This window comes from Psittacula echo, assembly GCF_963264785.1.
Source record: "Psittacula echo genome assembly, chromosome: 17".
In the NCBI taxonomy this organism is placed as follows: domain Eukaryota; kingdom Metazoa; phylum Chordata; class Aves; order Psittaciformes; family Psittacidae; genus Psittacula; species Psittacula echo.
Genome location: NC_137753.1, coordinates 8,757,405 through 8,809,687, shown reverse-complemented (window position 1 = coordinate 8,809,687; position 52,283 = coordinate 8,757,405). Strand labels below are relative to the sequence as shown.

General features: G+C 51.3%; 7 protein-coding genes across 10 annotated transcripts; 5 read left to right on the top strand and 2 right to left on the bottom strand.

Annotated features, from left to right (window-relative positions):
• The first annotated feature begins 1,065 nt into the window (after window positions 1-1,065).
• LOC308228094 (ATP-dependent RNA helicase DDX19B) lies at window positions 1,066-13,446 on the top strand. The gene is made up of 12 exons (XM_080631202.1): window positions 1,066-1,193; window positions 2,041-2,089; window positions 2,457-2,510; window positions 3,392-3,527; window positions 6,640-6,732; window positions 7,331-7,433; window positions 8,330-8,444; window positions 8,608-8,785; window positions 9,220-9,457; window positions 9,545-9,707; window positions 10,817-11,008; window positions 11,605-13,446. The coding sequence occupies exons 1-12, from the start codon at window positions 1,137-1,139 to the stop codon at window positions 11,664-11,666; spliced, it is 1,440 nt and encodes a 479-aa protein (XP_080487328.1). The 5' UTR covers window positions 1,066-1,136; the 3' UTR covers window positions 11,667-13,446.
• A 2,184-nt stretch (window positions 13,447-15,630) lies between these two features.
• Window positions 15,631-16,482, bottom strand: UBXN10 (UBX domain protein 10; the record flags this gene model as incomplete). Its single annotated transcript, XM_080631082.1, has 1 exon — window positions 15,631-16,482. The coding sequence occupies one exon, from the start codon at window positions 16,480-16,482 to the stop codon at window positions 15,631-15,633; it is 852 nt and encodes a 283-aa protein (XP_080487208.1).
• Window positions 16,483-22,212: 5,730 nt separating this feature from the next.
• On the top strand, window positions 22,213-23,871 carry LOC308228173 (phospholipase A2, membrane associated-like; the record flags this gene model as incomplete). The annotated part of the gene is made up of 4 exons (XM_080631341.1): window positions 22,213-22,249; window positions 22,978-23,122; window positions 23,306-23,412; window positions 23,726-23,871. 4 exons carry the CDS (start codon window positions 22,213-22,215, stop codon window positions 23,869-23,871), a joined length of 435 nt encoding a protein of 144 aa, XP_080487467.1.
• Window positions 23,872-27,296: 3,425 nt separating this feature from the next.
• Window positions 27,297-28,426, top strand: LOC308227997 (basic phospholipase A2 A-like; the record flags this gene model as incomplete). Its single annotated transcript, XM_080631018.1, has 4 exons — window positions 27,297-27,336; window positions 27,506-27,629; window positions 28,064-28,170; window positions 28,302-28,426. 4 exons carry the CDS (start codon window positions 27,297-27,299, stop codon window positions 28,424-28,426), a joined length of 396 nt encoding a protein of 131 aa, XP_080487144.1.
• A 2,701-nt stretch (window positions 28,427-31,127) lies between these two features.
• Window positions 31,128-32,659, top strand: LOC308228181 (group IIE secretory phospholipase A2-like; the record flags this gene model as incomplete). The annotated part of the gene is made up of 4 exons (XM_080631351.1): window positions 31,128-31,155; window positions 31,275-31,422; window positions 31,858-31,964; window positions 32,517-32,659. 4 exons carry the CDS (start codon window positions 31,128-31,130, stop codon window positions 32,657-32,659), a joined length of 426 nt encoding a protein of 141 aa, XP_080487477.1.
• A 2,045-nt stretch (window positions 32,660-34,704) lies between these two features.
• Window positions 34,705-45,669, bottom strand: OTUD3 (OTU deubiquitinase 3; the record flags this gene model as incomplete). 4 transcript variants are annotated; one of them, XM_080631339.1, is made up of 10 exons in its annotated part: window positions 34,705-34,907; window positions 35,050-35,126; window positions 36,615-37,032; window positions 37,375-37,556; window positions 37,806-37,902; window positions 38,660-38,785; window positions 39,784-39,906; window positions 42,702-42,814; window positions 44,261-44,409; window positions 45,494-45,669. In XM_080631339.1, 8 exons carry the CDS (start codon window positions 45,667-45,669, stop codon window positions 36,856-36,858), a joined length of 1,143 nt encoding a protein of 380 aa, XP_080487465.1. In that variant the 3' UTR covers window positions 34,705-34,907; window positions 35,050-35,126; window positions 36,615-36,855. The 4 variants fall into 4 exon arrangements, with proteins under 4 accessions (XP_080487465.1, XP_080487464.1, XP_080487466.1 ...); XM_080631338.1 differs by having other exon boundaries at window positions 34,705-35,126; XM_080631340.1 differs by lacking the exon at window positions 35,050-35,126 and having other exon boundaries at window positions 34,705-34,911.
• A 3,466-nt stretch (window positions 45,670-49,135) lies between these two features.
• On the top strand, window positions 49,136-50,035 carry RNF186 (ring finger protein 186; the record flags this gene model as incomplete). Its single annotated transcript, XM_080631192.1, has 1 exon — window positions 49,136-50,035. One exon carries the CDS (start codon window positions 49,136-49,138, stop codon window positions 50,033-50,035), a length of 900 nt encoding a protein of 299 aa, XP_080487318.1.
• Window positions 50,036-52,283: the final 2,248 nt, after the last annotated feature.

Sequence of the window (52,283 nt, the reverse complement as noted above, 5' to 3'; positions counted from 1 at the left end):
ACTGAGAGCAGGGCCTGGGCTCATGTGCTGACACCGGCAACGCTCCACGAGGTGTGGGCAGGATCCTGGGGCACAGAAGCAGGTAACAGCTCACCTGGGCAGTTCTGGGATGTGGGAACATAAAGTGGCTCCGTGCCTTTGTTAACAGGACAGGGAAGCAACCATCGTCTTGGGACCTTCTGGCTGATGCTCCGGGCTTGGCCTCTTACCGTGTAATAAAACCCAGATCCAGCCCCTCCTCGAGGGCTGCTCCTTCCCCACAGGGTTCAAGGAAGTACAAACGCTGCCCAGGACGAGGAACTCCCGCGGACTCTTCCCAGGCTTCGTTCCTTCCCACTTTCCCTTCTGCTCACCTTCATCCGGGAGCTCTAAGGAACAGGTCTGAGGTCAGCGCTGAGCCAGCTCCTGCCCCGCAGCAAGAGGCAGCGCACAAAGCGCTGTGCCGTGTTCCTGCCCCTGCTACACGTCCATGGCTCATCCCGCAGCTCCTTTTCACCTCCGGCTGTTTCAGAGGCCGGGGAAGCCGCGGCTCCTTCACACATATCCCAGCCCCGGCTCCCAACGGGATTCCATTACATGGGAACCCCAAGTCCTGATCCCAAACACTGCAGGGGCCAGCCCCACATCACACAGCACAGCCTGAGCCCAGCCCCACACCACTGGGGCCAGGCTGGACCACAGCACAGCCCAGAATGGAACAGTGACACCATCACCCCCCATCCATCCATTCATGCCGTCTCCATCCATTCCCGACCCTTCCCCTCCCCTTCTATCCCCTAATCCATTCCTGCCTTTCCCATCCCTTCCTGCCCCCCGGCTACTTCTACCCCCAATCTTTTTCTCCCCCTTTCATCCATTCCTGCCCCCCTCATCCATTCCTGCCCCCCAACCCATTCCTGCCCCTTCCATCCACTCCTAACCCCCATCCATCCGCACACCACACACCCCACACCCCCATCGCTGTTCCCGCCCCCGGAACGCGGCGCTCCCGGAACGCGGGCCTCACAGCGCGGTTGCGGCCGGGGCCGGGGCTGTGAGGGGCGGTGCTGGCGGGGCCAGGACGGCGCAGGCGCTCTCCCCTTCCCGGCGCCATTGCGGCTGCTCAGGGCGAGCCCGGTGCCAGCCGCGGCCCGGACATGGCCACCGACTCCTGGGCCCTGGCTGTGGACGAGCAGGAGGCGGCGGCCGAGTCGGTGAGTGGGGCCGGGGCTGCGGGGCCCGGCGCTGGAGCAGCGAGCGCTGCGCCGGAGGAGCCCCCGTTCCTCCCCGGTTTGTTCGTGCCGCAGCCGCGGGGCCCTGCGGCAGCACCGCCCCGGGCCCGGGCTCTGCTTCGGGAGCAGTAAAACCCCTTTTATTCGCCTTCCTTTCTCCTTTCAAATCCCGTTCCTTTCTCGAGGCCCCGCACCCCCATGCACACGCAGCCCCATTGCTGCTCGTTCTCCCTGCGGGCTGCGTTCCAGGAGCCCCAAAATCCCCTTTTTCTTCTCATTTCTTCTGATAAGAGCGATATTTTTGTGGGGTTTGGGGTTTTCTCTTCCCCCGCGCTGCAGTTTAGGGTTGGAGAGCGTTGGTTCGTGCCCTGGGTCGTGGTTGGGCCCGCGGGCTGCTCTCCCCAGCACGTTTTGGGCGGTGGGACCAGCCCTGGGTGAGCGGGACCGTGTCCGACTGCTGGGGCCGTGCTTGGCTCCGGTTCCAGCCACGCGCAGAGCTGTGGGAGTGTGGAGATGCAGGGTCAGGAAACAGCCCCCTTCTCCGTGTTACAGCTTGGAGAAAGCTGTATATTGCTGTTCAAGCTCATGGAGTGAAGCTCACCTCCTGGACCTCATCCCATTTCCCTGCAAGCACAGGGGTTTGGTGGGCTCTGTGCAGTGGTTTTAGCTGGTGGTGGGTCCTGGATGAGAGCTCACAGGGAAGAGCTTCTGCCCAAGAGCTCATCTCAGTCTCCCCTCTGGCAGGTTAAAACCGTTCCCCTTGTCTTGTCCCTACATCCCTTGTCCAAAGCCAGAACAGCTCTGATGTTGTGTTCTTCCTTGTCTGTAGTTGAGCAGTTTACACCTGAAGGAGGAAAAATCCAAACCAGATGCCAATGGTGAGTGACAGCCACTGGAATGGTGCTAGAAAGGGGACAGTGTTCTTCCATTGCCAAATTCCTAAAGGGGAAATATAAAGCTAAGATTAAAAGCCTCACATGAAGGTTCTGCTGGGCTAACCTGTTAAGTGCTGGTTTGCTGTATTCAAAGAGCAGAATCTGTTGTGTGGTTGATAAAGAGCAGTTTGGCCGCACAGAGCAAGTGATACCTTGGGTTTCTTCCACAGCCGAACAGAGCAGAGCTGTTCCCATCAGGGAAATGAGCCCTTCTGTAGCTTGTCCCACAGTCTTGGAACCTTAAAACTCTTTGGGGTGGGCAGTTGCTGAGGCCTGAGCTCACATCTACCCCAAACGTGTTTGGCTTTAGGTGCTGTTGTCAAGGCAGATGACAACATTGAGAAGACAGAGGATGAGGAGAAGGGTAAGTGCTGCCTTGGAAAATCCTTTGGCAAGGAATGTTGGAAGGAAATGGATTTTGTGTGTACTTAAAGTAAGCCTGCCTTATGTCTCGGGATGGCTGAGCTTTTATCCTGCCTCAGGGACTTAATTGTAAGACATGTTCTTCCTCCATAATGCTTTTAAGGCCATTGGGTCCTGTAATAACTTGGGAGCATCCTGGATTAGAGTGGAGAGGAATAAGGGGATAGCAGTATTCTCAGAGGCAGGTCTGGCTGCAGGAGCAGTTGGATAACCGGGAGCTGGAATTGCTGTAGCAACCAACACATTGTGCTTATGAGGTGGCTCTGAAGAGGTGGGTAATGGCTTTAAATCCTTCAGAAGCTGGTGTAGGAAGACAGCTTTATTAGCAGAACCCTTCAGTGCAGCAGTTTAACCTCCTGCTTTGTGCTCATTTTTCCTCAGCCCTTGCTGCATTTCAGCCTGGGCATCTTTCAAAGTCCAGTTTGTCCTCAAACTTCCTTTAAAAAGGAAAAAAAAGAGCCCTAAAAGGTGTCTGTCTGCCCACATGTTGGATGATAGTGAGGCTTCAGACCCTGTCCTGCCTTCCAGTCACATCCTGAGCTTATCATATCTTAAGTTCGGTATTCAAGGAGCTTGTGTTCCATATCTGTTAAGCCCCGGCTTAAACCAGTGCTCACTTTGGTTTGTCTTCCCAGCTATTAAGTGGGAATCTGGGATATTGCGATAGATTTCTCACTCAGGTTTGCTTATGCCATTGCTCTGTAATGGAGAACATCAGTGTTTGGATCCACCTTGTCCTTTTTAGCTGGCTCAGTAAAGCCAGTTAGAGCCCAGTGGAGCAGGCTGGGACTGAGTGTTTTCTTCTCCCTTCTGTCTCCCCAGAGGACAGAGCTGCCCAGTCCTTGCTGAACAAGCTGATCCGCAGCAACCTGGTTGACACCACAAACCAGGTGGAGGTGCTGCAGAGGGACCCCACATCCCCTCTCTACTCCGTGAAGTCTTTTGAGGAGCTGCGACTGTAAGTGCTGGCTGCTGCAGAGCTGCTGGAGGGGTCGTGCTGGGCTGAGCCAGAGGCTTCTCTGCATTGAGCTGTTAAACTTTGGAGCAGAAACATGAAGCAGGCTCCCTCGTGACTGGGGTTTGCAGTGTATTGTTTGGCCCACTCAGTCGTGGGAAGCCTTGCTCTTGAGCTCAGGGAGAGCTGCACTGACTCACTCGTGGTGAGGTTGCAAGAGCAGATGGGAATTTGGAGCTGGAGTCTCTCCTTGTGTCCTGAGATGTTCCCTGGCTGGGTAGGAGATAGGCTGTCTGCTTCAAGTTACTGCACATTTATCATTCATAAATTAGCATTTCATTTGTTGGTATGGAATCACAGAATCATGGAATGGTTTGGGTTGAAAGGGAGCTTTAAAGCTGATCCAGTCCCAGCCCCCTGCCACAGGCAGGGACACCTTCCACTAGAGCAGCTTGCTCCAAGCCCCTGTGTCCAACCTGGACTTGAACCACAGCTTCTCTGGGCACCCTGTGCCAGCACCTCAGCACCCTCACAGGGAAGAACTTGTGCCTAAGAGCTCATCTCAGTCTCCCCTCTGGCAGGTTAAAGCCATTCCCTTTGTCCTGACCCTACTAAATTGATGATTTAAAAAACAAGGAGAATGATTTTATCCTTGTGCCTTGTAAAGGCTTCCATCCAAAACAAGCTCATTTTAATTCCTGCCAGCACTGCTTTCTATCATCAGCTCTAGCAACACTATTCTGAGTTTTAACATGTGAGTTTTGGTCTTCAAATCCACTACAGAGCTCAGGTGAAGAGAGGAGGGAATGCTGTCCCACCAAGGTGTGTGAATTGCGGAGAGACATTTTATGTGCTGGAGGCACCATCATTTTGCTCCTGCAAATATGGGAGCACTGGAGGGAGGTGTTCCAGCACTCCAGCAGTGTTTTGGGATACATGATCTTTGTTTTATTTATGGAAGGAATGAACACAACCATCTTCTGTTCCTGTTCTCTGTTGGTTGTTTGCGAAGGTCCCACAGCAGCAGTGAATAGCACAAAGGGAAAAGCTTATCTCTTCTCTGCCAGCAATATCGGATTTATCTACTGGAAAGACTACTCCCTATTGAATACCTTTTCCAGTGGAGATTCCAGAGCAGTGGGAGCTGTATTTAAGACATAACATGCTACAGAGGCTGTCCTGTTGCTTTTATTGATGATCTTAGGTTTGTTGCTCTTCTGTAAGCTCCACAGGGAAAAGGGAGCCCATGGGGCTTCACTGGGAAATGTCAGGATGTCACTTTGCTTTTTTAATGCGAGTGGTTGAACGTCTACGCAAAGAAAACCTGAGCTCCTGAGCAGCCTGTTAGCCTAATTCCCATCTTCCAGAAGCCAAACAATCCAAGGGAGTTAATGATGGGCCCAGCCAGACTAATTGAGGCTTCATTTTGTTGGGGCTTGGTGTATCCTTGGCAACTGTTGCAGAGCTGGGCTTTGTGTGTCTTTGCTTTTGAGCAGCATAGGGTTACATTTTCAAAGAGCTTTTGTTCAGCCATCATCTGAAAGGAATATGGGAGGTTTTAAAAGCATGTTGGGCTGAATGGGAAGTTCTTAATAACAGGCAGTGCTGGGCAGGAAACCTGTAACCTGCTTTGAAAGGAAAGCCCTTGCTTCTGAGCACCACCACAGCGCTCCAGTGAGCCCTCGGAGGTCATCAGCTAAGAGTTCACTGGCACCTGAATTTTAGGCTATTCTTGGATCTCCTGTCTATACAAGTGCCTGCTGAGGCCAGAAAGCAATTGATGAGCATCTGATGACGAGCAGTGTCACCACAGCCTTAGGTTTGAGTGCTGGGGTAAGCTATGGATCACTGGGTCACAGTGAGCTAAGCTAATTATCAGTTGCCAGTTTTGTGCACTAAGCCAGTGTCACCCTGCTGTTAGGTGACAGTTTGTATTGCAGAATCCATCACAGCTTCCTGAAGTCCTCCCAATGGTTTCATGATGTTACACTTCATTCTGTTCCTTGTGTGCTGAGGTTGCTTTGCCCCATATTTCAGTCTTCAAGGAGTGGGAATTTTGGTGTTAAAATGAGGTGTAGCTGAGAAAAAGGGATTCACCTAAAGGAGAGGATTAATGCTTTCTGCTCTGGGATTCCTGGGTTGTTGGGAAAGCTGCTTTAGAACAAGGAGGCCAGTGGCAGCCTTAGAGCTCTGACACAAGGTTATCCAAGTGGCTGCGGAAGGTAGGTGTGCAGCATCACTGAGTAAAGAGAGGGGGTTTGCAAACCTCTCCAGACCTCCTGCTGTCACTTCTTGTGTCTGGGCAGAGACTTCACTGCTGCGATTGTAGTGGGTGCAAAGAAAGGGTAGTTGCAAGGGGTTTTTTCCTTACCTTTTTGTACACAGTTGAAACTCAAGTGTACTTTAGTACATCACAGAATCCCAGACTGGTTTGTGTTGGAAGGGACCTTAAAGCTCACCCAATTCCAACCCCTGCCACGGGCAGGGACACCTTCCACTAGAGCAGCTTGCTCCAAGCCCCTGTGTCCAACCTGGCCTTGAACACTGCCAGGGATGGGGCAGCCACAGCTTCTCTGGGCACCCTGTGCCAGCGCCTCAGCACCCTCACAGGGAAGAGCTTCTGCCTAAGAGCTCATCTCAGTCTCCCCTCTGGCAGGTTAAAGCCATTCCCCTTAGCCTGTCCCTACAGGCCCTTGTCTAAAGCCCCTCTCCAGGTTTCCTGCAGCCCCTTTAGGCACTGGAGCTGCTCTGAGGTCTCCCCTTCAGGAGCTTTCTCTTCTCCAGGCTGACCCAGCCCAGCTCTCTCAGCCTGGCTCCAGAGCAGAGCTGCTCCAGCCCTCGCAGCATCTCCATGGCCTCCTCTGGCCTCACTCCAGCAGCTCCACGTCCCTCTTGTGCTGCTGCCCCAGAGCTGGATCAGGGCTGCAGGGGGGTTCTCCTCAGAGCACAGCAGAGGGGCAGGATCCCCTCCCTGAACTGCCGCTCATGCTCTGGAGGTGCAGCCCAGCACACGGGGGGGGGTTCTCGCCTGGAGTACACACTGATGTGTGCCACTTGTCACAGTTGCTTCTCAGTTCTGCTCTCAGTGACAGTCTAAAATCTTCTGTGTTTTCAGGAAACCACAGCTCCTGCAAGGAGTCTATGCCATGGGCTTCAACAGACCATCTAAGATACAGGAGAATGCGCTGCCCATGATGCTTGCTGAGCCGTATGTACACATCCTGTACTCCCTTCCAGTGCAGGAAGGATTTGAAAGATACTTTGTGCTGTTACTGAGCTCTGGATGGGAGGGTGGGGATGGGGTAGCTGTCTGGGCTGTGATGAAAGGGTTCCAGTGCCGTGGTGTTTCTGTGGCACCCTGGATTTGCCCCTTTCCTGGGGCTGGTACTGAACATGCAATGCCATAGTGCTTGGCTGACGTCAGTCCAGTTTTCCTACTTGGTGTAGAGTAGAAACTCATGGAGATGCACAAATCCTGGGTGGGTGGGTGCAGTTGAGGTGCTTTGTGGATTTCCTCTCTGTGCCCTGAGCTGAAATGCATTCAGTGGAAAGACACTAGGGGGAGATGTGTGAAATGGAAAAGTACTGACAGGTTTTCCTTCTGAAGCTCCATGAGAGTTGGTAAAGGTCAGAAACCACCTGTGCCCTGTGGAGTGTAGCTGGCAAGGGTAGCACCATTGCCCAGCAGTGGTAGCTCTTAAAAGGCATTACAGTGCCACTCGCTGGGGTTTTGGTGTCCTTCAACCCTGCGAGTACGTGTCTGGGTGGTTCCTCTGGTTGAGCTCCTGTTGCTGTGTGTTCTGCAGCCCACAGAACCTGATTGCACAGTCTCAGTCCGGCACTGGCAAGACGGCTGCCTTTGTCCTGGCCATGCTCAGTCGTGTGGAGCCTGGGAACAAGTATCCACAGGTAAATCTGGGATGTGAGTGTTTCAGGGGCATGTGGTGGTGAAATGCCACCTAGTGAAGAAGCTGGGCTTCTCTTGAGACCTTTGATAGTGAATTCACAGTTTGATGAACCCATCTCTGTGATATGTTGCTTAGCAGGTAATGGAGATTTGGGGATCTTAGCAAAGCATCTTTAATGCAAACGATGTGGATTTTGCTCACAACTTGTTCCTGTTAGTCCCTGCCTTGCATCACTCAGGGTGATCTGTGAGGAGATAAATAGGGGTGTCCTGGGTTCAGCAGTAGCAGTCATTTTTCTCCTCTTTAGTAGCTGGTGCAGTGCTGTGTTTCTGACTTTCAGCCTGAGAACAGCACTGATAACACCGATGTTTTTAGTTACTGCTCCAATGTTTAGTCTGACCAAGGACTTTGTGAGTCTCATGCTCTGCCAGGGAGGAGGGGAAGCTGGGAGGAAGCAGAGACAGGACACCTGACCCAAACTAGCCAAAGAGGTATTCCATACCACAGCACGTCATGCCCGGGATGTAAACTGAGAGTTACCCGGAAGGGCTAGTTCACTGCTGCGTCGGGCTAGGTATCGTTCGGTGGGTGATGAGCGGTTGTATTCCCTTCCCTTGTTAATTCCCTTATCATTATTATTATTGGTGGTAGCAGCAGTGGTTTGTGTTATACCTTAGTTACTGGACTGCTCTTATCTCAACCCACGGGAGTTACATTCTTTCGATTCTCCTTCCCATCCCTCTGGGAGCAGGGAGAGGAAAGGGGGGGAGTGATCGAGGACTGCATGGCTGATTTACAACTGTGGTTAAGCCACGACAAGGGGGTATCATAAGCAAGTGTGATAGCATTGCCTGTGGTGTTGATCATCTCAAACATGTTATCCCTCTGTCCCACCAGTGTTTGTGCCTTTCCCCAACGTACGAGCTGGCACTGCAGACAGGAAAAGTGATTGAGCAGATGGGGAAGTTTTATCCAGAGCTGAAACTTGCCCATGCTGTCCGAGGCAATAAGTGTGAGTACAGTGATGCTGCTGTAAGAGTTGAAAATGAGACTACAATGTTCCTTGGGTGCAATACATTAAACCAACAGTGGAGCAGTTGAGGCTGGTTGAGGGAGGGGCAGAGCATTCCACTGTGCAGCTTGTCTTACAAAAGTCTTCCTTTCTATCCCAACAGTGGAGAGAGGTCAGAAGATCTCAGAGCAGATTGTGATCGGCACTCCCGGCACCGTGCTGGACTGGTGTTCCAAGCTCAAATTCATAGATCCCAAGAAAATCAAAGTGTTTGTGTTGGATGAGGCTGATGTGATGATAGCAACCCAGGGCCATCAGGACCAGAGCATCCGCATTCAGAGGTAAGGACTGGCTGTACCTTGCCGAAGGTGATTTTGGTTCCTTTAATTACAGCTCTTCTGTAACACAAGGGACAGCAGGGTTAGATTCTTGAGTGGTGTCTTCACTGATGAAGCAACAAGATTAAACTGATACATTTAGCTCTAATCCAGCTGGTTAATAGAGGCGGTGTCAGGGGGTGACAAGCAGTTTCATTTTCTTACAGAATAAAAAGCCTGTCCCTGGAGCAGGGTTTATTCATTGGTAAGAAGGCAAGTCTGGATGGTCCATGAGGGAGCAATGAGGTGTTGGTAAGATTAGCGTTAGCCCTTCTAGCCACTGGAATAACTGTGCTGAGGTTATTGTTCTGCTTTGCCCATGGCTTTAATCCCATCAGGAGATCAAGGGGGGTGACAGTGTTGCATGGGAACCCTGCCCATTTTGCTCTCTCTTGCAGAATGCTCCCCAGGGACTGCCAGATGCTGCTGTTCTCAGCCACCTTTGAGGATTCTGTATGGAAATTTGCTCAGAAAGTTGTTCCTGACCCAAACATCATCAAACTGAAGCGAGAGGAGGAGACTCTGGACACTATTAAGCAGTACTATGTTCTGTGCAGTAACAGAGATGAGAAGTTCCAGGCTCTCTGTAACATCTATGGCGCTATCACCATTGCCCAGGCCATGATCTTCTGCCATGTGAGTCCTTTCCGGGAATGTCAGTCCCAATGATCCCAGTAGTGTCTGCTGGTGCTCGGTGCTCACAAACCTCACTTTGTGTTTCAGACTCGGAAGACAGCTGGGTGGCTGGCGGCAGAGCTTTCCAAGGAAGGCCATCAGGTGGCACTGCTCAGTGGGGAGATGATGGTGGAGCAGAGAGCCGCGGTCATAGAGCGCTTCCGAGAGGGCAAAGAGAAGGTGCTGGTGACCACGAACGTCTGTGCCAGAGGTAGGGCATGGCAGAGCTGGGCTGGGCTGAAGCAGCAGTTCCTGACGTAACAGATAAGCTTCTGGAAAGAACTTGCATCCTTGAGTGTCCCAGTCTGGATAAATTGGGGTGCTTAAAGTCATTCCTGCTGGCCAGGGCTGTGCATATAATGATGATATGGGCAAACACAGGATTCCTTATAGGATTCCTGCAGCTTGAGATGAGAAATTCCATCCTGTGAGGAGCCTGCTTGGAACTGCTGAGCCTCGATCTTCAAAATAAACATGTGCCAAAATATGGAGACCTGGCCTTGAACACTGCCACAATAGGGCAGCCACAGCTTCTCTGGGCACCCTGTGCCAGCGCCTCAGGACCCTCACAGGGAACAACTTCTGCCTTATCTCCAACATGGACTTCCCCTGTTTCAGTTTGAGCCCATCACCCCTTGTCCTGTTCAGTTGTGCTGTTGGGTAACTTGGTGTCCTGGGTTCAGCAGTAGCAGTCATTTTTCTCCTCCTTAGTAGCTGGTGCAGTGCTGTGTTTCTGACTTTCAGCCTGGGAACAGCACTGATAACACCGATGTTTTTAGTTACTGCTCCAATGTTTAGTCTGACCAAGGACTTTGTGAGTCTCATGCTCTGCCAGGGAGGAGGGGAAGCTGGGAGGAAGCAGAGACAGGACACCTGACCCAAACTAGCCAAAGAGGTATTCCATACCACAGCACGTCATGCCCGGGATGTAAACTGAGAGTTACCCGGAAGGGCTAGTTCACTGCTGCGTCGGGCTAGGTATCGTTCGGTGGGTGGTGAGCGGTTGTATTCCCTTCCCTTGTTATTTCCCTTATCATTATTATTATTGGTGGTAGCAGCAGTGGTTTGTGTTATACCTTAGTTACTGGACTGCTCTTATCTCAACCCACGGGAGTTACATTCTTTCGATTTTCCTCCCTGTCCCTCTGGGAGCAGGGAGAGGAAGGGGGGGAGTGAGCGAGCGAGACTGCGCAGCTGACTGAGTTTAAATCACGACACTTGGGTATGGTGAGCAAACTGCCCATGGGTCAGGCCAGAGGCAGCTGCTCGTGCTCTGAGGTGGTTTAATAGTTGTGTCATTGGATGCTTTCTGTTTCTCAGGGATCGATGTGGAGCAGGTCTCTGTTGTTATCAATTTTGACCTTCCTGTGGATAAAGATGGAAATCCAGACAATGAGACATATCTGCACCGGATCGGACGTACGGGTCGCTTTGGGAAGCGAGGACTGGCTATTAACATGGTAGACAGCAAGCACAGCATGAACATTCTCAACAGAATCCAGGAGCATTTTAGTACGTACCCTCAGACTTTCTTCTTTCTCTAAACTTAATGTTATTTCTGTAGGGTTTTGACTAGCTATGTTCTGAGCAGATATACTGGATGTTTGTTGAGCCTTAAACTGACCACACATCAGCTGTGTTTTGTGCAGTCATAGAATCCCAGAGTGGTTTGTGTTGGAAGGGACCTTAAAGCTCATCCAGCTCCAACCCCTGCCACGGGCAGGGACACCTTCCACTAGAGCAGCTTGCTCCAAGCCCCTGTGTCCAGCCTGGCCTTGAACACTGCCAGGGATGGGGCAGCCACAGCTTCTCTGGGCACCCTGTGCCAGCGCCTCAGCACCCTCACAGGGAAGAGCTTCTGCCTTATCTCCAACCTGAACTTCCCCTGTTTCACTTTGAACCCATCACCCCTTGTCCTATCGCTACAGTCCCTGATGAAGAGTCCCTCCCCAGCATCCTTGTAGCCCCCTTCAGACACTGGGAGCTGCTCTGAGGTCTCCACACAGCTTCTCCAAAGACAAACCTCATCTCCATGATCCCAGCTGAAGGAAGCAGCTTTCCCTTCTCTGTGTTCCAAACCCTGATAAGATTCTTTCTCATTTTTCCAGACAAAAAGATTAGCAAATTGGATACTGACGACTTGGATGAGATTGAGAAGATCACTAACTGAAGCACAGCTGCTGGAGCCGGTGTGTTCCCTGCTGTGGAAGCTCTCCCACTCCAATTGGATCAGCATTTGGATTGGCACGCCTCAGCTAGTCCCAAAAAGGACTCTCTAAGATCTGAGTATACAAAAATTACCTCATTTTAAATTGCAGTTGGACTTCAAATTGTGCAACTTGTAGGGAGGAAGAGGAAATGTTTACAGAAGCTTTTAACATTTCTTAGTTTAGCCTTAAAAACGGAAAGATCTTTAGAATTCTAAGAAATATACTTGCCAAAACCTGGGCAATAGCAAATTACCTAAAGCAAATTGAAGATGAATAGAAAAACTTTATTGCCTTGAATTGGAATTCATGTTCAGCATTAACCTGATCAGTTAAAATCCAACAGCTGAATAGATAATGGACAGAAGGAAAGAAATGAGAACCCACAAATATACACAAATAACCCCAAACAAGGCAGCTGGCTTTGGGTGAAATACTCAACTTGTACAAAATAGGATGTCATTCTCTTTGGCGCTCCCCTGAGCTCTTTACGCCTCATTTCTGGCTTCCTGATGGATTTGCCCTGCTTTTCCTTACGTAAATTGTCCTAAGGATGTCTCCAGTAGCTCATTCTTGCAAACACAGGTGCCGTCTTGTTTCTGCTGGGCAGCATTTTCATTGAGTTTGTCCTTGAGTTGTTCGAATGGCCACTGTCCGGTGGGGATGGAGCTCAAGTATCTCCTTGAGAGGTTTACGTGAAGCCTTTGACCTCACCCAGGAGTAGGTGGATGGGGAGGGATAGTGTGAAAGGAACTGTACTAATGAATGTGATCACTAGATTCACCTCCATGCAATGCTAATAATAGTTGGACTGGGGGTCAGTCACCTTCAGGCAGGTTCTGAGATGCTGCTGTGGAGCCCAGCATGAATAATGGACAGAACTGCTGGGCTGCACCCATAGGGGTAGGTATCAATCAGTCAATCAATCATGCTAGCTTGGATTGACCAAACCCAACCCCTTTAGACCGCCACATTTCCCCTGTTCCAGTCTGTTCCAGTCCCAGAGTTTGGAGTTCAGTGGCTCAGCCAAATCCCAGCTGGGAAGCACTCTGCTTCCGCTGTGCTCATAGTGCAGTCCCTCATTCCAGGGGATCCCTGCTGGAGAAGGAATGACATACAACTTCCATGCTTGGGCTCTTGCCTCGGTTGGGACCATTCTTGTGTGGGTTGTTCCCAGCCTGGTTTCCAGGGAGAAGGAGGCTCCTGAACTAGAACTTAGGGTGCACAGCTCTTCTTCTGGGGGGAAAATGGGATGTGCTCGGTGCAGGAATCACTTCCAGAACCAATGTATAAATTGTAAATTTACCTAGGACTTTTGTTTCTTTGCAATTTTGGCCATCTTATTCTGTTCAAAGACAGGAACATGGATCCTTTTACCAAGTAAAAAAAAAGGCTCATTTAAAAATGTACCTAAAATTTTAGGAACTCGTGCACCCTTTTATCAATTTGTATAAAGGCTTTAGTGAAAAAAAAAAAGAAAAAAAAAAAAAACAACTTAAAGTTAAACTTTTTGTATTCTGGGGTGTATCTATTTTTATTCTGTTGGAAACCTATTTAACGTGGCCGGTGAGTGAGTGCGTGGCGAGTGGAAGACTTGTTGCAATCACCTACTTTAATAGTACAGCTGAATGACCTGGTGACAGCAGAGGATGGGGTTGAGTTGGCAGGAAAGCTGCTGCTGGTCCTGTGTGCTGTTTCTAATGTACTTTGAATTGGAATAAAGAACATTAACTGAGCAGTGGCTCTTCTTGTTTCAATGCTTTGTTGGTTTAAAGCCTTAACTAAGGCCATTCACAACCATGAATCCAGAGTTTTCTATTTATGACCTTTTCAAAGCAGCCTGTGATGCGGTGAACTTCACCTGATTGAATCTGAGATTCCTAAAAGCTTACTATGATTCCACACCATAAATGGGGTCAGATAACTGCTGTTCTTCCCTCCCGGGTGCTTCTTGGGCCAGACTTGCTGCTGAGAACTCCCCTGCAACCATCCCTGGAAGGGAAGGGGAACTAGGGCAGACAAGGTGTTTTCCCTTGCACTAGCTAAGATCAAGACTTAATGTGATTTAAGAAAAGGAAATAACTAATATGCCCATCTTTGGAGATGCTGGAGCTGGGGTGAGTTTGAGGACCAAATTCATTCAGTTTTATCTTACATGGAGATACTCAGGAGGAGTAAATATCCTCCAGCTTGAGAAGTGCTGTCCCCTGTGATCCAAGTTGCTCTTTCCTCTTCTATCCTTGGTTAAAGCATCAGCCCCTGTTCCCTCTCAAACCCATGTGGTGATCACTGTATCCCTGGCTCTTAGCACTTCTCCTGCCATCCTGTACTTCATATAGGATGGAGAGAGGAGCTCCAAGAAGGCATATGCAAGGTGCTGAGAGCAAAGTCCTAGTTGGATATTCCCTGAGGTATCTGCCATCAAATTAAGTTTCTTGTGTCCCATGAGATGCAATGGCTCCCCCTCCAGTTCACATAAATCATTTAACATCCAAGCTTCAGCCTAAAAGGTTTTATTGATTGCACTATCACACAGCATGAAAACACTCTGAAATGCTGCAGTAACACACACAAGACCAGAAGAGGGGAGTTAGTCACCTAGCACAGAATGAGACACAAAACAGTTCCTGTACCACACTGAAATCCTTTGCTCCCCACTGAGGTTTGACTAAAAGGACCTGGATGTTTCAGTGTCCTGGTCTCCCCCTGAAGACACCAGGATTGCTGCTGCACAGTCACCTGCAGCAGTAGGTAACACTATTTCACAAGGTACCACTTGCAGAGAGCTGCTCGACACTTGCTTTAGAACAAGATGCTCTTGGTCAATGCCAGCATGAGCATTCTGCCGCTGCTCTGGTTCTACTGCTCTGAATTGGTTTGGCACTGAGGCTAAAAACCAGTTGGGTTTACCTCAAAACATTAAAATCAGCTCATTTGTGTGGCTAATGAGCCTTTTTTCTAGTAGATGGAATTATCTGAACCATAAGAAGTCCCATTAGAAACCTAAAAGATCTGGTTTACTTAGCACAAGCATGTTATAGTGATCTAAAACCTGCCAAAATCACCTTATGAGCCTTTATTTGATGATGGTTTGGTAAAACCTGCTCTGCTGCATGAGCCAAGTCCTCAGGCAAATGCCAAAGCAGCACTTGCTTTCTTGGACTAACTCATTTCAGTGTAAAGGGGTTAAATTGAAGTATTTTGTAACATCCCACCATAACTATGCATCTATTCTTACCTATGGATCACATGAGCTGGAGGAGAGAAGGAAAACTTAAGTGGAAAATCCAGGTGCCCACCAACACAGCCAAAATAACAACAGTTTGTTCCGAAAAGGATGATGCAGTCACACTCCTAAAAGCTGCACTGAGGTTACTCAGAAGAGGTGGAGCCCTCCCAAGTGTATCACCATCAGTCATGTCATTAAATACTTCACTATCATCTATTAACAGGCTGTTAGTGTTATTTCTGGATGGTTTGAGGGTTTGAGCTCCATCTCAGTCACTCTCGAGATGTTCAGGATGATGATAACCTACTGAAAATGGTCCTCCAGAGTAAACCAGCTCCTTTTCTACCGTCCCAGATAGGTGCTTTGCATTCGGATCCACTGTGGGAAGTGGTACCTCCCTGAAATACAGGAAAGAACAAATGGGAAACTCTTGGAAACATCAGTCTTCAAAGGAGAACATCAGCAACTTCAAATGAACAAAGGTGGTGACGCTCAGAAAGCAATTTGTGATGGCACATGTGAAGAAAAGTGCTGTTGATGTAGCAGGTACATACACCTCAAACACTATCTCGAGACATATACACAAGTCTGCTTCACAGGGAGCGTTTGGAAGGTGACAAGATGAAGAAGTAGGCCCAGGAAACATCAAACTCTTTATTTTTCAGATAAAGTGATGCATCCCCCTCAGCAGAAGGACCCTAAAGATCAGCATCGTGCTGCTCCTTCTGTCGGATGCACAGCACGGACTTGTGCAGGATCCCACATTCATGGAGGGACCTCGTCAGGTCAGAGAAACTCCTGCGGGGCACCTCCATTGTTTCAACACTGCAGTGCTTGTATTTGGCTGATGTTTTCTGCTCTGCCATGGCAAGGACCATCTGGAGACTGTCAGTGGGCTGGAAATGATGTTCAAACCTCTGCCCAGAGGGCGAGCGAACAGCAAGCAGCAAGTGCGACTCTTCCTTTGGCAGCTCTTCCAAACCTCCCAAAGTTGATGCTGAAGGGCTCATTTTCCCTCCTGGCTTCTCAGGAGGACATTGCTTGTGTGAGCTCTCCAATGACATGCTGGCAGATTCTTGCTTTCCAGAAAGAGTTTTGCCTTTTGGAATGTCCTCCTGCTTCCCGCTTACCTTCAGCCAGTCGATCTGTTCAGCCACTGCTTCCACAGTGCTGCTCCCTGTGCCCTTGAAGCCGATGGAGGGGAGCACCCTGTACTTGTTCAGGGAAGAGGAGGTCCTCAAAGGCACGTGCTGCAGGAGCTCTGGGATCTCCTCGGGAGATACCTGGCTGGATGGGAATGCTGGTTTCCTGAACAATGCTCTCCGGCTGCTCACTAGCTGGTGAGGAGCTGGGAGTGGTGAAGATGGCACATGGCAAGGACAGGCTTCTGTGCTCTGAGAGTAGTTGAAGCTGGACCTGGTGCGTCCCTTGGCAGATTTTGGCCTGATGACGTGCATGTTGGTGGTGTCTAACCACAGGGAAGAGGCTGCTGTGCTTGAAGGGAAGCAGAGCTGAGATGATGCTGAGTTCAGCAGAGCTGCTGTGGCCATTGCTTCTCAAGGCACCTGTGGATGGAGCAGTAGAGGGAAGAGTTACAGGAACCGGCCAGAAAGCTTCTAAAGAGCTTAATCTCCTCTACAGCTCCCACTTCTGTTCCTGCAGTGACAGACCAAGTTCTGGTGTGGGCTTTAGGGTAAGATTGACTGAACTTGGCTTTCTAAAGATCTCTGAAGACCTCTGAGGTAAATCTCATTCAATACAGAGAAGCCCATTCTGAGTTCTGCTACCAAAGCTGCTCAACAGAGATTGATACTAACCCCTTATTAAAGATGAAGCTGTATTCTGCTGTGTGTTTTCCAACTTAAGTCCTCTCAGACCACTTGTACTTTACCAGGACAAAGCAGTCCAGAAGCCCAGGAAACTGAGCCACAAACTCACATCAATGTTTTGGAGAAGTCCAATAGGGTCACAGAATAGTTTGGGTTGAAGGGACCTTCAAAGCTCATCCAGCCCAACCCCCCTGCAATGAGCAGGGACACCTTCATCTAGATCAGGTTGCCCAGAACCACATCCAGCCTGGCCTGGAACGTCTCCAGGGATGAGGCACCCAGCACCTCTCTAGGCAACCTGTGCCAGTGTTTCACCACCCTCAGTGTAAAAGGTTTCTTCCTCACATCCAGCCTGAAAGAGAAGGTCCCACAGCTCCTCTATGCTTTGCTCAGCAGGAGTTATCGGGGGGGGGGGGGAATCAACCTTGATCCCTTGGCATTCTCCAGCAGTGATGAAGTCAGCCTCACGCGCCACTCATCACCCAGATGGGACAGACAACAGAAAGGAACAGCCGCTGTGGTTTTTCCACAGCCTTTTGCCAGCAATGCGTTCCTTCATGCATAGAATCAATCATAGAAACATAGAATAGTTAGGGTTGGAAAGGACCTTAAGATCATCCAGTTCCAACCCCCCTGCCATGGGCAGGGACACCTGGCACTAAACCATGTCACCCAAGGCCTCATCCAGCCTGGCCTTGAACACTGCCAGGGATGGAGCATTCACAACTTCCTTGGGCAACCCATTCCAGTGCCTTCCAGTGCCTCACCACCCTAACAGTGAAGAATTTCTTTCTTCTACCTAACCTGAACTTTCTCCGCTTCACTTTAAGCCCATCACCCCTTGTCCTCTTGCTACAGTCCCTGATCAAGAGTCCCTCCCCAGCATCCTTAATGCATGATTGCTCCTCCACCTCCCTGATAGCAACCCAGCACCAAGCACAGCCAAAGCCAGGTCTCCCAGCAGAGATGTGCCCTGAGCAGCTCCAGCATGAAGCTGCTTGGAGACAGAGAGCTCTGTCCCCCTGTGAGCATGGAGCAGGGACAGGGACACTGTTCCAGTCACTCACTGGAGTTTCCCTGGAGCTCCTGGGAGGGAGAAGGGTGTTCACTTCATTCACTGCCCCCAACAAGTAACTCCAAGGCAACAACAAGCTGTAGTTGTATGCTCTGAGGAGGAACTCCCAATGCATTGCAGCATTTAGGAGATATCACCAGTTCAATGGATAAACCCCAGAACAAACAGTCCGTCAGAAGCCGTGGCGGGACCTTCTGAGTGAGGAGCTGTGCCCCCTCAGCACAGGTTATAGCAGTTATACCAGAGGAGCCGTTTAAACACAGTGCACTTTACATTGGGGTGCCTGGCTGTGACAGAGAGCTGCAGCCAGGGAGGGGCTGTGCTCACAGGCACCCCAAGCCCCGGCCCCACAGCCCAGCTCTGAGCACAGCCCTCAGTGCTACAGTTTGGCCCCAGCCCCACATGTGAGCCCAGCCCTGGGCCGACAGTCATGGCCTAGGCCTACAACCCAAGCTCACAGCCCTGCAGCCCAGCCTTGGCCCCTCAGCCCTGCAGCCCAGCCTTGGCCCCTCAGCCCGGCCCCACGGCCCGGCCTGGCCCCGCCGCCCTTCACCTGCAGCCCCGACAGCCCGCGCCCGCCGGGGAACAGCGCCGCGTTGCCACGGCGACAGCCGCACTTCCGGTCGCGCGGCAGGCCCCGCCCTCCCCGCCAGCCCCGAGCCTCGCGGAGCGCCGCAGGGTCCTACTGCCGGCCGTGCGCTGCTCGGGAGCACTGCTGTGGGGCCCGGTGTGCGGCTGGGCACAGCCGTGGTGCCGCAGCGTGGGCAGAGGTGCTGGGGTCCTGTGCGCAGCTGTGGTGTCCGTGCACAGAACAGGGTGAGAGGGCCCGGGGAGGGAGGTCCGGAGATGGGCCACGGTAGGGCCACGGAGGTGATCCAAGGGTTGGGTACCGAGAGGGAAACTTTCCACACTGAGAGCACCCAACCTGGCATGATCTCCCCAGGGAAGTGGTGACTCCAGCATTGGACACAGTAAGAGCCGGCTGGATGGGTGCTGGGATATCGAGTCCACTTTTGTGCAAGCAAAGGTTAGACCAGATGAAGAGGGCTACAAGGATGCTGGGGAGAGACTCTTCATCAGGGACTGTAGCGATAGGACAAGAGGTTATGGGTTCAAACTGAAACAGGGGAAGTTCAGGTTGGAGGTAAGGCAGAAGCTCTTCCCTGTGAGGGTGCTGAGGCGCTGGCACAGGGTGCCCAGAGAAGCTGTGGCTGCCCCATCCCTGGCAGTGTTCAAGGACAGGTTGGACACAGGGGCTTGGAGCAAGCTGCTCTAGTGGAAGGTGTCCCTGCCGGTGGCAGGGGTTGGAACTGGGTGAGCTTTAAGGTCCCTTCAACCCAAACCAAGCTGGGATTCCATGATTCTATGATCCCTGAGGTCCCTTCCAACCTGGGATTCAAGGATTCCGTGGTGTAGCCGTGACGCACTGGTGCAGACAGGAGGGACATACCTGAGCCAGGAGACAACTGCTGTGCCCCAGTGTGGCCTCTGTGCAGGGACCATCCCCAGCAGTGCAGTGGGGCAGCTCCTCCACCTCGTGTGGGGCTGAGGCTTCATCCTGAGGGACACAAGCGAGGTGGGGGTGAGCAGGGTCCCCTCCCAAATGTTGTAGAGTTCCTGATACCGAGGTTGTCCCTGTCCCTCCCACAGCAGCTCTTGTGCCCCCTAAAACAAAACGGTGCCACTCGCCCCATTTTAATACTGAAAACCTTCTTTTAACCCTGAAAGTTTAAAACAGGGCGTTAGAACTTCTCCTGAGCAAAGGCAAAGGAATGGGAGCAACGGGACTGGGCTTTCCCCCTCCTGTGACCTGACTTCCAATGGTGTGACTGAACAGCTTCACCTGAGCGATGCTGAATCAACTGGACAAATCAGCACCAAACTCATGAGTTTTGATGAGAACACCTTTAAAAATGACACGCAAAATCAGCCAGGGACCTAAACCAACAACCCTGGGGGGGCTTCCAAGCTTGCTTTGTGCTGGCAGAGCTGCAGGCTGCAGTGCTGGCAGGGCCCTGAGTCAGTTTTCCTTGTGGGAACACACCACATCACGATGATATTTCCATCTCTTCTCCTTAATCCCTTTCTAAACCCACCTCTAACTAATCAGATGCTTCTGCCACTTACAGATGCCCATCAAAGGAGCAAGAAACAAGCAATAACTAACTTATCTACCATCAAATTGGGGATCTCCACCCTGCCGGGGGGGAAGATCAAAGCAAACCTGTGCACTAAAAGGTAAGGAGATGGTTGAGTATCAGCTCATCCCATCCTCGGGATGCTCTGGAATATTGCACCAAAGCCACATGCTTTTGCAGATCAAAAAGCGCTGGGGGTATTCACACTTCAGTAAGGCCCTGAAGAAACACATACACAGGTTAATGTCCCTCAATGTTTGCTCCAGAGGAAAGCTGGAAAATGTCATCTTTCCAAGGGGATAACCACTTCCATGGGTGGGTTTTAAGCTTTGGGGTTGGTGACTCCATTGAAGAGAGTGTAAAAACCCTCAAGGAGAGAGGGTTTAAAGTGAGAGGATTTGGTTAAAGGCACCTTTGGAGCCCCGATCTGTGTGATCCCAGCCCCTGGATGGTGTCTTTCACACAGGTTTAGTCAAACTCCACACCAAAACCTCGGGAGATGAGGGCCAACAGATGAGCAAGCCCACCCCAAAGGGCAAGGACCTACACGAACCAAGCGTGTGAGCATGAGCAGTGCAGAAACCACCACCACCACCAAGGGGACATCTTCTCCAATGGGAGTTTTGTGTGGATGAGGTGGGAAGGGAAAGATCAACCATCCGGGATGCCATGGGTTTGGAAGTCAGGTGGGGAGAGGAGGGGGTTTGGGTGTCGCTGTGATACCCACCCGTTGGCATCATTGCAATGCAAACCAATGCAACCAGTGGCAATGAGATGGTTCCATGTGCAGATGATGAATGGGAAAGCCCCTCAGCACCCTTGAGGGGGGATTCAGGCAAGCTGCTCCTCACCAGCATTCCCTAATGGGGCTTGCATGGCTTTTTGTTCCACTTGGCAGCAGGAAATAGATGGTCAGAGGGAAAAACACCTTGGATGGACCTTGGAGGACAGGCGGGAGGTGACATCCCTCCAGTGAGCAGCTTGGGTGGCTCTCAAGGGATTCAGCAAGGGGTTTTCTTCTTGAATAGAGCCCCCTGAGCCAGGTTCTTACCATTCCCTCCCGGAATTCCCTTCCTGGGAGTGTGGTTGATCACCGAGGTGGAGCCCTGCATACCTTGGTGCGTGTTTGCTCTGGCCCTGAGGTTTAGCAGGGAAAATAGCAGCTTTTGTTTCTTATCTCCTCAGGTTCTTGCCTCCCTTGTGTCTTGGTATCATGTCTCAGCTGTGGTGATTGAATAAACTCTATTCAAAAGCATTCCAAGTTGGGTTTCCATGACGTTTGTGGTGATCCCATCTCACAGACCCCTTCCCCTCACACTCACAGAGTCTCCCATGCCCTGGGGGCAGGAAAACCACAGACACAAGGAATAAATGCAGATGTGGATTTGAGAGGGGGCAAGTGCAAGAGAAAGACCCAAGAGGAACCACTTCAGGGGCTGCAGGGTGTGAGCTGACAAAGCCAAGCACCCACTTGGGACAACACTGAGGCCAAAGCGTCACCTCTGCAGCTGAACAGGGTTGCAGCGACCTCTGTGGTCCCAGCTCTGTGTGTCCTGGGCACAAATCCCTTTTGTCCTGTGTCTCCACGGAAACCTGTGGATGTTAAATCACAGCCAAGGCTTTGACCAACTCATCCAGGAGAGATGGAGATGGCGTGAGATGGAGACGACGAGCAGATGAGCAAAGCGAGGTGGTGGAGGGAGCATCACCACAGGTCACACGGGCAGAAACTCATGTTTCTTGGAAAGGGGAAGGATGGGAACCTTCTCCTTCACCAAGGGCCCCATGGCCAGACCTGCTCCACAATGACAAGCGCCGCCAGCACAGACAGAGGAGGGGCTGGACCTCGCCATCTCTATAAAGCAAACCCACTAAGCCAGCAGCAGCCTTGGAGCTGCGAGGTGCAGGCGAGATAAGGACGAGGGGAACTTTATTGCCCATTCTCTCGTCAGGAGGCTGCAGCTGTGAGCTGCTTCCCCAGCCCCGGTTCTGAAACCCTTGTGTCCCTGTGCACATCCCTGCCACGCGCCACATCCCAAAACCAGCCTCAAAGGCCCCATCGGGAGTCATCTGTGTGCACTCGGGCACAGGGGTACCTTCACAATGCTGTACGTCCACGGTGACACGAATGTCATCGTGCTCCATGCCCTTGGCGCAGGCATGGGGGCATCGGTCCTGCCCTCGGGGTACTGCTCATTGCCCGCTGTTGCTGTTTCCTCCTCCAGGACCGCTCTGAGGATGAAGAATCTCCTCTTTGCCCTGCTCTTGGCTTGCGGTAAGTGCCCCGGTTTCACCTGGCCAGGCTGGGACCTCTTCTGCATGGCAAAGGTGACTTAGAGAGCCCTGGAGGTCGTCATGGTGGGGAGGATTTGGGATGCTGAGATCCATATTTATTTTAAGAGGCCCCGGAGCTTGTTGTCACACAGCTTTCCTGTCTGTGTCAAGGCCAGAGCTGGTCAGGGTTGCAGGATGCAAGCATGGCACAGCCTCCTCAGAGAGCACTAACATCTTGTTGGATGCTGCAGAGGGACTCTTCATCAGGGACTGGAGCGATAGGACAAAGGGTGATGGGCTCAAACTGAAACAGGGGAAGGTCAGGTTTGATACAAGGCAGAAGCTCTTCCCTGTGAGGGTGCTGAGGCGCTGGCACAGGGTGCCCAGAGAAGCTGTGGCTGCCCCATCCCTGGCAGTGTTCAAGGCCAGGTTGGACACAGGGGCTTGGAGCAAGCTGCTCTAGTGAAGGTGTCCCTGCCCGTGGCAGGGGTTGGAGCTGGAGGAGCTTTAAGGTCCGTTCAACCCAACCCATTCCATGACTCTATGATTCTCCAGATGGAATGGAGCAGCTGCAGAGACCAGACATAATCCTAAGGGGCTTGGGGGTGCTTCCCATGGTTCCCATGCCCAAAAGTGCGTATTTCCAAACTCCATTCCCATTCCTGGGGCAAGGCACAGGGAATGCCGCTGTGTCCTGGCCCCGCACCGGCTCATCCCTGTGCCCTGCAGGGCTGCTGCCGGCTCACAGCAGCGTCCTGGAGCTGGAGCAGATGATCAGGGCGGCCACGGGGAGAAGCGCGCTGCTGTCCTACAGCTGGTACGGGTGCTTCTGTGGCATCGGCGGCAGAGGGACCCCAGTGGACTCCACCGACCAGTGAGTACCCGGATAACCTGGAGCAGGGGGCCCCAAAAACCTCCCTGGGCACCGGTGTGCTCTGCGGAGGGGGTTTTGCACTGTTCCCAAGCCACATCTTGCTGCTGTCTTGGCCATCCCCTCCTTCCAGTCTCCTTAAATTGGAGGCTGGACCCTCCTTCACCTTCCAGGTGTCCCCCATAGGTGCTGCCATGCCCACGACTGCTGCTACAGGAAGCTGAGAGAGGGCACGTGCACCCCCCTGATAACCCCCTACCAGTTCGATGTTGCTGATGGAGACATCATCTGCGGTGAGTACCACAGAGCGGGGGTCCCACGGAGCTGGGGAACCACCTACAAGTCCCCACAGCCCCCCAGGTACACAGGAGGACGTCCCCCCTGGGATGTATCCAGTCTGGTGCCCTGTTGGGTGCATACAGGATACAGCACATGATAAACAGACGGGAATTACAAGGGGTGCAGGCAGCTTGGAGAGGGCGAGCACTGGGCACGCTGCTTCATGCTCCTCCCCTGGGCAGCTCCAGACATCGGGGGTGCCCGGAGGGGCCCCATCACTGCTGCTGAGCAGAAAAGCCATTGTAGAGCAGTGTTTCCCCCCCGCAGGTGATGAGCAGAGCTGGTGCAAGAGAGAGACCTGCTTGTGCGACAAGGCGGTGGCTTCGTGCTTTGCAAGCACTTTGCATTCCTACAACAAATCCTACCTCTTCTATTTCAAGCTGAAATGCCAAGGAAGCAAACTCCAGTGCTGAGCAGGGGGGGTCTGCAAGCAAGGCTGCAGGGTTTCACTGCCTTTCCCTATTGCTATGGCAAGAAAAGCCTGATGTCGGGGCCGAATACAGCCAGAGCCCGTGCGGTGATGCTGAGGGTGAGGAAGTGCACTCACACGTTAGGAGTGGAGATCCCCCTTCCCAAAAGGACTCCTCAGCTTCCATTCGTTTGTCCCTTCCTCTTCCCTTTTCTCTCTTGGTTTCATTTCCCAGCAAAGGTAATAAAAGGTGTTTAAAGTGATTCTTCGTGATGGTTTTCCATAAGAGCCACTGAGGCACTGCAGTGGTGGCAACCGAGCTGCTGCGTCTGGGGGGCACTTTGCATCTCACCCTGTAGCCACATCAGAGCCTGACCTGACAGTCGCATGATCCCAACAGCAGCAGTGGCTGAAATGCACAGGGCTTGGCAGCAACAATGATCCCCAGTGCTGAGCCCTGGTGGCAGTGGGGATTTTCGGCTTCTCCCAACTGTCCTTCCCTGTAGCTCAGCTCAGCTCAGAGCAAAATCAAAGCAGTGCTTTAAGGGGCAGGTGGGATACAGCCAAAAGGTGTTTTTATGGGAATAATGGTGGTGGGAAATGTGGGAGATGATTTGGGATCTTCCCATGACACTGATGTACAGATACGGCCAACTTGAAGAACCCACAGAGGAGGGAAGACATCAAAGCCCCATCTATCCCAAGGCAGACTGAATGGTTTCTCCATAGGGAATGAGCTCTGCATAGGGGCTGCAATGGGGAGGTGTAAAAACAGGAAGAGAAATAGAGGGAAGCTGCATTCACTCATCACTAAACGTGGGTTTTGGTTCATTCCCCTCACATTGGGGGTGAACATTTACTCATCCAGAGGCTGCATAACCCCTGCTCCTGGGAAAGGCACAGGTAGTGATGCTTTCACTGCAGCCCATGCACTTTCCCACCCTGATACAGCAGCGGGGTGTTGGGAAGGGCAGAGAAAAAGGCCCTCGGGCACCTCTGGCCTGGGGCACAGAGCGTTGGCTTCCTCCTTGGGCTGGAAATGCTGCTCTGACAGCTCAGCCTGCCCAGCACCAGCCCTGTGAGCACAGCCAGGGCGCTGAGGGGAATCCCTGCATTCCTGTAAAGGGGAAGGATGGTGCCTTCTCCTTTGCAGAAGAGCGCAGTCAGCCAGATCTGGGTAGAACAAGCACCTGGCAGCAGGGAGCAAACTATATAAAGCACATGCAGGCAGCCGCAGGGCCCTGGAGGCGAGCGGCAGCTTCCCGAGGTAAGCAGGGATGTGGGAATGCTGCTCCTCCCTTCCCTACTTCAACCAGTGCAAGTGGGAAGTGAGGCCCATGCTGGGAAAGCAGGAGCAGAGAAGCCTCCTGAGACACCAGCCCAGAGGCAGAGCAGTGGGTGCAGCCCCCCAGGCCCCATCATTCCTCCAATCTTTCTTCCTATCCCTTCATTTCGCTTTTTCCACTCCTCCACCAGCCAATTCCCATCGTTTCCCATCCCCAGCACAGCCTCACCCTCTCATCCCCCGAGGTGGGAGCATCTCTGCCCCTGGTGAGGGGGAAGTACAAAGGAAAGTGGTTGATGGAACACGGGAATGGTTTGGTTTCCTCTCTCAGGGCTCTCAGGAAGATGAACCTGGCCTTCGCTGTGCTGGTTGCATGGGGTAAGTGCCCCTCCTCGCACCACGGTTCTCCATGCAGTGTAGTCATAGAAATTAGGACCAGGCTGGTCATTTCCTGACCTTTTCCCATCACCAAACATGCAACAACTCTCCCGCACTGAGTACTCTGCTCATGGACTAGTCTTTTAGACCTCACCAGCCCGGTTGGCATCCATCTGGGAGCTGGAGGGATGGAGATGCTGTTGTGGGGCTGGATGTCAGTGTGACCCCCACCTGTTCCCTCCTCCCCAGCCTTGTCCCCAGCTCATGGGAGCCTTTGGGATCTGCACAAGATGATCACGAAGACGACAGGGAAAAATGCTTTGCTGCATTACTCCTTCTACGGCTGCTACTGTGGCTTTGGGGGCAAGGGGCAGCCCAAGGATGCCACAGACAGGTAAGAGAGGCTTCAACACCTCCCTGCCCGAGCATGACTTTAAATGTAGGGGGTAAAGGGAATAAAACCGAGCCCCAAAGCCTCAAGGTCCCGCATAGGTGCTGCCAGCTGCACGATACCTGCTACGACAGCCTCCTGAGCCACCACTGCAATGCCAAAGCTCAGAGCTACCTCTACGACTGGGCCAGCAGCAGCCCCTCCTGCAGTGAGTAGGGCCCTGGCAAAGGGGGTGTCAACACCCCCGAAGCTGGGGGTGACCCAGGGGTCCCCTCTGCCTGCAGGGAAGGGCTCGTGGTGCTCCCAGCTCTCCTGTGAGTGCGACCGCAGCCTGGCCCTTTGCCTGAAGAGAAACATCGGGAGCTACAGGAGGAGCCACCGATTCTACCCCAGGCACCGGTGCTGATGATGGGAGCTGGGATGTGGGGCTGGCTTCTGCATCCACACATCCACACATCCACACATCCCTGCTGGTGATGGGAGCTGGAATGTGGGGCCGGCTTCTGCATCCACACATCCACACACCCCTGCTGGTGATGGGAGCTGGGACATGGGGCCGGATTCCGCATCCACACATCCCCACATCCCTGCTGGTGATGAGAGCTGGGACATGGGGCCGGATTCTGCATCCACACCTCTCTCCGCCCCTGCCCGTGTGAACCATGTCAGTGCTTCTGTGAATTCACTCAAAGTGAAAATAAACAACGTGCTGAAACCACCCCTCTGTGGGCAGCAGAGAAACCTCCTCTGTGAAAGCACAGCATCCTCCCCAGGCCAGGCAGGAACCCCGTCTCGGCTCCTGCGTCACGGGGCTGCAGCCCACGGGGACAGAGGGGTTTGGCCAGCGAGGGAAGGGGCGTAGCAAAAAGCATTTTTGGGACAGAGAAGTCGTTCCAGCACTTCCAGCTGGGAGCCGCGGGCCGGACGTGGAGGGGCTGCTCCCCAGGACAGCGAGGAAGGGGAGACGGAGCCATCCCCCGGTGAGCAACTCCCCCCATGGGGTGGGCTCATGGCTGCTGCAGAACAAAACCACAGGGGGGGGATGCTGGAGAGCTGCTTCTGCTGCTTGCCGTTGCTCTCAGACAGAACCCCAGTCCCAGGGAGGAGCGGCATTGCCACCGCGAAGTGATGCCCTGGGTGCTGGAAGCAGCGGGATGGGAGGCAGGAGATGCTCGGGTGGTGGGACAGCTTCCCAAAGTGTTTGCTTCTGGCCAAGGGGCAGCAGCACGGATGCCAGAGGGCACGGCTGCCTTCCCCACCTCTGATTTCGGGGTGATCAGACCTGACTTCAGAGGCAAGGTTTGAATGGCAGTGCCTCACACCCTGCCATGCTGAGCGTGTCCTGTTTCTCCTCCCAGGCCTGGGTGAGAGGAAGATGAGGGTCCTGCTGATGGTGGCAGTGCTGTTTGCCTGCAGTAAGTGCAGCCAACCCTGGCCCACAGCTGGGAGCCAGGCTGCAGCCCAGTGCTGATGCATGGAGCATCCCCAAACCCCTGTGCACTCCACGGGGACACTGTCCCCATCATTCCCCAGGCCTTGTTTCTGCATATAACTTGTAAAAAACACACTTTCTGGTCCCTTTAGGTGTGTTCACAGCTCATGGGAAGCTCCCGCACACGTTTGCACCAGGACTCGAGGGGAGCACCGTAGGAAATGTGACCCATGGCTGCTCCTCAGGATGGGGCACATCGAGGGCTTCAATGGACCGGTACAGACAGTGCTGCCCCTGAGGGCTAATGCTGGCCCCAGGGTAACCCCAGGGGTCAAGAGCAACCTCTAAAGCCTTGCAAAAAGCAGACCAGGCGATGAGCAGCAACAGGAGGGGAATAGGCTTTAGGGAAGGGGCCTTCACCCCTAATTCCAGCCCTGCAGTCTGTAGGGTTGTGCCAGCAGCAACTGCCTGAAGTCAATGGGATGGCTCCAGAAGAGAAGGATGGTCCTGAAGCCAGGACGGTCCCAGAGCTGGACAGAGGTAGCACAGGGAAGTAGAGAAGAGGCTTTGTGTAAGGGCGGGCTGGAAGGAGCAGCTTCTGTGTGGTTTAGAGCAGGAGGAGGATGCAGAGCTCACAGCCCCTGTGTCAGGTAGGTCCGAAGCCGCTGGTGCCATGGTTCGGATGAGGCCAGGCTCTCTTCTCACTGCAGGTGCTGCCGGCTCCGTGCCTGCTGCTATGCCAGGCTGGCGGCACGGCGCTGCCGCGTGGGACCCGTCCAGCCCTTCTCGGTGCCCCAGGCAGGAGTCCCCACTTGCAGTGAGTCCCCGCTGCTCCCTCAGGATCCCTCTTTCCATCCCATTTCCCTTTTCCAGCGCCTTTCCCGGGGCAGCTCTTGGGGATCTGCCCTAAGGGAAGGTCCCAGATGTGCTTCCCTCTGGTGTCCGCAGGGTCCGGGACCTGGTGCCAAAGGGGCGTCTGCCGATGCGAGCGGGCAGCGCTGCTCTGCCGCATGCGCAGCCGGTGGCAGCTCCGGCGCCGCGGCAAGTGCCGGGGACGAGGCGGGCGGTGCTGAAGCCAAAGCGCTCCTTGCATTTAACCACGGGCAGGCTGATGAGCAAAGGGACGGAGCCGGCAGCGAATCCCAGCCCTGCCGGGTCTCCTCCGTGGGGCTTTCTGGCTTCGACACGAGGGCAACCACCCTCTGGTGCAGTTGCGTCAATACAGACCGGGTCCGAGGAGGGAGAGCAGCTCAGATGCGATGTCTCAGCACAGAAAAACGAGGGAGGGGTGGACACCCGCTCCTCGTCGCTGTGAAGGGCGAGATGGAAGCCAGCGCGCATTTTCCCTTGGCTCCTGTGCAGCCGCTCCACTCCCTCTGCTTTTCGCTTCACTGCACGTTCTCTTCTGCTGCTCCCAAATAAAACCAGAGAGCGCAAAACTTCCGTCCTCAGTGTGACGTGACTGGGGCAGGCAGCGACCACCCCTTGCAGGCAGCAGCTAATGTCTTAGCTGCGTTTCCTGATGGGATACCAGTGAAAACGACACCTGGGAGGTGAGGGGTCTCCCCCTGACCTGCATCTGCACATCCCCACTCATCCCTGAGCCTTCAGGCTCTGAAACGCGCAGCTGCTCCGAGTTGGAGCAATCCAAGCTGATGCAAAGGGCTGCGTGATGCTGGGGAAGGCCGGGCGCTGGCAACCTCTGCTGCAGTGGGGTAGTCAGGAGCTCGCCTCGCAGCAAAACACATTTCTCACTAGAAAGGAATGCTTTGGCCCCATTCTGCAACAACCCCAAGCACAGCCCCTAGAACAGGCAGTTCAGGCACTGGCTGCTTCCCTCCTCACCACAGCAGCATCCCCATAAAGCAGGGTTCCTGCCCGGAGGGTTGGCCCACTGGGAGGTCCTGGTTCTGTAACCCCCTGTGGGGCTCAGTGATGGAGAGCCACGGGAACAGGGAGGAAACGTGGCCTCAGCAGCTGCAGTTCCCGCCCTAGCTCGTGCCAAAGCTGAACTTGGTGGCACCGGGAAGTATCCCTTCAATCAGCAATGCTTCCTTCTGGCTGGAACCCAGCACTGAGCTCTGCCAGCTCTGCTCATCCTCAGGGAGACAAGGAAGGAGAGGGCAGCCCTTTGCCGAGCAGCTGCTGTCTACTGGCAGAAATCAAGGATCAAATCCTTGCTGAGATGGGAGCAGGACGATCACAGAGGTGGATTGCAGGTCAGGATGAGCTGGAACATGCTCTCCCTGCTTAAATCCAGGGTGAATTTTAACTATTTATGTATTTTTCTGCCTGGAGAAAAGGCAGAAAGGCGTGCGAAAGGCTCCCGAGAGAGGGGGAAGAGATTCTGCTGAGGCCCTGACCCAAGTTCCTTCTTCCCATCATCTCTCCAGTTTCCACACAAGTCACATCCTTGTTTCCTGTCTCAGTTTCCCCATCACTGACAGGGGATTTCCTCGCCCTGGCTGGCGCTGGGGTTCCTCGCAGAGCACTGTGCACCTGCAAGCTCTGCCCAAAGGAAACCGCTAAACGATCATTCAGCATCACCAGGCGTTAGAGATTGTCTGCAAGTGACAGCCATCCTCCCCTTTACCCTTCCAGCTTACACCCCCGGTATTGTTTGCCCTCACCCTGCTGCTTGCCTTAATTTCCTTTTACATAAATCATGGAAAAGCCCTTTAAGCTCATCCAGTCCAACCTTTACCCCAGCACTGCCAAGGCCACCACTAACCCATGGCACTGAGGCCTCGTCTCCACGGTGTGTGAACACTTGCAGGGACGGTGACTGCAGCCCTGCCCTGGGCAGCCTGTTCCAATGCCTGAGCACCCTTTGGGGTAGGAATTGTTCCTCAGCTCCATCTAAACCTGCCCTGGTGCAGCTTGTAGGCCGGTTCCTCTTGTCCCATACCTTGTTCCTTGGGAGCAGAGCCCAGCCCCTCCTGGCTCCATCCTCCTGTCAGGCAGTTGTAGGGAGCGATCAGGTCCCCCCTGAGCCTTCTCTTCTCCAGACTGAACCCCCTAGCTCCCTCAGCCGTTCCCCATCACACTTGTGCTCCAGGCCATGCACCAGCTCCAGTGCCCTAAATATGAGCCAAACAGCTCACACAATGCTCCATGAGCAACGCCTGCTCTGTTTTGAGACGCAAGACAATGCACACAGGGGAAGCAATGGAACCTTCCCATACAGAAGGAGCCTCTGGGCACTGATGACCCAGGAAAACCAGCATACAGACCCTTTCCTCAGTCCCATCTCTTGCCGCAGCCCATTCTGCAGGGCCACCAGATCTTCCTCTGCTCACACCGCTGCATCTCACACACTGGGGTACTTCGGAAGTAGAGGTTGCTTTGCACTGGCTGCATTTCCTCCCTGCCTGGTAAGTCATGATGGAAAGGGTAAGATACAGAATGGTGTTTTCTAACCCAGACATCAAAAAGTTCAGAGTCATCCAGGAGCAAAGTGGTTCCCGTTTTCCCTCAAGTTTTCCCGTTGGGATGCTGAGATACCCAGGAGCCATGCATGGACTCAGCCTCAGTCTGCCCCATTCATCCCAGTCCACCAAAACCTCCCCTGCAAAGGGTTCTCCCAGTGTAGGGCTCCCCACCGAGGCCTCCAGCAGCGCCGAGAGAGGCTCACACACGCAGTACCACCAAAACGGTGACATTTGTCAATGTTTGCCCACTTTAGGCTCTCTGAAGGAGGGGCCATGCCAGGCAGGCCCATGGGGCTATAAAAGGTGTGCCTGGAGGCACCTTGGGCTCACCCGGATACCAGACATGAAGCTCTTCTTATTGCTCCTCTGCTGTGAGTGCCCTCCATGGCTGAGGCATCCCTAAACAGTGAACTGGGGAGGGGGAAAATGCTCTGGTTTGCTACAGAGGGGTGGGAGGGGAGGTTGCTTTTCCTAACCCCACTGTCCCCAGTGGCAGGGGTGGTCCCTGCTGGCTGCAACGTGATTCAGTTCGGTTCAATGATCAAGCACAAGACAGGGAAATCACCGCTGTCCTACAACGGCTACGGCTGCTACTGCGGCCTGGGGGGATCCAAACAGCTGCTGGATGCGACCGACAGGTAAGTCAGGACCTGGTGCTCCCAGCCCTCCGTGCATCCCTCTCCCTACATCAGAGCAGGGAATGCTTGCCCTGCTCCTGGGAGCAGAGGTAGCAGTGCAAACATCACTGCTTTAAGCATTGCTCGGTAGCAGCAGGTGATGGGAATGGGGCACAGCAGCGTTGCTTCTGCCTAGGCAGCATTAGGCAGAGATGCCTTGGGATCCAGCTATGGGCCAATTGTAAGCAAGGAAAGGAATTAGAGAGGGGAAGCGTTTAGAGCTGTGCTGGTGATGCCAAAGGTGTGAGTCACCTTCCCATGCTCCTGCAGCACGGGCCATGCCGAGGACAGCACCTAACCCAGGACAAACGGGACATGGTCCTCATGGTGCTGGTGTGAGCACTACCGATGCCCACCACCATGCACCAGCCGCATCGCTCCCCCTCGTGCCCGCAGGTGCTGCCATGCCCACGACTGCTGCTACAAGAAGCTGTCCTCCTCTCGCTGCAGCCCCAAACTGGTTACATACAAATACTCCATCCAGGGAAGCAAGATAACGTGCGGTGAGAGGCGGCATGGGGCCACAGGCACAAGCACTCTCCTCTCCTCCAAGATGTCCTTCAGGCCATTATCCTGGCCTGGAAACCAGCTGGGGAGAGGGTGGAAAGGAGGGAAAAGTGCCAGGAATAGGGCAAATTAATACGTCCTAGGAATATGGTGAGGCTTAGAGCTCGGAGACCTCCCAGAGGAGGGGTTTGCCCTTCTGTAAAGGCCAATACTGAAGGTTTGAGGGGACCCTCCCATCTCAGATGGGGACCTGGCCCTGCTGCCTCCATTCCCCCAAAGCAAACATTGTCCTTTCATGGTGAGTGGACAAAAACAAAGCACTTCCCTGTAATCTAAGCAAATATCTATGCATGCATAGATAGACAAAGTCACCTGAACAGCTCCTTTATAGCCACGCATGGTTTGTAGCCAGGTAGCCCCACGCACCACAGGTCAGGGGATGCCCCAAACTCAACATGGGGGCTGCGTACCCCACAGGGATGGTCCAAAAGCCATCTTCTGCCTCTCCCCTCCTTCTCCCATCCCCATCCCACCTCATTTCCTTCCAGGATCCAAGACTTGGTGTCAAAGGGGGAGCTGTGAGTGCGACAGGCGGGCGGCGGAGTGCTTCCAGAGGGCAGCCAGGACATTCCGGAGCTCCTACCGGAATTACCGCAACTCCCTGTGCAAGGGCTCCACTCCCTCTTGTTAAACAGACCTCAGCGGCAGGAACGGGCTCCATTGCGGGCTTTGTGCCTTCCCAGAGGCCGGCGAGAGCCCAGCTTGGTCTTGAGACACCAAAATGGTGCCTGGTGCCCTTCCCTGGCACACAGGGATGGCCCCACTCCCCACAACGAAGTAAATCATAAAAACAAGGAAATCCCACAAATAAAAGTTCATTTCCAAAGGCAATTTGTGAAGCCCCCCTAGCGTTGGGTTTGGCTTGGGGGAATTGATGGCGGAAGGGGTAGGAAAAGCACAGGCACCAGCACAGGAGACAACAGAACTTTGCGGCTGATCTTCTGGGGTAAAAATTTAAGCACAAACACAATTTTGTATCTTTTGCTTAAGAAATGCCTACCAGAAGTGGCGTTTTAGCAGCAAATGGGTAAATCTGGAGCTTCAGAGCTAAAAACCAGGGATTGACAGAACCAGCCGGCGGCTGCTGCACCCCAGCCCCAAACCAGCTCCAAACCCAGCTCCGCTCACGGCTACAACACAGCCCCAAACCAGCTCCTAACGAGTATTTAGGTACCGAGCACTCACTGAGGCCATGGATGGGGGGTCTGTGGGGTTTGGCTTTCCCTGTGTCACCAGCAGGTCCTCATGGAGTCAGTGCCGGCCAGGCTGGGCTCCTGCAGCCACCTCATCCTCAGCACTGCTTTATGTGATCCCCAATTAGCACTAACAAGCCAGGGAGGCACCTCGGCCTTAATGCCACCTCAGAGAGGGGCTCTGCAGAGCTGGGGGTCCTCAAACAAAGGTGATTTAAGGGCGTTTTGTTTGAGTTTTACCACAGCATAGGGCTGCTAACCTGATCCCACTGCATCCTGAGCAACATCCCTATCCCTTCCTCATGCTTCTTATAGTAAACATGGTGTCTTTGTAACTCCAAAGCACCTGGTTCTCCTTTTACCTCGTTTTCGGGTTCCATCAAGGGCTTTGGGATGAGGAGAGAGCTCATGGAATCACGGAATCAGCCAGGTTGGAAAAGCCCTTTAAGCTCATCCAGTCCAACCCTTACCCCAGCACTGCCAAGGCCACCACTAACCCATGGCACTGAGGCCTCGTCTCCACGGTGTGTGAGCACTTGCAGGGATGGTGACTGCAGCCCTGCCCTGGGCAGCCTGTTCCAATGCCTGAGCACCCTTTGGGGCAGGAATTGTTCCTAAGAGCTCATCTCCGTCTCCCCTCTGGCAGGTTAAAGCCATTCCCCCTTGTCCTGTCCTTACAGGGCCTTGTCCCAAGCCCCTCTCCAGGTTTCCTGCAGCCCCTTTAGGCACTGGAGCTGCTCTGAGGTCTCCCCTTCAGGAGCCTTCTCTTGTCCAGGCTGACCCAGCCCAGCTCTCTCAGCCGGGCTCCAGAGCAGAGCTGCTCCAGCCCTTGCAGTATCTCCGTAGCCCTCCAGGGAGGATGGTGCTGGGTGGGATGCAGGGAAAGCAGCTTTTTGCTGTCCTACAGCTCACCTTCACGATGCTGCCCCTGACACCGCAGCCCCAGCAGCACGGAGCATACGCCTGGCCCTCTGCCCATCCGTGACCCTCAAAGATGTCATCCAGCAGCTGGGAACCGGCAGCAATGCTCAAACACCCAGGGAACGCACAGTGCTGCCTGTCCTATGACCACATGTTCCAAAGCACAGCTCCACCAAAGAGTAAACACGGGTTACTAATCAGGATGTTTCTTTTCTCTTGTTCCCCGCCTCCCTTCCTCCTGCAAGGAAAAATCTAGGACCTGTTTACAAAGTGAATTCTCTGCATAAATCCCTGAGGAACATTGCATAAGTATTCCCTAGAAAAAACACAGGTCAAAAGGGCAGGGGGAAATTTCAACAGCTTAAGGAAAGACAGAAACCAGACAGGATGAAAGCTTTAACATCTTTGTATAGAGAATCTCTGTGCAGGTACAAAGTTATCCTGGACAAACCAAAGAGAATGGGACTGCTCTACCAAGACTGAGGAGACCACCGCTTGAAAAAATTTATTTTAATCATATTACACTTGGAAATTAAAGCATTTTCAGCCACATATTTGGTTCCAGGTGTCCCTGAGCTGAAGGTCAGCATCTGTCTTTGCCATTTAAGAGGTGTTGCTCTTGCAGGCTCATCCGTTTATCCTGGGCGTGTTGAGTTTTGCAGGTCCCTTCATACATTGGAAAGCTGAGCTTTCTTCCTGCCGGCTGCAGGATAACTCCTCTCATGGCTCTTCAGGCTCCAAGCAACAATAATCCTTTTATCAGCTCTGCCTCAGGAAGACAAAAAAGTGATTCATTAAGATCAAACATCCTACAACTGCACAATCTTATCTTTTCAGACTTGCAGAACCCACCTGCAAAGCAAAACACAGCTGGGCAAGACAAAGGTGACATGTTCACCTCCATTACCTGGCTGTCCTCAGCTCCTCACCCCGGTGAAGCGACTCGTGCTTTCTCCCTTCAAGCCATGACTTGTGGTTCCATTACTGTAAAAGTGACTGTCTTAGAGAACACGAATGCCAGGAAGCAACAGTGCTAACAACAGACTAAGATTGGCATGAAACAGATTTCACCTAAGTCATTTTCAGTGTAAGAACAGTACTGTGAATTCAGGGCTCTTCCATGCTCTTCCCACCTATGGAATACTACAGACTTCCCTCATGCCCACCACGGGCACTCAGAGCAGCATGTAACCCACTGCTTCACTTGCCAGACACTATGTCCCACCATAAAGCAGACGAGCTGCTTTGTGTTACTTTTTATTTCCACCAAGCTCATTACAAGAACCAAAGGAACTTCTTCACCAGCATTAAAGCCTGCTCTCCTACACCACCAGTACTTACAGCTCCTTTCTTTCTGTTCTCCAACTGCTCTGGATAAACAGTAGCAGAGCATATGAAGAAGTACTAGCTCAGATCTTGGCAGTTCAGCCAGAAAAGGCATCTGTATTTCTGTGCTGATTTGGAAACTTTAGAGAGTACATGGAATTTTGTCAAAAGCAGCATTCCTTACTTTCAGAAAGATGTATCTAATCTTTGCCCTGGCTGATGAGGTGTCTCCTCTTATCTGTTGTGCTTCCTTCAAGCTTAGTGTTTGACGCCAAGCCTAAAATCCAGAGTGAAGCTGAGACACCACAAGCCATAAACTGAGGGCCAAGTCCCACAGTCCTCACGCTTCAGCCCATATTCACAATCCTATAGTGGAAAGTATCACAGGATTCAGGCTGTACATTCTATGGAGCTCAGTGAACCTACCAAAGAGGAGTTTAAGATGAAAACATCCTACCCTGGAAAAAGCTTGATTTATGAAGAGCAAAGTAGGCAGAGTTCCCAGTGAGCACTGCTGCTTGGAACCTCGTTCCCAGGCCTTTGGCTACATTAACTTCATGTGTAGAATAACAACTATCAAGTTCCTGGCTTGGATTAAAGCTCTGGAGTAGCCCAAATGCTCCAGAGTATGGCAAAGGAGATGAGATTCCCAATGTCCAAGTAGTAACACTCAGCAGGAATCTCATGCCTGCTCATCTTGTGTTTTACAACCTCATCAGGTCTCAGGAGTTCACTGGTATTATTGTATTACTGAGCTGATCTCAAACTGGATGCAGCAATCCCATTTCTCCCTTCACATATTAATTGCTTCTCCAACAGCCTATGCAACACAAGCAGTTCTAGTTAAAGTAAAACTCATCCCTGCATTCTTGCATGGGAAAGAAAAGAGGAATGTCATGGTTGACACAGTGCTGGCTGACTCACTTCAGTTTGGAAAAGATTCTAGGATTCTCTTTGCTTTATTTAAATAGGAAGAGAAACCAAACCTCTGAGTGGAGAATTGTTAAGCCTTCCCTGACAGCAAAATTAAATAAAGCTCCTCCAAGTGTAACCCAAGCAGAAAGTTACATTAGATCTAAATCATCTCAGCACATCAAGAGGTGTCAAAGCAAACCTGACACTGCTGGGTGAAGAAATGGTTCTCACCTTCATCTAACTCCAGAATCATACACCCAAGTCTGTACTTTTTGTTAAGTTCAAACAACTCTTCTCACACACAGGTTGATGCAGAATTACTGCCCCACAACCGAGAGAACAGGAAGTTCATGTGTGCTTAGAGATCTCCGCAGCAACAGATAACAAGGAGTTCTTGGAAATCTGCTTGAGGGCAGATTGTCTTCCTCAGCTTTATTTGCTTTTCTCACCAGAGCACTCGGAACACACTCAGTCATATGTTTAGAGCTCCTATGCCCTTCACCAAGGTGACGTGGTTGGTTGAGTCCGTGTCTCTCCTGCCACTATCTGGACAGTTACTTTTGTTGCCCACGATCTTTTGTCGGTGCCTCTCTTCCTGTCTCTTCTTCTTCTCCAGTCTCTGCTGCTCCTTCTTTTGTTTTTTAGATGCCTGAAAGGGAAGGATAAAAGCACAAAGTTGAAAACACACAGTTTCTGTTCAGTGGGGGAAAGTAACACACTGGAAAGGAAATAAGCACACAGCAAAGCAGCTGCCAGGGAACGTTTATTCCAGACTACTTATCAGGACTTTATCTTGTGGCATTTTGGGGAAGCAACACATGTCTCTATTAAATGTTTGGATCAGAGAAGTCTCAGCTGTAGCAGCAACAAAATCCAGTAAACAGAGGCTGGTTTTAATTCAAAAGCAAGACACTTGTTGATTAAGTAACCCAAAGCATTCCCCTAATCATTGAAGGGTGTGCAAACCCCCGGCAAACCACCCTTCGCATACCTTTGGGTTTCTGCTAGCTCGGTTCTCTTTGTAGGATCTAGGCTGTCCCTTGTTGTCTTCTCTTCCACCTTGATGCAAGCTCTGATTTCCAAAGATTCTCGAAGCAGTTCTGTTTTCTTCCCCCAGAGTTCTGCTGTGCACTTTCTGAGCTGAGCAAGAGGGATCATGCTGCTCCTCAGTACCTACCAACAACAGACACACTCTACTCAGAGGCTGCCTCCCTGTCAGCCAATTCCTTTCTCTGGGATTTCTGGAAGAGGGGTGGCTTTGGGAGCTGGACTGAACCTGCCCTCACTAGCAACCTCCCTGAGCACTGGAAGGCTGAGGCAGCAGCACAGCCAAGTGCGAGCTTCAGCTGCTGCTGCTGCTGCCCCTGTTGAACTGCTGTTGACAGTGAACACTGACATCAAACACAAACTCCGTGTACTTACTGATTCTCTTCACTTCATTCATTTGAAGGATGGCAAAGATGGCAGATTCTACATTGTAGTCTTCCACTTCCAGAACCTGGCTTACTAAATCAATGTCCTGTCCACAAGAGAAAGATTAAAGCTGAAGAGAGTTCAAATCACTGACCTACATTCATTTAACAACCATCTGCACCACTGAGAGGGCTGCTCTCTGCTTTTCTGGCCTTTCAACTAGCCTGTATTCCATTCCTGGAAGAGGTTGGGGGGGAGTATTAAAATCCTGAAGACATCAGTTTCAGTGTAACCATTTCATTCTTGGCCTTGTCTGTTCTATGCGTTCACACAGCGCAAGCAGCAATGTGGAGGAACACAGGCCAAGATCCAAAGATCATCTAGTCATTGGGATGTTCAACTGCAGACATCCTCAGAGGATTTCATAGAATCATAGAAGAACTTCTGCCTCATCTCCAACCTGAACTTCCCCTGGTTCAGTTTGAAGCCCTCACCCCTTGTCCTATCACTACAGTCCCTGATGAAGAGTCTCTCTCCAGCACCCTTGTAGCCCTCTTCAGACACTGAAAGGCTACAAGGATTTCAAATCTTACGGAACTTGTTTTAAAGTGAATTATCTGAGAAACTGCAGACAAACCACTCAAAATGATTGGCTATCCACACAGAGCACATATTTCATCCGCATTTAAGGGCTGAGTCCAGGATGAAATGCATCTTGATTTATGGCTGTGGTACTTAAACTGTCCAAGGAGGAGTATTTTGTATTATATCTCATATTTTATTATATATTTATTATTATATCTCATATATATTCTCATCAAGAAGGTTTGAACACTAAACACAAAAAGGCTGTCACTGCTTACTGAACATCCAGTTGCATTACACACTTCTTGTACAGCATCTTCCATCTCAACTTCAATTTCATCTTTGGAGTCCTCCTTCTGCGGCTTCTCTTCCTTCTTTGTACCTGAATCACTTTTGCAAAGCAACTTCAAGAAAAGCAAAGCCAAGATCACACAAACATGCAGCAATTTCATCATATGCAGTGAAATAAAACTGCTGACATCAGAATAGTTTTAATCATTATAGCACACTTTTCTCAGATATATCCTCAGTCAAAGTATCTTGGAAACTGTGACTTCCACCATCACTGACATCGTTTCCCACTGAGCAAGCTCTCAGGTACTACAGGATCATGGTTACTACAAAACAATCCCTGGCTCTTCAAATGACATATTGATTTTATTACAATACCCTACATTAATATGCAGAGAACACCTCAGCCTGGAGAAGAGAAGGCTCCTTTAGGGGAAACCTCAGAGCAGCTCCAGTGCCTAAAGGGGCTCCAGGAAATCTGGAGAGGGGCTTTGGACAAGGGCCTGTAGGGACAGGCCAAGGGGAATGGCTTTAACCTGCCAGAGGGGAGACTGAGATGAGCTCTTAGGCAGAAGCTCTTCCCTGTGAGGGTGCTGAGGCGCTGGCACAGGGTGCCCAGAGAAGCTGTGGCTGCCCCATCCCTGGCAGTGTTCAAGGCCAGGTTGGACACAGGGGCTTGGAGCAAGCTGCTCTAGTGGAAGGTGTCCCTGCCCGTGGCAGGGCTTGGAGCTGGATGAGCTTTAAGCTCCCTTCAACCCAAACCATCCTATGGTTCTGTGGATTCTATGATTTCCAGCCCTTTTCTTCCTTCCCTTTGTTTTTGCATTTGAGGTGCATGAGTATGTAATCTAGGCGAAGTTGCTTCAAGACACCTACAGCCACATCAGATTACCAGATCCAGGATTTCCAGCCCAGTAACTGAAACACTTCACAGCCTGTCTCAGGAGAGCAGGCACCTCTAGCAACAACAGCCTGAGGGGCTTTTCTATCTCCAGCTCAACACACGGACCAAACTCATTTCACAATCTCAATGCAAACAAGAAAGGAAATCAACTGGAAACTGTTCTATTTATCACCCTCTACTGACTTGGGTCATTCTGTCATAACCAACCTCCATCTGAAGATACGCTGGAGCTTCAGAATCATCACTGATCCTCCTCACGCTGTCGTAGTGCTCTCCGTCGCGATAAGCAATGTGCAGTTCCCTTGCGTTGCTTTTGTCTGTGCCACGAATCTAAAGAAAGGAAAGCAATTGTAAATCAAACAAGGATTTGGGATCAACTTGAGCATCACATTTGGCAAAGTATTAATTTTATGAAGCAAATGATAAACAGTGTGATGGCAGCAAAGAGAGCTACTGAATCATCTGTAAACAGGAAGAGCTGATCTAATAACCCGGATGTGCCTCCAGAAGCACAGAGGCTCAAGGCTGATGTTTGAAGCCAGATACATAACATTGGGTCAGTCACATCATAGCAAACCAAACATGGTGTGAGAATAGCTCAAAGGTAGTTTCTACGCTTTCCACGTGAGTTTTCTGGTCATGTTTCAGTGACAGCTCCCACTGAGTGTCCAATGTAATTTCCCTTTTCATCAGCACCAAGTACAGCAGCTTCTGTAAAGAATTCCTGTTCTATCATCTGTACTGATGCAAGAATAATTCCTACCCAGATTGTCATGTCTCAAACCAGCAGCTAAGAGCTACAGAGAGTTCCAGCTGCTGAAAGGAACACAGAAAATTCCACTGGGTTTGCAGATCTCCTATGCTTTCCTGTCAGGAGTTCAAAGATCTGACAGCTCTCTGGAGAAGATGGCAGCAAGCAAACAAGACACACTTGCTTTAGGGCAATCAGCTCATCCCCCTTACAGAGCACACACCAAGTCACCTTTCAGCCTTTGTGTTGCACTAACAACTCCAGACTGCACAACAGACACTCTCCATTCATCTGGTTTACACTTGCTCACCTTTTAAGTTCCAACTCAATACTCAGACTTCCCTCCTCCCTTTTACCCTATGATGTTATTCAACATGTTGGAACTCAGTTAAGATCTATTCTCAACATTTCTCCTCTGCCAGAGCCTAAACAGGTATCTAAAACCATCCTAAAGCTCTTGCAAGATTATCCTGAAAATCAGCCAGTTTTGATCTCAGCAGTGAAGCCTCTTTCCACATCACAATGAAATTGTAAGTACAAGACAAAAAAGGAACAAGCACTGAAAGAAGGTAGAGAATTATCCTAAAAGCCAATAAAATAACCTGTAGGTCCGAGCTGACCTGAAGCTCTGCATTTACAGTCACTATCAGAAGAGGTAAAGGGTGTTTAAAGCCCTAAAAAGTCCATGTGGAGATGCCACCTCCCATGAGCTTCTGGTCAGGTCAAGCTTGACAAACAGCTGGAAGCCCTGAATATTCCAGCTTTGCTGTGGTGGATACAAACAGTTCTCTTAAAATTAAAGGATAACTCACTATCTGCTTTAGAGTTGGGACCAACGGATATATTCACAGCATCTGCTATAAGCATCTTCCTGAGCTGCCTGTCTGGAAATGCTCTCTTTGGAATCTCATCTTTCTAAAGTTTTACTGGGGCTCCACAGCAGAGAGAAAGGGGGGAAATTGTCAAAGTATAGAAAATGAAGAGAAAAGGGTGGCCTGGGTTAGTCAAGTCTAGCAACTTGCTAACACTGTCACCACCTCGTGATGTCCTGATGTATCCTCTGTGTAGGTAGGAGACTCTATGTTCCAGCTACTAACAGCTCTCCACCTACACCATTCTCAAGAGGCTAAGACAACCCTTCACTGCAAGACTACACTCAGGTAAAACACAACCTCATCACAAACTCTGTATTTCCAGCCCTGGAAAGGTCAATGAATGGGCAGGGGAAGAAAGAGTTTTAAGTTATTCAAGACACATTCCTGTGTAACCTTATCTAGGTGTTCCTGCTCCGGCAGGGGGATTGGACTAGATGATCTTTTGAGGTCCCTTCCAATCTCTAACATACTGTGATACTGTGAAGAGCACATGGAAAAATAATTATAAGATTTAACTACACTGAGGTGAGTGTCTGGTTCAGAGCAGTAACAGAACATGAACTGCAGCCTCAGGAACTTTCCTGCAGGGTCAACACCTCCAAACACTCACAGGTCAAGCAGCTGAGTATTATTTATCTGTCTTACCACCTATGGCTGCCACAGAAGTAAGAGTTTAAACTCATTTGGGCTCTGGAATCCACCTGACACTGTTTCAGATATATCTAAGATGCCACTGAGAACTTCTCTCTGGTCTTTTATCTTTGTTGCCATGTTTAATCTATGTACTGCTTTGGTTCTGTATGTAAATTGGGGCCAGATACAACTCTGACTGGCAAACAGGTTCTCACTTGCTCAGGGAACAGGCAGAGAGAGTATGGACCCATTCCACGCATAAAGTAACAAAAGGGTAATAGGAAGGACCTGGTGGATCACTTGTTCCAGTGCCTCTGTCAGAGGAAACCCCACTGCACAGTCCCTTCCAGAAGCTGATTAAACACTGCCTGAAGGCTTTAAAACATCTTCCCTCTTCTGCCCAGCCCAGAACCTGTCAGAAACCTCCTTATTCCAAACCCCCATGCAGAACTGATGGAGCTTCATCCCAACACCCTGCAAGGACTGCCCTGCAATACTTCCACTTCCCTATTCCTGAACCTTACTGTACAGAGACTTCCTTAAGCCTGGCCTAAATTCCTATCAGAAAAGTCATGTCACATATAGTCTGATCTTCAGGAGGCAGAAATATACCACTGAAGCCAGTAGCTTAAAACCAAATTAAACACACTGCTCTGTCACCCCATACTTACCTTTCACGCATTCATTGTTGTCTTTCATTCCCTCTGAGAACCTGGAGTGTTTTCCCCACCCAGTACTGAAAAGCTTTACACCCTGCCCAGCTAAGCACAGCTACTGACTGCTCTCTTTTAATAAATCAAGAAGTTTTAACACTACTTAGTCATCAGCTAAAAATTAGGCCAAGATAGAGAAGTCTGGTTTCTCACCTGCCAAAGTGGGGTGTTGAGCTGATGAATAACCACATTCATTTGATTGTTCCTTGCAAAGGCCACAATAGCATCGTTGCCAGCAAAGGTACCAGGCTTTGCCAGATTGGAAACTAAAGGAAAAAACATTCAGAAGAGTTGGAAACCTCTTTTCTGACACTTCCAAAAGCACTGGAGGGATAGGGAGGAATGAAACTTCAACACAAGCCCAGGAAATTCTGGAAAGGAAATCCCAGCTGGGAAGCACTGACTTCTGAGGCAAGAATTTGGCAGCAACTGGAGTTAATGTGCTTTAACTGGACACAGAAACCTCCAAAACCCACAGTAAACCCTTAGATTATGCAAGGCCATCAGCTCTGTGGTGGTGTGGAGGGAAGACAGCCACATGCTAAGTAACCAAGTGCTTTCATGCATTACCTGCATGAGAACTGGCACATCCTCGAAGCTGTTAGAACAAAGGCTGGGTTTGTCTCTGCTTTGGAACTTCCCCTGGGATACCTCTGTGAAATATCAAGTGTCAAGGAGAAAAGGGAACCCACATAAATCAGCCACTCAACACCTACCAGTAATCAAGGAGAGACAGACCTTTCTTTCAAGTTCCTTATGAAAACACCAGGTTTTGTCTCCTTGACCTTTTCTGCTCCTCTTTCTTTCACCAAGATTTTCCTAAATCTAAATAATTTCCAAGACTAATTTCATGGAATCAGACTGGTTTGTGCTGGAAAGGACCTTAAAGCTCATCCAGCTCCAACCCCTGCCACAGGCAGGTACACCTTCCACTAGAGCAGCTTGCTCCAAGCCCCTGTGTCCAACCTGGCCTTGAACACTGCCAGGGATGGGGCAGCCACAGCTTCACTGGGCACCCTGGGCCAGCGCCTCAGCACCCTCACAGGGAAGAGCTTCTGCCTAAGAGCTCATCTCAGTCTCCCCTCTGGCAGGTTAAAGCCATTCCCCCTTGTCCTGTCCTTACAGGCCCTTGTCTAAAGCCCCTCTCCAGGTTTCCTGCAGCCCCTTTAGGCACTGGAGCTGCTCTCAGGTCTCCCCTTCAGGAGCCTTCTCTTCTCCAGGCTGACCCAGCCCAGCTCTCTCAGCCTGGCTCCACAGCAGAGCTGCTCCAGCCCTCGCAGCATCTTCATGGCCTCCTCTGGCCTCGCTCCAGCAGCTCCACGTCCCTCTTGTGCTGCTGCCCCAGAGGTGGATCAGGACTGCAGGGGGGGTCTCCCCAGAGCACAGCAGAGGGGCAGGATCCCCTCCCTGAGCTGCTGCTCATGCTCTGGAGGTGCAGCCCAGCACACAGGGGGGTTCTGGGCTCAAGCGCACACTGAAGCCGGGTCATGAGGAGCTTCTCATTGACCAACACCCCCAATTAATGCACATTTAACAGATCATCCTTCTACAGAAACATAACAGACCCGAAAGTAAACTCGCTGATTCTAAACACTAATGAGGAACCCTACCACGGGTCTGGGATGAGGAACTCATTAGTAAGAAGCTACTCCCGTGAGATGTAACCACATTACACAACCACCCCTTCCATCAGTGCCCAGTGCAGACCATACCATGTCTCTCAAAGGACACATCATCCTCCACAAAGGGCTCAAAGTCCTCCCGCTGCTGGATCATGTAATCCACTGTCTCCTGACGGTGGCGGAGGTGGTTCCGTGAGTGCCCTTCGAGCTGGTCCGCCAGGGCCCGAAACAAACAGTTGCTACAAGAGAGAAAGCAGAGGTCGGTGTGTGTGACACACAGCTTGGAGCACACTGCTGAACACAGGACTGGTCCAGCAGCAGAGAGTATGGTGTTCAAGGGCAAGAGCTGCTCTTTCTGCCCAGGAAGTTCAACATGGATATGAATGTGAAGCAGCACTTATTTGTTCTTTTGTTGGCTGCTACTGGTGGAACTCCTGGTAAGAACAGAAGGTGTTGAATGAATGTCAGCTCCAACAGCAGAAGTCAAGGTCAGCAAGAGTCACAGAACAGTTTGGGTTGAAGGGACCTTCAAAGTTCACCCAGTCCAACCCCCTGCAATGAGTAGGGACACCTTCATCTAGACCATGTTGCCCAGAACCACATCCAGCCTGGCCCTGAATGTCTCCAGGAATGAGGCATCCACCACCTCTCTGGGCAACCTGTGCCAGTATTTCACCACCCTCAGTGTTGAGGATTCCTTCCTCACATCCAGCCTGAATCTCCCTTTTTCAGTTTAAACCCATCACCCCTCATCCTATCACAACAGGCCCTGCTAAAAAGTCTCTCCCCATCTTTCTTATGGGCCCCCTTTTAAGAACTGGAAGGCCACAATAAGGTCTCCTGGAGTCTCTTCAGGCTGAACAACCCCAGATCTCAGCCTTCCCTCATAGCAGAGATGCTCCATCCCTTGGATCATTTTTGTGTCCCTCCTCTGGACCTTCTCTCTTTGCTGTACTGATGAAAAGTGCTGCACCCAGCTGTCTTAAACCTACACTGAGTCAAAGGACACACTGCAGCCAAGGGCAGCCCATGACCAGCTCAGCAACCCCTCAGCAGACAAATCTAATGCCCCTTCTACCCCATACTTCTGCACCTCCCCTTCCACACTCTGCGTGCCAGCAGAGCCCCAGGCCCCGCGGTAAGGCCTGGGACCAGCAGCCCCAGGGGGCACAACCTCCCAGCAGAGCCTCCTGACCCGCGGAGTGCACCGGAGAACCCTCACTCCTGTGCAGCCCCGGCCCGGCTCCACCGTGGGGGGGCCGCTCGCAGCGCCGGGCACACGGGCTGCCACCAGCCGTGAACCGCCGACCCTGGGGTGCTCACCCATCGCCCGGAACCTCCCGCAGCTTGAGGCCGAGGGCCCAGAGCTGCCGTGCGAGGCGGCCGCCGCCGCCGCCCGGTGCGGGGCCCGGCCTGCCTGGGCTCTGCCGGAGCCTGCGCGCCCGTCCCGTTGTAGCACCGGCACCGGGCCGGGCCTTGGCCGCCGGCTTACGGGACATCTCACTGCGTCTGCGCCAACCACCCCTCACGTGGCCGCCGCACTACTGAGAGAGGCACCGAGCGGCCAGAGCGCCACCCTCCGCGCTGCTGCCCCCTGGTGGATCCCTCCAGGAGGAGGTGGATTAGGCTCGGGAGGGAAACTGAGGCAGGGGAAGCAGAGGGCTTCCCTTGGGATCACAGCCACAGCCCCCCGAGCGTCTCCCTGCTACCCCAGCACCCCTCCATCCCACCGCTGCATCCACCCATGCGTGGGGACCTTCACTGTCTTCTCCATCCCGAGCAGGAGGTCTCTGCAGACTGTGTTCACTCGAATGCCAAACAACCACACCGACAGGAACTGGAAAAGGAGATGAAGGACGAGGCGACAGTTGCCTACCCACGAGGTGGCACCACGGGAACATGGCTGGTGGGCCAGGACAGCTGGAACAATTCAGTGTAACACACATCCCATGCGGAGGTGTCCCAGATCCCCTAGTTCCAAGAGGAACCTGCCAGGCTGGAGAAGGGGCACAGCACAAAGATGGGGCTCGACCAGAGCCCAGCACCTGGGGAGGATTCCCTGCGTCCTCATGTTCCACCACAGTGGCCAGCTGGAGAATCCACCCTCCACCATGAGCATACTGGAATTACATGTTATTCCTGACTCACTCTGCTGGGAAGAGCCTGTTGTCACAACAGTCTGAGCACAGGAGGCAGCTGTCATCGGTATCTACATGGATGCTGTGTGTATTATTGCACTCAAGCCGTATGGCAAGCGAGTGTTTTACTCTGGAATGACACAACTGCTCCCTTATATCCATTTCCTGTCATAAACAAATCTGTAAGGTATTCCTTAGAAACATCTTCTTAGGCAAACATATTGAGAGCAGGAAAGCAAGAGGAGTGCTCACGCTGACTGCAAATGAGAAATGACACATTTTGAATGAACAGGCTGCAGGCAATGCAGTTGAGTGCAACCTGCACCATGCCAGGACCACCAAGCACAAAACTGAGTCAAAATTAGGGCAGAGCCTTTGACACTTGACTGGAGTGTGGGACAACACTGAGCAGGCATCTTTAATCCAACGTGAACAACTGAAACCAGGGCAGAGGGACCACAGCGTTGGAACAGTGGTGCCAAAACCACAGCCTGAGTGCACAGTTGTGGCTTCCTGAGCCCCCAACAAGATCACACTTCCACCCTTAGAGTCCCCAAAAAGCTTGAGGACTCACCAAACCACAGCGTGCTCCCCATTCTCTCCAGTGAGCCATCCTCACACAGATCTGTAGCAAAATAACCAGGTGTCTCCAACAGTTCCAAGTTCCCAGAACAGGATTCATCCCACCTGGTTTCAAACTTCTCCAATCACGAGTGCAGTTGTCCCCTCTTGGTGTCTGTTCCATCTTCCCAACATCTGTGAGATGGTTTCATGCTGTTCTAATAATTAAGAATCAGTAAATTTTAAGACATTTCCATTTTGGAACTGACAAGACTGCATTTCAAGCTTCTAAAGCACTGTAGAAGTGCTGCCACTGGCTGCTGCTTTCCCAGATCTTCTCTTTTAACAGCTTTAACTTGCTAATAAAGAAGTATGTGAAATCCAACAGAAAATTCTCCTGGTTTTAAACATAAATGAGTCTTGCAGCTCACCAGCCAGCTTCCAGCCATTCCTGCACTGCAAGCGAGTCTCACTTCTGCAAGTGAAAGATCTTGGACCTGCTCGAGCAAGTCCAGAGGAGGCCACGGAGATGGTGCAAGGGCTGGAGCAGCTCTGCTCTGGAGCCAGGCTGAGAGAGCTGGGCTGGGTCAGCCTGGACAAGAAAAGGCTCCTGAAGGGGAGACCTTAGAGCAGCTCCAGTGCCTAAAGGGGCTGCAGGAAACCTGGAGAGGGGCTTTGGACAAGGCCCTGTAAGGACAGGACAAGGGGGAATGGCTTTAACCTGCCAGAGGGGAGACTGAGATGAGCTCTTAGGCAGAAGCTCTTCCCTGTGAGGGTGCTGAGGCGCTGGCCCAGGGTGCCCAGAGAAGCTGTGGCTGCCCCATTCCTGGCAGTGTTCAAGGCCAGGTTGGACACAAGGGCTTGGAGCAAGCTGCTCTAGTGGAAGGTGTCCCTGCCCGTGGCAGGGGTTGGAACTGGATGAGCTTTAAGGTCCCTTCCAACCCAAACCACTCTGGGATTCTATGATCTTCAGGCTCCTAATAATTTGGAGTCACTCAACAAGTCCATCAAACACATCAGCAGAAATACAGCAGGAACGCCCAAGCACTTTTATGAAGCTTGCTTACGACAAAGCTCCTACTATTTCTCAGCAGAGAACAAGCTCTTCTCACCTCATCCCCTAATCTAATCTCTCGTTCAGGAGATTAGTCTCTTCCTGAACTCCTTGCCCTCCTAAATTGCAGTTGTTCCATTTCTTTCTGCTGCTCCTCTGCTGGAGGGAGCGGCTGGTACATGGAGGCACAGTGTTAGCCTGAGTGCTTGGGTGCATCTGAGGGTACAGACACAGTATGTGGTATCTTCTACCGGGAACGATGACCTCATCCAGCTTTTCAGTATTAGTGATCCTTCCTTTTCTACCTTCCTTGCTTCCTTGATTCTTACTGAGAACCCAGCTGCATTTTACCCCTCAAAATAAAAAGGTAGAAAGAAATTAGGGACTGAGGGATTGTGATCCAGCATTATTTGTTTCAGATGAGATGAATATTCACAAACCCACCTATCAACAGGGCATTCCTGAGCATATGAGGTCCTGTGAATGCCAGTAAAGATGGTCCTACCAGGATATGAACCTTACTTCTAATTTCCAGGTCTCTCATGGACACTGTGAGACCTTACATGAGCCTACATCATGCTTTGGTTTGCACCTGCCGCCCTCTGGTGATGCTCCATCATGGATGCTCCTCAGATAAAAGAGTTGGTAATAATCAGACATTCAACACTCAACATTGATAATCTCAATCTTTCTGTTGTGCTGCAGAGTAACAGCTCAAGGATAGTGGGCGTTGCTAAAGCAAGAGCAGACTTCCTACCCAGAGAGCTCAGAATTGGTCATTCTGCTCTCTCTGATCAAAGCCCTACAACCAGTGTTAACAGCAAATCATTCCTCTGAGCCCCCTACTGGCAAGCAAAGCAGTGTGTAGAGACCAATTAAATTGCGTTCAACATAGAATACTCATTTAGTAATAATGATAGAGTATGACTATCACAGTGAGCAAAGCTGCAGCCTGCTAACGCCATGGGGTCTGCTTCTGGACAGGAATTGCTCAGCAAGATTACCAGCCCTTGTAAAATGTCTTGGCCACAAAGTTACTGATTAACTCAGGTCCCCATCTCATAAAAACATCATATTGGAGGAGCACAACATGCTGAAAGCTGTCACTAACCAATCATGCCTACAACAGGAATAAAGCAACACATAAAAGGAGCCAGAAACTCAGCAGATCCTTCAGCTAAGTGGAGAAAAACTGCACTGACGTGTATCTCCATGGAGAAACTCACTGACAAGCTGAACAAGGACCTTGGATCCACAGCTCCTGGAGCACCACAGGCTGAAAAACAGAGTCCTGCACCTGCTATGGAATGTGCTTCAGGAATGAGCAGAGCAGGACCCCAAACAGAGAATGTGAAGATCCTGGGATTCACTGAAGAATGTGTTAAAGAACTGGAGAGACCTTCAGGCATGGAGCAAGACAGTCCTGATGCCTCTGAACCAGCAGTTTTGGAAGGAGACTGTCGCAGCTCAGTGTCTCTTGTGCCAACAAACAGAAACTGTCCTGAAGGACACGGTTTGAACCACCAGTGTTCAACCACATCTATTGACCTGGACTGCCTGGTTTGCTTCAACAAGTACAGTATGTACAGAGTGCCCAAGCTCCTGGACTGCCAGCACTCCTTCTGCGCAGTGTGCCTCAAGCTCATCCTCAGGAAAGATGGGAATGCCTGGATGATCACCTGCCCCCTGTGCCGAAAAGCCACTTGTGTGTCAGGAGGACTCATCCGCACACTTCAGAACAAAGAAGACATCATGGCGCACTTGGAAACCCCCAGTTCACATCCTGAGGTGCATGTCTCTGCCAGAGGGCTAGACAGCAATACCTGGACTCGGACCAGCCAAGACTTGCTCTACAGAGATGAAAGCGTTCCAGCAGACAACAGGTTGGCTGTGCAGAGACTTGTGCTGCTCCTGCTGCTGGGGGTGATCCTCACCATCCTCATCCTCCCCTTTATATACTCTGGGCTGATAAAATGGGTGGTTTGTCTCATGCTTGCCTTGGGGGTGGTCATCTCTGTGGTGCTTTGCTGCACTCCTAAATTCTACTGGAGGTCTAACAGGGACTTGCTCACCTCCTGCCACAAAGAGACCCACATCACTGCTATAGCCTGAACCGGCAATGGACTGGTCCTGCCTGCAAAGCTGTCTCATCAGTTTGCTTTTGTCACTTTGTTCTTGTGTCATCTCCTGATTAGCACTGCAGAACATTATCTGAATCTGAGAGATTATGTCCTGTGAAAATTCCATGGCTGTGTTTTTCCCACTCTTAACACACATACATCTTTTCTTGGGAGAGTGTGGGGAAGAACGATGGCTACCTCAGGGACTGGGTGCCCAGCCTCAGGGGATGAGAGAGGCTTTAACACACATTAGCACTTGAATCCCCATCACTGCCCAAGAGCTTGTGGCACAGGAACTAGGAAAAGGGGATGTCAGTTGATACCATTTTAAGTTGCACACTGCATTGGAGAGGAACAGGCATAATCAACACTCCTAATTGTGAGTATGCAGCTTGCCAAGGTCAAGGCTCTCAAAAGCTCAGGACCATCCAAATTCCCCATGTTATTCAGCACAGAAACAGTTCCTCTCACCTGAACTCCTTCATCGCCTCTCTTCTTTACACCAAGTAGGACACTGCCCCTGGACAGGCTCCCCCAGATAACTGCTATGAGATACTACACACGGTATTTTTATATGGAATATGTCCATTAAAAGTTTAAAAGTATTCATTAATTGCTCATTGACTTCTGTGTTTTGATTCCTCACCTGAATTAATGCCAAAACATTTCAGCTTCCTCATTGGCAGGAATTACAGCTGAGAAGTGTATTAAGGAGTCAGCACACCTGAGTTGGGGAGTAAAGCAAAGCAATAATGTGTTGGTGTTTTCCTTTATTTAAAAGAAACACTTAGTTGTGAAGAAAATACAAAACTTAGGAGATTGCCCCAGTTCTGTCACACTTTAAGAGTACCACAGATCTCAGCAGACCTTGGATCCAGCCTGTGGTAAACGTTTGTGTTTGATAAGAATGGAAACTGATGTTCTGCAGTTACTCTATATAAATATACTCAGTGTTTCACCTGCAGATAAACCAGTTTAGACTGAGAGGGTAAGGAGCTTTTGCCCTCCTGAAGCCTTGGGAAAACCAGGTCTGTTTTCTGCCTAACAACACAAACCTTACGGGAAAGAAATGTTTTTCCCCCTCATCTATTTGGACAGCCACTGCCTCATGAAATGTAGTAACATTTCCTAATGACCAACCAGAAAAAAAGGGGGTTCAGTTGGGAAAAAGCAGGTAGTTTGAAATCCAAATATGTATTATTCCAAACACAGACTCAGCTGTACTGAAAATCAGTTCAGGAACTCTTGGCAAGTGTCTCAGCTCACAGAAAAGTTTGTTGAGTTTTCTTCACCAACACTAGTGAGTGACTGCTACTCTAAAGGTTTGTAACAAATTTGTTAATGTTGGCCTAGATGTAGCATGCATGAATGCATCAAAGGGGTAAAGGAAAACTGTGTGCTAATGGCTACAGAACACTGATCTCATAGATAGCAAGTAAGAAACAGATTGCCCTAAAGATAAGATGACAAAGATGATCTGGACTAGAGCCATAAAGTGATCTAAATTAAAAAAAAAATAAACCAAACTTGGGTAACTTTGCTTAAGAGACCAAGCAAGACAACAACCACCACTGACTCCAGAAGGATGTGTGTGTTGCACCCAGTATGTTTGCCATCATCAGTCAAGAAACAGAATGAAGATTTGAGAGGCAACGTCCCTTGTCTTCTGCATCACTCTCAATTTGATTACACTAGTTTCGACAGTGTCAAAATAAAAGCCAGTAAAAGGGCTGCCCTCAAGGCAGCATACACCAGTGGGAAAGAAGAGACTGGCCCTCTGAAAGAACCCCTGTGGATCCACACAGGAAGACTATCAGCCATGGAAATCCATGTTTCCACGCTGCTGCTTCCGAGCTTGCATGCAGCAGTCCAACTGAAATGTTTCTTCAGCCTTGAGAGCCCCTAACAACCAGGGGATCAGAGTTCAGGGATGTTGGTGGGAGTCATCACGCCCCAGAAACCCTTATCTGTTGATTCTCATCTGACAAGATAAGGCTCAATGACAGTGCAAATCTTCAATGCAGCAACTAAGTTTCTGGAGAAAAGGCCAAGAGAATTGTATTGCTAGCCCCAAACATGAAGTATCTGTTGGTTCTTATCTGACAAGATAAGGCTCAATGACAATGCAAATCTTTGAAGCAGCAACTAAGTTTCAGGGAAAAGGCCAACAGAATTGTATTGCTAGCCCAAAACGTACAGGATTTGCTTGATTTGTTTCATTCATGCCAGTCTTTTTGGCA

What these genes read in the sequence shown, in the direction of transcription:
- LOC308228094 (XM_080631202.1), top strand. Translation starts at nt 1,137, where the DNA reads ATGGCCACCGACTCCTGGGCCCTGGCTGTGGACGAGCAGGAGGCGGCG. An exon ending in CTGGGAACAAGTATCCACAG is followed by an intron (nt 7,434 to 8,329) that starts GTAAATCTGGGA and finishes CTGTCCCACCAG; the next exon opens with TGTTTGTGCCTTTCCCCAAC. An exon ending in AGGCCATGATCTTCTGCCAT is followed by an intron (nt 9,458 to 9,544) that starts GTGAGTCCTTTC and finishes TTTGTGTTTCAG; the next exon opens with ACTCGGAAGACAGCTGGGTG.